This window comes from Anomalospiza imberbis, chromosome 15 (genome assembly GCF_031753505.1).
Source record: "Anomalospiza imberbis isolate Cuckoo-Finch-1a 21T00152 chromosome 15, ASM3175350v1, whole genome shotgun sequence".
NCBI classification, from domain to species: Eukaryota; Metazoa; Chordata; class Aves; order Passeriformes; family Viduidae; genus Anomalospiza; species Anomalospiza imberbis.
Window position 1 is genome coordinate 7,554,091 of NC_089695.1, and position 72,089 is coordinate 7,626,179.

Consider the following 72,089-nt stretch of genomic DNA (forward strand, 5'->3'; position numbering starts at 1 on the left):
ATTGGGAGAGGAAGTTTGAATTTACCAGAGATTCTGACAAGGAAGTATCTGTACCCAGCTCTGTTGGGATAACAGTCTGTTAGGCCCCAAGTAGTTACAGTGTGGAGCATTTGCTTCCTGTCAGCCCATTTTTCTTGGCCTTGCCTAATTTTATAAAATAACTACACTGCTGAATAACAGAGAGGTGCTTCATCAGGTCTGACCCAGTTCTGTTTCCTAATTCTGGTATTTCCATATCATCACTATGTTCTCTAAATGCACCCTGAGTGAATGGACTAAAACAATTTTTCTGAAATTTTTCTAGATCTCAAATTTTTAAAGTGCTTTTGGGTCTCTGCTTATGCTGCCTCACTGCAGTACATCTGATATTCTGCAAATACGTAGTTTCTGACATGACTGGGCTAATTTCTCTTGCTTCAGTTATGTATTTTTCTATGGGGGTGAGATGTGATGTTTCCCAAAATTACTTGATAATCCCTGTTTCCTTGCAAAAGGTCTGTCTTGAGTCACCTTGCAGTACAAACATAAACTCTTTTTGGCTCCATGGAACATTGCCCATAGGCCATTTCTCCCTTTGCTTGCTTTAGAAAGAGCCAGAATAGTTGGGCTAGTTTTAGGCACCTGCAGTATTTTGCAGTGTGAGTGCATCAGCATTTACCTCCTACCCCTGTCCTCTCCCACTCCCCTGTCAGTGCTGCCTGAGCTGGCTGCCAGTCAAGTGACTCATTTTCTCTGGAATAAGGTGACATTTCCTAAGGTTAATGTTGTAACTCTGTGACCTGACAGATGGACGAGCAAGAAAGATCAGCGATATGGATAGGATAAGTTGGTTTTTGTAGGAAAACAAGCCTTAACTGGGCATACTGTAAAATTTGGCCTTTTAGATTTTATTAATAGGGGTCTGGGGAGAAACACCCTGCCAACAAGTGAACTTTTGTATTATACTCATTTGTGGTCTTATAAAATAGTTTCTGTCATATTATCTTGTTTTATCTATCTAGTTTATTTAAATGCAAAAATGTATATCTTAATTAACCTAGCCTGGGAGAGGATGGCAGTATAGAAGGAGAGATAGGATTGAAAGGAATTTTACTAATTTTATTAAAAGGGAATTAAGCATTCCAAGAAGCATTTTACAAGTATGTAATATATTTTATTCTTAGAAGTACATTGTACAAGTACATAGTACATTTTATTGTCAGATTCTTATATAGAAATTTGTGGTAGTCTTCAAGGCCAAAGAAACCTGTGAGCAAGAAGGGGAAATCAGTTTCCTGTGCCCAGGTTAACATGTGTCCATCCTCCAGTAGCTGACATGGCCCTCTCAGATCTCCAGGTGTTCTCCATGTGGTGCACGACTGCCACCAGTGCTTTTCTGGACTGACATGATTTTCATGTCATTCTTTCAAAAATGCTTGAAAATAATTGCTCTGGAGAGAACCAGAGCAAGTTTATGCTGTGTACACATTGTACATACCTGTGCCACCAGCCCAGGTGTCACTGGACATTCCTTCAACAATGCCGTGTGATTAGATCCTGACTAAGCTTTCCCTTGATCTTTGATTGACATGCAACTGTGCCCTAGTGAATTGGCAGTCTTTTTAGCTTTTCTGTTTTTTCTTTCCATTTCACATAAATAAGTAACCATTCTCTTTGAGGCACTTTAATATTCAGATTTGGAGAACTGAAATTAGAGTCAGCACATTCTGACAAAAACATAGATGCATAAAAGGTTTTTACATATAAAGGATCTTCTGGTCAGTTTCCAGTTTATTTTCATTTTTTTCTGCTTCCTTTTGGAATTTTTCAGCATTGCTGAGTTCCCTCATGAACATCTGCAACATAATTTTCAGCCTAAGTGCTTTATAATCATACAGACTATAAATATTAGATTGTCTTTTAGAGGCCACTTCACTTTGATTTTGAATATTAAGTGGAACAAACAAAAAAAAAATTATTATTCAGACAATTGCTCTAATTTTTATGTCCTCGTTTCTGGGCTAAAATGCAACTAAATTCTGCTATTGCTGGAGTTTTGAATACATGGTCTTCTAATTAAGTAGTGTGCAGGATCACTCAGAGAGCTGGAGGCAGAGGCATACATTGGATAACAGGTATTGGTTTCCTTTCTAATAGCAAACTCAAAGGACTTCTAAATAGGCAGATGAGACCACAGGGAACATTTCCCAGTCCCAGAAAATGCTTTTCATGTGATTTATTTAGAAAAATAAGAAACAGCTGTGCAAAAAGCCCCACCCAGACATAGATATTGGGCAGGAAGCATTTATTTGCAGTTTACTGAGTAAACCTTTTCTGATTAAATGGGCTTCCAGTACAGTGGGTCTAAAGTTGCCTCACTTTGCCCTACCATAATCTTGACTTGCCTCCCCAGTCTGTGTCTCTGTGCTTCCTTTTCCCCAGGATCTGGGTGGAGATGGCTTCTTACAGTGTTGCTGGTGGCCAGGATTGTGTCTACCCCAGAGGTTTCTCTGCTCAAGCTGAGTTACTGTAGTCATGCTTAATTGATGTTTGGGAGGGCTTATTGCAGGCTACTACTCCCAGAATGCAGTGGGGCCAAAATTCTTTAATGCTTTCTAAATTCTTAAACATGGACTTTTCTCAGCCATGGAGAGATGGTAAGAACTGTAGAACCCTGAGGGTGCTGGTTGCTGCTGCTGCTGCTTTCTCTGATTATTGGTGTCTGAAGTGTTTTTGTAGATAAGGAAGGTTCCCCAGATGCAGAACACGATCAAGATATTTTCACTTCTATGTTACCTGTAAATCAAGAAGGTCTCAAATAACACAAGTCCCCTCTAAGGCTTTATTCCATTATTCCAATTTTTTTTTATTTTATTCATTTATTGAAAGCAGCAGCAACTTTTCTTCATGTTGCCCCATATGGATCATGCAGCATCCATTCAAAAGAGCAGCAGTGAGCTGCAGATTTATGTCCTGTGAGCTGAATGAATGAGAGACACTGTAGCATTCCCATCTTTTCATTTCCTTATCTTTTTTTTTTTTTTTTTCTGATAACCAGGTTATGGAAAGATTGGAGATGAAGTTTTCTAGAGCTCAGGAAGGAGTTAGGTCTGGAATATTTTTACTTTTTCTCTATGAAATACTCTTTCTTCTATAAGCAAAGAAAGAAATGTATGTTTTCCTGTAATTAAGACCTCATATGGAGGCTGTTTCCAAAGGTCAGTGGTATAGGCTGTATATATAGCTCTGTTTAGGCCAATGTATGTTCATGAGGCATAGAAAATTTTTTATTACTTAAAGTAAGCTATAAGAGATTCTGTATTATGTCTTTATGTTTCTTGGATAGGAGTAATAAAGGCCTGTTTTCAGAAGAACATCTGTATTTAGGGCAGTACCTTCATGTGCATCCTCAAAACAATATCCATGCCAAGATGTGTAGTTCTAACAATTTCTTAAAATAGTTATAACTTTACTTATTTCTTAAAATTTCTCTGTCTCACTTCTGCATTGGCCTGAGCCTGCAGTCTTCTGGCTGTAACTATGTTTACCTATTTGAAAATACATATGCACATAAAATATTTTTAGGAATCCACTGCCAAAGTCCAGCAGTAAGAAAAGCCAGAGGAAAAGTCATGAAAATCACAGCCCTGGCTGCTGTTTCCATCTGATGTCTCCAAGTAACACCATGCCATTTTGGGTTTTGTAAGGGCTCTATGCAAGGGTCATTTTCCAATGTCTCCTCAGCTGAAAATGTGAGCTGGGCAAATGTAATCCCTGCTCTGAAAGGTGGCAGAGCCTGCCTCTGCCTACACTTGTGAAAAGCAAAGTGGGCCCAAATGTAATAATAGCCCACCATAGTTCTTGGGCATGCTGGCAGCAGTGATATTCCTTGCAGCAAGCCAGATAATTTTAGTCTAACTCTATTTAAATGAGCACATAATGTGGGAGACTGGAGCAAGCTCCTTATTCTCAGAAAGAAGTTAACACAGCATCCAACATTACTGTTTGCAAGCTGGAAACTTCCTTCTTGAATAATATTTGATAATCATCCTTGTCTGCATGACCTGTATGTCAGCATACGCTGGGAGCACATCTATTTTGAAACCAGTCTTAATAACAGCTGCAGCCCTGCAGAAGGGAGAGCTGCCTGAACATGCCTCTGCTCTGCTCAGCTACAGCAAAGTTCTGCATCAAGCACTGAAATCTGGGCTCAGGAAAGAGCCTTATAATTAACCTATTATTGCAAGGTTTTTGGGGTTATTCCCCAAGGAAAGAGCATCTAAGTAAGACATGAAAAACGTGTCAGTCTAACAGTAATAGAACAGTGAAGCTCTGTGATCTGACGTATTAGATTTATGAAAAGCTCTTTTCTATTTATCTCCCACAAAAACAACCTTGGACTGAAAACCATTATATAATTGTTAATCCATAATACATTTCTCTTGTCAGTTGAATGACAACAGTCTGCACTAAGATTTTTGAATGAAGTAGTTTTTTGGAGCTCTGTTTTCATTTGAGCAACTTTCTTTAATACTGCAAGTATTACAACTCTACTATAAAAGGCTACAGGATAATTTTAAGCTGTTGTCTGTGTCCTGCTAATCAATACAACTGCATTCTTCAGTCTGCCCAATCTCCTTTCTTTTTTCCATTAGTCTTAACTACATGATACTGTCTCTGAACTGTGACTGAGGAAGAATTTCTATATAGTATCACCAAAAAGTGAAAGAGCTTTCTAGCAGATAATTGCAAAGCAGATAAAGAAGCTTGTGGCTGAAATTTCTATAATACTCAGTTCACTTGGTAATGTTTATCTCTCTGGTCAAGCCTTCCCCAGAATGGCTCTTTTGAATGGATGCTGCACCATCCATATGGGGCAAAAAGAACAGTTGCTGCTGCTTTCAATTAGAAAATAAAATTAAAATGCTGGAATAATGGAATAAAGCCTTAGAGGGGACTTGTGTTATTTGAGACCTTCTTGATTTACAGGTAATGGTGAAGTGAAAATATCAGGTCAAAACATGGAATCATTTATTTAGTTATAATTCCTGGTAATGCACACTCCTGAAAGCAAGTGCTACCACTGCACTTTCTCACTGATTTTCAAAAATAAGCTCCACCGTGTCTGAAGTTTTGTTCTGAAGTTCCAAAAACTTGCTTTTTAAAACAAGATGCAGATCTTGTCTTTCTTTGATGGCTCTGAAAATGACTGTTTTGTATCTCTACCTTCTGAATTTGTTTTTACATATGCCTGTGAGCAGGGCTGGTTTTCATTTAATGTGGATCCCTTTAATAAACAGCATGAGGCATCATTGTATAAAACTTGTTTTGCATATGCAGGAGAGGTAGGACTCCTTTCTCCAGCCTTTTAAGTCTGGGATGCAGAGATCTGCAGCTGAGCCTGTTGTTTGGAAGAAATGAGGCAACCTCAAAAGAGGGAAAATTGTTTTCTTATTGCTGACTTTCTGGTGAGCTTTCTCCTACAGTTAACAATACCTTTTTTTCTATACAAGAGTCTTCAAAAGAGAGATAGCATTTGAAAAAATACTTGTAAATTATATGTCACAATCTCTCCTTCCTTTCTAATAGCATCAGTATACCTCTCTAATGCAGTCTGTTTCTGTCACATAAGAGGGAGGTTTTCTCTAGTATTGGATGAGATTAAGCAATCACAGGGAGAATGCTAATTATATAGGCTCGCTATGAAAAATTGAGAGGGGCTCTTTCCAGTGTCGACACAAGGGTGCAAAAGGAAAACACCATCAGTGCTCTGTTGCAGCATCCATTTTCCAATAAAGGGAAGTATTTTCCAAATACTTTTTGCTGGCTTGTAGTTGCAGTACTCATAACTGGAAGATAAAGCATTTGGGGATGAAAATGCCAAATTGTGTCTACTGCATGCTAGGGTGTATAGTGATATCTTCCTTCTGGTTTCTTTCTTGCTAAGTTCTTAAAAAGAAAGTTCACAAGTTGCATAAAATGCCTAGAGATTCCCATTATCATATGGCATGTATAAAATACTTTTAAAATAAACAATGGCCTGCCTAGGCTAGATTGCACTGCTTTCTCCTAGAAAACCATGTGGGACTTACAGATGGGAAAACTGTGTCTGCCCTGTTGAAAACTGCCCACAGTGCATCCATAAGTAATAGAATAGAAAGAAAGAGGGTAAATAGTTTCTTCAAACCGAAACTTTCTAGGTTTTCAATTAGGGAATTATGATAACAGCATTAATTGATTGAAACTTTATAAAAGACCGGATAACGAGACACTAAAAGCTTATGCTGTATGACTACATAACAATAGAGGGGAAATTGTCATGGATATTCCTCTGCATGGCTTACCTGAAGTGGCTGCCTCCTACTTATTAGCTTTTGTGAGTTTAAGAACATAGATGACTTCTTTTTGTCCCCTCCTTTCCAAGCCTGAGCTGCAGCTCAGCCATGGGCTGTCCATATATTTCTCATCCCTGTTGCACAGGGACAGGGTGACAGCACAATGCAACTTTCTGCAGCCCTGCCTGCTGTTTCTGACCTTATCCCACGGAAAGTCTCAAAATCCCAGTCAGAAATCAAGCAGGAGCTTGCTGGTTCCTTTTGAAGGCAGTATTTCAGAAGTGGCTGACAAAGGGGAGCTCAGGCAAGGTTGCAATAGCTCTAAATGTGCCAGCACTGGAAAAAGCACCTGCTGTAATCACTGTGCTGGAGTGGAATAGGTGGCAAATCCCAAACAAGATGGTGTTGGAAAAGTCTGCATCACCTTGATGTTTCTCTTTCAGGATATGAATTGTGTGCTGAAGCTTCACTAAGCAGATGAAAGCAAGCCAGCTACTTTTGTAAAAGTATGTTGAAAAAATCCACACTTCACAGGTTCTTTTAATGATATCTCTGTGAAAATATAAATCAAATAAGTGTGTAAAATATTCTAGAATTGCAGAAAATAGATTTTACAATGCTCTTTCAGAAAGAGTTGGGACAGACACATTAAATATATTGCCAAAGGAGTGCAATGTTTTTTGTACATTTCCTGCCATACAGAAGATGACACAACACATCAAACTTCCAGCAAGCTGGAATATTCTTGTAGGACATTGTCTGAATTATAGAAAAATTTCATTTTACAGAAGTATGTATCTTTGAGTTCTTTCTTCTTTCCTGTTAAGTGATTTGCTAACATTGATGGCACATTTAGTATCCTTTATGGTTTTAGTGATCTGAAATAAAAAGTTTTGTTTGCTTCTGCCACTTTTTCACTCTCGGCACTGAAGTTCACAGGTCAAGAAAGCCATTATCTTGCTGCTTTGATTATGCATGCAGATGTGTAATTCCCCCCACAGAGCACTTGCTTAGTTCTGTGTGGTTTATGAGCAATCTCTGCATTTCCTGTAACACATTCAGTTGCCTGATGGCAGCAATTGGCCTCTCTTCATGGATATGACACTGTTTGACTACTGCCTTTCAAAGACAATTGGGAGGAGGGCTGATTTCCAAACATTTCATTAATTAATTTGTACAGTAAGAAATGTGTTAAGATGGAGTGCAGAAAGACCCTCTCTCGAATGTCAAACAGGCTTGCCTAATTGTGATTTGTGAAGCTTTAGAAAGAGTTTCCCAAGGGAAGTTGTGGAAGACATGTTTCTATTATGTGTAAAGCTGCCTTAATTAATCTTGTCTGCTTTTATTTTTAGCAATATGCCTGAAATTATTGCTTTTTTCGTTTATAAACTCTAAGGAATTTCAACCTACCTTGATGGATCTCAGATACAGAATGAGGTGCTCTGATAGGTAGTGTGTAACTGTCACCTGCAACTTATGTGAAGAGATATATATGTATAATGTGGTTAAAGATGTATGTAGTACAATATGTATCTGGGTCACTTTTCCATCCACTGTTCAGATCTCAATCTAAGCTGAAATCACCTGGGGAGTTAATTGCTTAGAACAAGAGGAAGGTGGCAGAATATTCCAGGTGTCCAGCCTTTAACCTAGAAAATATGAGCTGCATCATTTCACTACAATGTTTCACTGAGTGCTCACTGTGTTTTTTGGTAACCACCAACAATGGAGTTTCTGCCTTTTCATTATAAAATCCTTCAGCACCACAGTTTAAAGATTACACTGTAAGGACAGGGCTCTAAGTTAGTATATGTTGAATATAACTTTGATTTCAGTCAAATACTCATTCATTTGGACACTGGCAGAGTACTTTTCTTCCAAGACTCAAACACGCACATATTTTTGAATAAGAATAAGGGTTTGGGTTTTTTTTTTTCTAAAGAAAGTCACATACTCTGTATTTCCCCTAGTCTAAATTAGGTGGATTCAGTTCACATATTTTGTTCAGTGGAACCTTGAAGCTGCACAAGGCCAGTACCTTTTATTTTTGGTTTGCTTTTGCATATTTAGTGCCTTGTATGGCAGTTTCCAGTTCTCAAACTCACACTGAGATTTTTCTGGGCTCAGATTGAGCATAACAGCAGATAGTCTTGTGTGGCTGGAGCCCGAGCGTCTGGCACGCTGCATCACACCTGCAGCTGTGAATGTGTGAACAAACCAGGAGACAAATTTTCAATGGTAATAGGATTAGTATTGGGAGATTTAATTCCTTTATCTCTCCAGCCCATAAAACATCCATTGTTTTAGTGCTGGCTGGGATTTTCCTTTCAAATCAGGTTTCTCTGAAGACTTTGGAAAACTGTTACCTGTGTGTAAATGTGATTAAGTTGATGCTGCAGCTCTTTATTATCTGAGCTATTAAGATTCAAAACCTGAACCAGTGCTGCTATAAGTAAGAATGAACAGGAAAAGTATTGTAAGAAAATCAGACATTTTAAGAAAAATGCCTCAATAGATTTGGTGGCACTTTATAATTTGAAAAATAGGATACAGTATTTATGATGGAAAAGTCGATGTTCACCACTGTTAAATTGGCTTTATCTCTGTCAATTTGCTGTTATAAAACACAGAAAATAGATTTTTATATATTTTTTCATCCTCAGAGATAGAAATAGATTTTCTCATATTGAAGATTTTGTTGTGTCTTTTATTCTGTGCATTCTCTGCAGAAGTTCAGAGATCGAAGAACATGCACTGCAATGAGCAGGAGAATTGTCTTTGTGTCAAACCTCTGCTTGAAAAACATGAAGGGAGTCTTCTACCAGAATGGAATTGGATTTCAGCACTTGTCATGCATTTGTCTTTCAGCCTGCCCTTCCTGCTGCGAATGGCTTTGTCTGTGGACTCGGCGTTGTACCGCTGGCAGCGACGGGGAGCTCACAGTCCCTCCCAGGCTCTATCAGAATCAACACCACTGCTGTTTCCTGTCACAGCCAAACCAAAACTCAGTCTAAACACATGGAGGATTGTGTTGCCTGACAATGGGAGACAGTGGAAAGACTGGAAACAAGCTTCTACATTTTATTCTAGAAACAGGATACAGACCACAAAATACACATGGTTCACTTTTTTGCCCCAAAATCTTTTAAGACAGTTTCAGAGGTAAAAAAATTTATTCAATGTAGGCACACACTTTGTGGTAATTGGGATGGGGCTGGCCCAGCCTCATCCCCAGTGGGCACAGCTGTGTTGTTCAGGTGAATAATATTGAAGGTAACGAGCCATGGAGTGCCCAGGGGCACTGAGCAACCACCAAAGGGAGCAGAGGGCACACAGGGGCCCTGCATGGACAGGAGGGAATAAAAGGTTGGGCTGAAGGACAAGAAGGGCAGATGCTTGCAGCCTTCTGAGGTGGTTTGGTGTTACTTTATATGGGTTGAAGCTTTCTGAAATTGTATGGTGATACTCTGTGTATTGTGGCTGTCTCAACTGTGACAATTCCATGATCCTTGAGATTCCAGAACTCTCTGTGAAACTGTGATGGAGACATTAGAGTGGGATGGCGAAGGCCTGCTTTTGTAGTTGCAACCATACTAAAACTTAGGTGATGATAATTTGTAACAAAATGGCACTCAGTTGACACTGAAATGGTGGATTAAAGCAAGAACAGGGAGTGCTTAACCACTGCTGTGACCAGCTTTTTTAATTGAATGCTGCAACAGCTCTCCTTGTAAAAAAATCATGTTTTTATTTAAAAATCCTTCTGGCTTTGTGTTGTATAAACCTCTGGTTTTTAGAGCACAAAAATAATTCATTGGATGAGTTGAGACACCTATGAAATTCTGTGGATTTCAGCAGCTCAGCTTTGATATATTTTTAATGTCACAAAGTGACCGTCTAGCGATGTAGAAATAGTATATATGTATGTGCAACTGCAAGGTCAGATTTCTTTCCAAGTGCTGATTTAAAATTATGTAAACCCCCCAGCATAAAGACTCAAGTCAAAAAGATTGCCAGGGAGCCATGATCACAATGAAAAGAAATGGAAGCTGTATATCCATCTCTAGCTTTGAAATTTTCATTCTGTATACTAGATTGGCCCATTCCTAATTCAACCTGCCATTTGCAGTATCCTTCATGGATCCCTGATGGATATATTTCTATGAATTCATTGGTTAGTTTTTAAAGGTTTCTTTGGCTTTTTGTGTTTAATTTTGTGCTTATTTTCAAGAATGAAGTGGTGCGGGGCCATTAAAGACCTTGGAGATCTCAGAGACAAATAGTGTTTCAAATATGTGAGAAAACTGGAGCTAGCTATAATAGTATAAAAATGTACATCACAGGCTCTTCTGAAGAAAAAATTCGCATCTTGGTTAAGCAGCTGATTAATTTGTTCTGGAGAAAGGAATAAGAGGGTAGAGGAGTGAAATTATAAATGTTCCTTTGACACAGAATGGGGGTTGTTCATTAAGGAAAGGATACATTTTAATTTCTGACTACTTTTAATTTATTTTATACCTTTTCAGGCTGGGCAATCTTTACTTTTTCTTTCTGGTGGTTCTGAACTGGTTCCCACAAGTGGAAGTCTTCCACAGGGAGATTACAATGCTGCCTCTAGTCATGGTGCTGCTTGCCAACATGGTTAAGGATGCTGTTGAAGACTACAGAAAATACCAGTATGATAAGACAATAAACTTCACTAAAACCAGGGTATATGACAAGTAAGTAAACTAAATCAATTATTTGTTTCCTTGCTTCTGTTGTGACAGAAACTGCTTATCTGATTTTTACAGTAACTCCCTCACTGACCTTTCAGAATACTGTAAGTTAGTAAGAACCATTACAAAATAATTTTTTCTACCATTAAAAATGCCTTATTTATCTCACTTAAATAATCTCAATATCACTGAGGCTTTGTTTCATATCACAACAATGTCATATCAGCACATATCACACAATGTGTGCTGATATATACAGGTTTTCATTCCAAGTTTTCTCAGCGGCTTGTCAGCACATGCAACATCTTCTCCTGATAGCAGAAGGATCTGGAGGATAAATGGAACTTGCTCAAGCCTGGAACAGAAAACTGGAACAATTTCTTTCAGATGTTTCACACTAAAACCAGTGATACAGAAATTAATGATCAACTACATTCAAGGTGAATCGTAATCAGGAGATGAAAAAAGTTTTAGGACTTCCAGTAAGTAGAGAGATCAATACAGCCCGGCTTGGCTTTGGAGCTGGTGCAGCACCTGCAGGAAGATGTTTGCTCAGTACTGACTCAGAAGGAAGAAATAATTTCACTGCAATTCTTGTTGCAACATTTTGATTTCATCAGAGTTTCTTGTCCAAGTACTAACTTGAGACTGCTTACCTTGTCACTACATTATGAAGTAAATAGAAGTTTTCATTTAAAATAAGCTTAAATGTTTGTGTGCTTTCCTTTTTTCACCTGCTCTTAAGCCCAGGCCACAGAGAAAAAAATTGTTATGGTTTACATACATGTCATTAGCTCTTCTGGAAATCAGCCCTCATCTGTGCTGACATATTTATGTGTCAGGAAGAAGGATCAATGGTGTCTAGGTGAGAGAGGAAGGTTTGGGGTCTGCTGGGGAGAAGGATCAGGCTGAGGGGCAATCCAGGTACATTGCACTTCACTTGCTTATGTCCAAGTGTGTTTCCTCTGGCTACGAAATCATAGGTTTACTTAACTTGGGGGAATGGGGGTTGGCTGTTTGTTTAATAATAATCAATCTTATGGTCATGAAAACAAACAATAGATAGAGGAAATAAAAGAGAAATACTGTCTTTACTGAGGTTGTATCCTTTGTTGACATCTGGGACACGGAGCTCTGCCCATTACCTTTGAGCTTCCTGGCAACTCCCAGGGTTATAAAGTGATTCTGAAACTCCTGGGGTGACCTGTGAAAGTCGTGTGTGTGTTCTCAGCTTTGCCACTGCTCTGTGTTAAAGCAGAGACACTTCATACGAGCAGAGAGTTACTGCCAGGGAAATGGTCTGAACAGGGCCTCCAGGCATCTGCTGGCAGGAAGAACAAAACATTCAGGATGCTTTTGGCAGACGTGAGGTGCAGCTGCCCCAGCAGGATCTAGGACCTGGTGCAGCTGAGTCAGGATGATCCCTGGCCCTGGGTACGTCGAGGTTGGAGTGGAGGAGGCAGGCCTGGGATTCAGACATCTCAACTCTTCTCTTCACCATTTGGGAGTTCATTTGGACTGTTGAACTCTTCTGACTTCGCTGGTTTTCAACTTGAAGCTACTTTTTGAAAGAAAAACAAGATGTCAAGGAAAATTGCTCCAGGCTGCTTCTCTACAATGGCATGGAAAAAACATTTTTTTAAGGAAACCTGCTGCCACTGTGGTGCTCCAGACACAGAAACCCAAAATGAGGAGCTGGAGAAGAGAGGAAAAGTAAGGAAAAGAAAGAAGAAAAATGAAAATAAACGTGTGATTATCTCCAATTTGCCCTTTGGAAGCAAGAAGTGGAAGGAAAATCCAAACAGATACTATGACTCCAATGAAATTAAGACCACAAAATATACCATCTTTACTTTCTTCCCTAAAAATATCTATGAGCAGTTTCACCGCTTTGCCAATATTTATTTTGTGTTCATTGCATTGCTGAATTTTGTGCCAGTGGTGAATGCTTTCCAACCAGAGGTGTCTGTGATCCCAATTTGTGCTATAATGGTCATTACAGCCATTAAAGATGCTTGGGAGGACTTCCGGCGATACAAATTAGACAAAGAAATCAATCATACGGGGTGCTACATTTACAGCAGGTAAGCTTCGTATAGCTCTTATTACCAAAAACATTGGGTCAAGATCTTTGGTCAATGGTGAGGCTTTTTGTTTGAAAAAATTAATAAACAACTGCGGAAAAATCACAGTCATTAGGTGAAATAGGGAAGAGTCATGGCCACTATCACCTGGTATTTGTTCTCATGCAGGGAAAGTTTTTTGGTTTGTGGTTTTTCCTTTTTTGGGGTTTTTTTTTTTTTTTTGGTGGGTTTTTGTTTTGTTGTTTGGTTGTTTTTTTAAAGTACTGATGTACTGGGAAGTTAAGTTTGACTTTCATTGTACTGGTGTGTCTATCAGCCTCTTAGACATACAGAGCACTGAAAAAAGGTGCTTAAAGAGCTACAAGCAGCTGAATTTCTAAGATATTTTCAAGAGGGTTTAATTCTACCGATATGAGGTAGCACAGAACAAGGTCTATCATGGGACTTGTTTACATTCTTAGATGCCAAGAAATCACTTAAAAACCTGCCCCTTTGAACTACATTTTATTTTATACTCTACATTGTTAACTAGCTTTCAGTTATTTTTTCTTTTTTAGGCAGTATGTAAATTGAACCTGAGAAAACAGAGTCTAGAAATGAAAGATAGTAATACATGCCTCTGTTTAGTCACCTCTAAATGAATTAACTACAAGTGTCTGTGCTCGCTTCTTCAAAGTGCTTCATGACTTCTTACTGTTAGGACATTCAGAAGATTGAAAATTATGTTTTATTGTATCAAAACTGTTCTCTCAGCAAAGTAACAAATGACTTCTCCCTGATAAATTATCGCATCTGGGAGTCAGAAGTGCAAAACTTTCCATCTCCATTAATGTGCCTGTAGTCCCTCAAAATAATCAACAGTGCTTTATATAACGTGCTTTCATGAGCAAGATCTTGCTGAACTCTGGCTTTTATCACATGGAGCTGTCATTTCTGTTTGTTTCTCCGGCATGTGTTTTTCAGATTTTTATTTTTATGTCCTGCTGGTTATACAGGAAAGCAATAAGTTTGCTTATTTAGGGACTAAACTTAGGCCCACATATAGATAATGATTTGTCATTAAAAAAAAACCTGCATTCCTCTCCTTGCCAACTTAAAAAAAAAAAAAAAAAAGTTGGCATTTTACAAGTTTCTAAATATTGTGGATTTAAGATCTCTTCTGTAGTGAAGCATGACAATAATTGTAGCTCTTTGGGTAGGGTGGCAAACTGCCTTTTCTGTCTGTCTTTGAAATGTCAATCTGGTTGATTGTTCTAGTTTTTCCAGTGTTGCATTAGCCTATGAGGCAATGGATTATTTGCTAATACTTGTTAAAACCAGTATGGAACAGAATAAGTGGGGCAGTAGGTGCTAATGAATAAATCTGCAGAGTGATCTTATTTATTTCCTCTTTACACAAAGAAACCATGCCAGTTTAGATCTGAAAGCCTTTTATTATGGGAATGTGAAAAGTAGGGAATACAGTGGAACTTGTTTTGTATAAGGGAAAAATATCCACCATGGAATTACAACATAAATTCAGATCCAGATTCAAGATTGTTATGCAGAAACATGAGACAGGCCTGCCTTAAAATTTGTTATTCCATCCCACAAAAAAGATTTTGATGTATGAATCAGGCTTGTCTAGGATCTTGTCTTTCACCAAAGTGGCCCAAAATGGTGATGTAAGGGAAAGGAAAATGAGAAGGGCTTTAGACTACAGCATTCATCCTGTCTGGAAAAATTGTAGGTAATAACAATTGCCATCAGATCAGTCACTACAGTTTATTATATTATGAATAATTTCAATCAGGCTTCTCTGGTGCTTTGGGAAGCTGATATTTCTTGTTCTTCTTGCTAGCTGCAAAGTCATGGAAGGACATGATGTCTTCTAATTTTCTTCCATATGAATCATGAAAATAGGTAATTGTTTTAACATAGGTGAAAGTCTTTTTGGGAGACTGCAATCTTGTTAATCTTGTCGCAGCAAAAAGTTATTTCTAATAGAAAAACTGATCTTCCATCCTAGATGAAATATTACTTGGATTTTAAGAGGTAATGTTGGAGTGTATGTTGTCTTTATTTCAGATTTTAATAAGGACTCTGGCACCTGTTCCAAAAGAAATACAAAGGCAAACCAAATTTTTCTAGATACTGAGTGTTCTTCAAAACTTTCTTGAAGACCAGGGGAAATGCAGTAAATTGCCTTCTTTCAACACAGAGCAAGGGAAATTAAAATTAAATAGGCTGGCCTGTAAACATATTTATTCTAATTTTCTTTTCACAGAGATCAGCTGAAATGGGAAATCTAGTCTGCTGGTCAAATGAAAGAAAAGACAGTTCTAGTAGTGTATTTAAAGAATGTTTAATTGAAGAAATGAGAAACAATTAATAGGCATTAAAGTGTCCTGGGGAGATGCAATAACCCAGATGTTTGATTGAGGAGTTTGTACTTTTGGAATCATACTCTGTAGACAATCTGCTGTGCTGTTGGAACGAATTGCACAACACCAAAAGGAGAGAAGAAAAAATTGAATTGCAGATGGTACAGACCTATGTTTAAATGCCTGCTTTCTCATGGTGTTCTTTTAAATATACTTTGTCTGCTTTAAAATTTTCCAAGCAAGGCAGACTTCCATTACTACAAAACACCAAAGCATTTTCTATGATGCTATACTTTATTATCCCTCTTTAATTGCATTTAAATTTCTCAGGTAACCTGATTTCATGGAACCCTAACTAGTTAGACTCCATCCATAACAGTTAATTATAATCTTCAAATATATGTGATTTTTGTCATATTCATTTTGTTGCAACCAGATGTGGGTGAGGGTCCGTAGTGACGCAGAGTCCCCAGGCAGGTGCAAAGGAGAGCTGCTTTGTTGCAAAAACCAGGCCTTTTAAAGCAGTTAGCCCATTATGAGTTACATAGTTTTAAAGCACAGCAAACATAATTCAACCAACCACCATACACCACGATGTGAACACACACTGGTTATATAACTAGTTTTCATACCCCTAATTCAGCTGAGTCTCTTTTCCACAGTCCTCTTCTACTTAGCCAAAGTAACAGGCCTGAGCCATGATTTTACAGGGGTAACAAGGCCTTTATTTTATAAGGCTGTACCTGTATGTAACACTCAGAGACCTCTAAGTCAAGACTGGCACAGATTGCTCTCCTCATCTTTCTTGTCAGTCAGTCCCTCCAAACCTCCCATGGTTATTTTTCTCTAAACTCTCTTCAGTTTGTCATAACTTACTAATAAGGGCCAGCACGGAATGTGATACACAAACCTGAAAGTGAATGTCAATAGTTGCTAAAAGCTATTATATATAGTCAATTTTCTTGAAGTTCTATAATGTTCAAGGAACAAATTGACATGTAATCATTATATAGATTGTCTATGATATACCCCAAGGGTTATATCAAGCTCTGTAAATATTCCATAGCATCCAAACAGGTTTTTGCATCAATTTCACAATTGTGGAAGATTAAACCTATTTTTTCCTCAGTGTTTTAGTAGACATAAAGATACAAATGCAAGGGCTATGCACAGTTCAGTATGGCACAGCATTAGCCACAAAAAACATTAGCATTATTTAAGCTATTCATATTTCTTAATTGCAAGAATGTAAATTCAGATATCTGAGACGGTGACTCAGAGAAACCTAGTTTATATGCCTTGAATTATCCTGTGGGCCTTTTGGAGAAGTAGGTAAGCCAACAGGCATCCTCAATGAGGTTGCCTGATTACTCTTTCCATAGAAAGTTCCTCTGTAATACTTTCAGACCCTGTCATTTTCAGGTTGTCCCTACAAGCATCAATCTCCTCCTCCTCTCTAAGTCCACTGATGTCTGTGGCACAAAAAGTTTAGTCTGGCCTTGATTCTGACTCTTTGTCTGCTTAGTGCAAGGTTTTAGAACATTTAAAGATTAAACTCAGATTTAATTCTGGGTTAGCCCTAGAGCAGAGGTATAGAAAGAAGGAAAAAACAAAGTGCTCATATCTGTGTTGCATGAAATCAGAACTGCCAACAGCTGAAAAACTGGAAGTGGCTTAATCTAGACCCACTGTTTAGAAAGAGAATTAAAATTCTTCAGTCTATTGAAGTATTGTGATTCTGTGCTGCAACTTTCTCTCTGACAGCAATGGAGATTTGCTTGCCTAGAGGTGACCATACATACAGGGTACTTTATGTTTTCTGTGGAAAGTTGGGCAGCAAAGACAAAGGCTGCCCTTCTGTTTGAACCTCTTTCATCTGCTCTGTTCAGCTGGATTTCTGAACAGAGGAGAGATTGTACCTCCCGTGGGTGCTCCCCCTGTCTGGGATAGTGCCAGGAATGCAGTGACCAACAGAGGTATGGGGCATCTGGAAAAAAAAAGCAGAGAAAAGGGCAGGGGACATGCTGGATAATAAGAATTGACCTACTGTCAAAACTCAGAGTTTAAAGAGAAACAATTTTTCTCTGAAATATCATATACAACTCATTCAACCCAAGGTGAACCTAAAAGTTTGTAAAGTAGAAAGCAGGATGAGAGGAAAATCCTATCCTGACAAGGGCACAGTGAGCAAAAAAATTTCTTGCCAACACTTTAAATTAAAGTGTTGGTCAGCAGCACTGAGTTTTCACTTGTTAAAGAGCCTTTTCTTTCTGCTTTATTATTTTTGTTTTCTGACAGAGCATAACTTTAAAGACTAGGAGCCTGCTGGAGGCTTTAGTAGGTTCATTTTATACACAAAGAAGAAGGTCTAAAGCCTGTGTCCCACTCGAAACCTCACCACAGGCAAAATTGCAGTTTTGGGCATAGCAGTATCAAGGCTTCTACACCTCAGTGGTACCTCCCCTGAACAGTGCAGGAATCTCATCAGCTGGAGGCTGAAGACTCCAATAGGTGCATTCCTGTGACAGCCACAAAGCATGTACTTGCATTAGTTGCAAGCTACTACCCCCTGCCTAACATCTAACATGAGTGTTGTTCTCTGGCAATGGGCATCCCCTGCTCTGCCATCCCTGACATTTTTGTCTGCTCCTCATGTACTATGGAGATTTTGTGCCTAGTTTAGCTGTGGATACCTGAATTAGCAGTGAGTTTGACTGATGGCACAAACAGTGCTTTCTGCTTGAGACATTCTTCAACCTTGCAGTGAGCTGAGAAAATGTCCTTAACCAACAGAACACTCAGGTGTGTTATGTCACCATGACACTGCTTGGTACCAAAATCATGAAGAAATTAAAACACCCTATGTGGGATATGATGATTGCATTGTGAAGAATTATGGGACAAGCTGAACTGACTAAATGCAAACCAGCTCTCAGCTGGTCCAGGCAGCATCATTTGAAAGTGGAAGAGCAGTGAGCTGCCATTGTTGTCAGTCAGGGTCTATTGCTACAGTGAGGATCCTCAGTCTCTGTGGAAGAAAATCCATAAAATACATTACTAAAGCTACCACTGCTTCATGTATTGCTTGATCAGAGCTTTCTTCAAGATCTATTACCTGCCAAGGCAACTAAAGCTGCTTCACAGAAAAGGTGCAATGGTTTAGCAGCAGGGGCTAATGACTAAACATTAAGACCAAATAAATAAGAACCTCTGGCTTTGGCTCAGAGACCTGAAAAATCATGGCCTTATGGCATTAAGATTCAACCTACCTGTCTGAACTTTTAAAATACCATTAAAACCTGGAGAGTGGCAGGTTTCTACCATGTGACCTCAAGAGCTACATGATCATATGACTATCAAAAAAGCCGAGGTAGGCTGTGCTGTCCAGAAACTTGACAAGTTAATGAGTCCCTAGAAACTAATGCTAATGATTAGGAGACATTAATTGAGTGACCTTGAAATTACCTGCTACTTCCAGCTGGTGCCAGAAAGAATTGAAACAGTATTTTGTTCAAGGCAGCAAAAAAAAAAAATCCTAAATACAGATTTTGTAAATCTGCAATTTACAAAAAAGTCTAAACAATGTGCTGTTAACATCTATTTTATTTTATTTCTTCAAAGGTGAGTTAAAATAAATCCAAAAACATTTATATGAACAAATAATACATTTATAAAGTTCTGGTACTTACTTAAAGTTTATGTAAGCTTCAGTTGGTTACAGAAGTTGAGCATAGGCTTGTATCATTAAGAAAATAAGTAACTTGTTATGGTGCTATAGGCAGTTTAAGAACATAAGACAGGATCTGTTATTAGCATTGAGAAACTTGGAATTCCGGTATCATACAAGCGTATGTACTTTATTAGACTTTAGAAATATGCCATTTCAGTTATTTTTAAAAGATTTTGCTGTCTTAACATAGTGTTCAAATCCTGAGTTTGGTGCTGTGGGGAAGGGCTGGGGCTGGGTACAGGACTGGCCACTGCTAAATGACATCACTGGGCTGCTGGGCTGATGTGCTGGCACAAAAACCCCAATGGGATGGGACGGGACAGGATGGGATGGGACGGGATGGTGGCAGGAGCAGTGACAAACCCACACACACACCCTGGCACCTTCCCATGCCCAGGCAGTATCTGCAGCTCAGGAGCATCATCAGCCAATTGTGCTGTACTCTGACCTATGGACAGCTTCCAGAATCGGCTCCTGTCTGACCTAAAGCCTTCCTCAAGTCCTCAGTCTGCTCCTTTGTTGTCAGTTTTTTTGTTTTGTGGCAGTAGCTTCTAATGGTGAGGTCATGGACATGAAGTGATCTTTGAAAATATTTAGTGAGGGGTTTGCATATAAAAGCTGATATAATCTTTGATAGCATCAAACTGTGTAAGATTTTTATTTGCAAAAATAAACTGTGAAGGGCAAGCAGCTGTGTGATTCAACCTGTTGCCCATGTTGAACCAAGATCCCAGAATATTGGTGTTTTTTATAAAATAGGTGGTGCTTGAAGACCATTTTCAAATATAGCAATCTAGCAAATTTACATACAACAAAATATAAATATGTAGGTTTCTCTATTGACAACACTGATATATTTTTCTGTGTGCCATGACCTGGTGACAATTTGGGGGAGTAGACTGAAGAGCAAACAATATCTTTATTTTGAACTGCAAAGGATCCTGAGATGGAGCTTGCAATAATTCTAGGGAATAAGATTCACTGGACTAATTGTCTGATAAAATGTTTCTAGATGACAAAGATTTCTGAAGATCTTTCTCTAAGACAATCTAGGAAACACACATGCTGTGGAGTGCACATGAAAAATTACTTTTATTTATTTTTTTTCTGTATAGCAGAACAATAATTTTTATTTCCCTCCATTCACCATGCATTTTGAAAATTTTTGCAGTTTTTTGTTTGAAATTTATCTTTATTGAATCCAAGAAAGCGAACTCAAATTGTTGACACAAAGTCAATAATTTATTCAAGTTCCCCCATGATCTCCAACTGCAGCAGGACTTTTTTATGCTCTTTTTTTTCCCCCAGAAATTACTTCATAAAATCAATTTAGTTCAGGCCTTCTGTTCAGATTTGATTAGTTCAATAACAGTTCTGGCAGACAACATTTTGACTGTTCAAGGCCTCTTTTCATTGGCAGTATCCTCTGATGGGCATTGTCATGATATCTATTAGCAAGGGAACACTTTTTGAATGGGCTTTTGATAAATTGCCTGGTAAAAGAGAGAAGGGACTGAGGAACTTTTATCTTACATCTTGTCTTCAGTGTGCCACAGCCCTGATACCACATGCTGTAAGAATCAAGTTTCCAGATTCCCACCCATTGAAAATCCCCACATCTGGTGATTTTTATTTTATTGATTCAAGACATTTGCCCTTTTTGTGTGTTTCTCGTCAGACCATCCTGGGTCTCTTAAGCTCCTCTGTTTATTTAGCAACCAGAGCTTGTGCTGTTAACTTTCATCACTGAACAGAAAATGGGCAGAGTTCCCAGTTACAGGGATTGCTGAAAGGAAATTGCTTCATCTGAAAAATCTTGTTAGACAACTAGGACAGTGCTGCCGTGGGGTGCACCAGTTTCATCGTGAAATACTTTTCTTCCTATAATCCACTGGCAATTCCCTACAAAGTTGTAGAAAAGCTTTGTACTATTTTTAGTATTTTTAATTATTAATCTTATAATCAAAATTTTAATCTTACAGGTCGAGATGAAATCTTCTTCAGGAGCAGAAACTGTGTATTCTTTGAATACTCTTTGGGATAGAGTGACAGTTCACCTGAAAGCAGGTTTGGGATTCTAGCAATCCCTGAACTGCAGTCCCTGTGCCTAGTAAGGCTTTTCCTCTCATCTCAAAGAAGTCATTTGGCTTTTCTGACTCACTGTCTCCTCTGTAATTAGTGACTGGGTAGAACCCTGAAGCTTTATGTGTAATAAAATGTAATGTAGGTAATGTAATGTAGGTTTCATAGGTAGTTATTGAAAAAAAAAATTACAAATCTGTGATTTCTGTGGATTATTTGGGCGAATCTGGTTTCTTTCATCTGATGTGGAACACAGCCAGCTAGATAAGGCCCGTCTATAGCATTTTATGAGTGGACAAAATCAGAAATATGCTCCATAAACTTCTGAATTGCGCAAGAGTTGACGTACAGAGAGGTAGGATTACCATGGAGAAGCCACAGTAAACATTATATGCAAACTATAAATGGCACTCAAATGTCCAGGATGGCAACACAAGACATCTACTTCCTCTAAATTAATCTTGTACTCTTTCATGTTTTAAACAAACAAATTAAGAAGTCCCATTCAGAAGGTGTTTGGCATGGAAAGAATTGGTACTTACATAGTTGATTTGTTTTACTAACTTAGTATCTGCTTTGTAGAGGATTAAATACTCAGGATACACTTGGTAAAATACTTTTCAAATAGAAATTTAGCTAGATTTTTTTTTTTTTAATGCATAGCAGCATCTAATTAACTTACAACAAACCTCTGTTCTTCTGAGTGGTCTTTTATGTCTGTTGTTGCACAAAAGGAAAAGGCCATGCAGGTAAGTAGAATCAGACAAAATAAGAATGAAAAATTCAAGAAAGAAAAATTAATGTAAGATTAAAAAATATTGCTACAACCCCATCGTTTAGTAAGTGCTTCAAAAGCAGCAGTAAAAGGATTCAAATAATGGGGTTGGGGGGTTCTGGTTTTTTAACAAAAAGTCAGGACTGGGAAATGGGCAGAATTTAACTTCTTGCATAACCTGCAGAGGTAACTGTTAGTAGTTGTTTTGTGGATAAGGGCACAAGCCAAGTGTGAGGATTTGCCTGGCAGCGTTGTGGCTGGCTCTGCTCTGCAGAAAGCCAGGAAAGCAGGTGATCAGGAAGCAGCCCTTGGCCTGACAGTGAGGCAGTGCTTGGATGTGTGCTTTGAACTGGAGCAAACACTTTATCTCTTCTATCACTGCTCCCCTTCTCATGACACAAACACTTCAATGAAAGAGAGTAATCTCCATCCAATAGATGAGGATGATTAAAAACTTAACCAAAAATGATGCTATGAGTCATTACAAAAGGGCTTTTATTGTCTGTCTGGTAAAGTATCATGAGCATTTTCCCTCTCACAGAGCAAGGCATAAGATGATTCAGTTATTCATCCTGAAAAAATAATTTCCTCTCAAGGAGTTAGAGGAACCAAGCCATTGTTGCAGTGCATTTTGCCCATTCGCTATTTTAAAGCTTATTGTGTAATTTCTGGTCTGCTTAGATGGTTAAGAGCACTGAAGGATTAATTACTGAAAAGGCAATGTCAAAAAAAGTCTCCTATTTGCTGAACTTAGTTAGTTGATGAAATAGTAATTTATTTTCCATAAAATCCCATATAGGCTCTTTTACTTTTTTTTTTTTTTTTTTTTTTTTTTTTTTTGCTAATTTATAGCCTCTTTGTTTCTCACTTTAACTTTTCCTTTAAATATGGGCTCTGGTTGTATTTTTTTTGCTTAATACTAAGGGACCATTTGTCAGCTCTTCTACCTTTTGAAGTTGTTTCTGTGCACTAAGCTCAAAATTTGTAACTACCTCTTGAGAGTTAAAAACTGGAAAGATCTGAAGCAAGTGTGGCTGAGGTATCAGTTTGCTTCTTTCAAGAGCTATATGCTGATGTTGGAGAGTATCTAGGGAAGAGTTACAGTCAAAAACAATAATCTGAATTTCTTCAATAAGATATTCAAAAATACCTCTGTTAGTCTGAACTGCTTGCTATATTTTGTTGTGCAGATTATAGGACTAGTGCTAGAATGAAAGAGAACTGCTGTAAATGTTTTATTCCATGTAAAGATTTAGTTTGAATGTGACATATGGTGAAGTGCTGTTATGGAAGTGTCTGAATCATTAATTTCTAGCTTCTGTGCTGTGTACTTTAAAGAAAGGTCAGAGTGCCCCCATGCCCTATTTTCTCTTTTTGAAGCCCCACAGCCCAGCAGTCCTGCCTTCCTAATGTCACTCATCACCCACGGTATGCTTTTAATGCAACAGGGAGGAACGTGCTTACGTGGAGAAGTGCTGGAAGGATGTCAGAGTGGGGGACTTTGTGCAGCTGCAGTGTAACGAGATCGTCCCAGCAGACATCCTGCTGCTCTACTCCTCTGACCAGAACGGGATCTGCCACCTGGAAACCGCCAACCTCGACGGGGAGACCAACCTCAAACAGCGCCGCGTGGTGATGGGCTTCAGCAGCCAGGTCAGTCTGGGCCCCGAGGGATTTATTTCTGCATGGCAAATGGAAGAAAGCTTGTGGTCCTCTGCCACAGCATCCGTGGGTCTGTTCCTTACGGACTCTGTATCTCCACACTCACTTCATAGCCAGGTGGAGGTGTGAGAGCTCAGCTGGGAGCTGCCCTAAGGCACTCTGGGTTGGCAGTTTAATAGGAACTCAAGGTAAATTTTTTTTTTTAAGTTATATGTTTGACATCAGTTTTTGATTCACCAAAAAATCACCATTTCTTAAAATCACCATTTCCTCTTCATAGGCAGTATCATTTCCTTTTTCAATTGAGTGCTATATTCATGTGACTCGTGTTGGATAAACCTGAAGTAAACTAGAAAATATGACTTAGGGATAGTTGTTATGTTTTCAAGTATCTTTAAAAACACATCAGGGCACTTTTTCAAATAACCCAGAACAAGCTTAAGGAGTGTGAGGAGGAAAACTGTTCCATTAGAATCACTCCAGCAGACAGGAAATAAAACCTCATAAAGAATTCTAGGAATTACATTAATTTATTTAGCAATTAGTACCAGTGCCACTAGGAATATCTTTTGGAGTTACTGGTGTTTGGAACACAGCTGCCAGGTAGCAACCAGACATTAAATAAAAGCACAACACTTCCATGGCCAGTTGAGATCAGGTGCTGTTCTCCAGTGTTATTTGCTTGTTGTTCAAATGGAAATCACTTTGCAAAGACAATTAAGGGCTTTCTGATATTGTGGCTGTAGCACACAGCACATAGCCTTTTCCAGTGCCTTCCAGTGACAATTAAGGTGAGGTTTTGTTCCTAAGAAGCACTGGAAATTTTATTATGTAGAGATTTAGCAGAAAAAGAGTAAACTGGCTACTTAATATTTTTTTAAATGTTGCAATTTTTTTCATGAAGTTCTAATTTACATGTTAGGTTTTCTATCTATTTTTCCTTTTAGAGGAGGACAGGGTGCTCTACATTACACAAAATGGTAACTTTTGCCTCAGATGTTCGTAATGTGTGGAAGTCTTCCATTATATCAGAAAATAGCCCTGTGCTATATTATGCTCCAGACTGCCTATTTTCTGGTGATTATCTTTAGACTTTGAGTTGTTATTGAGATAAACTGTATGCCTAGGAATGTCTGTACTTAAGAACTCCTGTTACATTAACAGGGTGGAATGCAATTCTGGCCGTGGTGGCAGCCAGTGCTCAGGAAGGTCAGAGCTGATAAAACCTCCTGTATCACCCTGCTCTTGTGGTGTGTTTGTGTAAGCAGTGTGCTGGATGGAAAACCCCAGTGCAGGTAGTATCACACTGCAGGTTTTAGTGTGCCAACTTCTTCCTTGCTTTTTGAGCTTTGCTTAGTCCTGTGATTTATGAACTGCATAAAACCCCCTCAGATGTAATTCTGCCCATAAAGTGACTCTTTAAACAGGGAGGAAATAAATACATATTAGTTAGCGCTTCAGTTGGGTTAGAACCAACCGGGATTCTTCAGTTTAGGATGCAAGAAAGGTGGAGAGAAACTATTTCCAATAGCATGGAGGGACAGGACAAGGGGAATGGCTTCAAACTGACAAGTAAGTTTAGATGAGACATAAGGAAGAAACTCTTCCCTTTGAGAGGGTGAAGCCCTGGCACAGGTTGTCCAGAGGAGTTTTGGGTGCCCCATCCCTGGAAGTGTCCAAGGCCAGGTTAAACTGGGCTCTAAATCAACCTGGACTAGTGGAAGGTGTCCCTGCCCATGGCAGGGGTTGTAACAAGATGATCTTTAAGGTCCCTTCCAACCCGAACCTTTCTGTGATTCTGTGATATGCTTAGGAATATTGAATACAACTCTCTGTAAAAGACTGAGAGAAAGGATTTTTTTTCTTTTTATGATGTTTTCTACTTTGAATTTTCAAACATAAAATTCCTGTCATCAAAAGAGAAAAAAATTGAGAGAAGGAACATTCTTCTGTACCCCTTTCTATCTAGAAGCCTAATAGTTTTATTTTTTTAGCAATGAACATGCCAGGTGACTTTTGTATCTTCCTGTTCTCCTGTTGTACAAATACTTACAGGAAAACCAAATATGAACTGATTTTCCTGTTGAGTTCACAGAGTTGAACAAGATTCAGCAGAGGTAAAAGTTCTCTCTTAACAGACATTCTAAAAATACTCAGCCAGATGGGTCAGAAGATATGCAAAATACCCTTATATTCCTGAAGTTTTTATATTTCCTCCAACAATTTTTTATCATATTCTCTACTTTTTTGTACTCTTATTTGTGTATATAGTAAAAGAAAAAAAGGAATATATGTATCATTTATGAAAAAAAGAACAAGAGAGAGAAAATAATGTAAAAACTGAAGCACAGTGCTTGCTTTAGAAAAAGGGAGAGGCCCACTAGCAGATAGGATTTCCAGCCTTCCTAAAGGAGGATTTTGCATTAAGTCAGCTTCAGTTCTTTTAAAATTCTGTGGCACAGCAGTAATTATTATCTTTCACAATTCTCTCATCCCATTTTTATTATATTTTCTTAATCAAATATCAAAGTTCTGTGTATTTTTCAGTTAAGACTAAATCACCACTTATGGTAGTCAAGTGCCTCTCATTCTGTCTGCTTTCTGGACTGCTTCATGCAGTCCAAACCCCAGACTGTTCCCTGAACTCTGGGGAACTCAAGTAAAATCAAGTGTGACTCAGTTCAGCTCCAAATTCTGAGTGAGCCCTTAGCCTGAAAAGCCTTGTCTCATTTTGTCTCTCCCAGCAGTGTGGGTTTATTCTACTGCCTTCCCTCTTCTGGATTTGTTCATCCATTTTAGGGGTGGGTGGTGGGGATTTTATGCTGTTCTCTTGCTTTTAGTTTTCTTTGATTATGATACATTCATTCAAATGTGTGGTCTCTACCATCCTGGACAGTAACATAAGTCTTCTAGCATAATCAAAAATCCTGTTAAATCCTGAAATTATTTTCATTTCAGCTTGCTCTTGGTTGACCACTGTTTTTCTTTTATAAGTAATCTGAACATTTCACAGAACCATAGAATCCCAGAATGGTTTGGGCCGGAAGGATCCTTAAATTTCATTTTGTTCTAACCCATATCATGACATGGGGCACCTTTCACTATCCCAGGTTGCTCCAAGCCCCATCCAACCTGGCCTTGAACACTCTCAGAGATGGGACAGCCACAGCTCAGGGCAACCTGTGCCAGGGCCTCACCACCCTCACAGGGAAACATTTCTTCCTAATATTTAATCTAAATCTACTATCTTTGTTATATTCACTTAAAAGGAAGGCAGGTGTTTCCACTAATTGGCATCTGTGATGTCTTGTTCAATACACAGCATTTTCTTCACTTAATTTAACCAGTTGTTATTCCAAGAGGAGGAAATACTCAGCCCTTCTGAAGCTTTGCTTCAGGCTGAATGAACTAAAATGTCTTTGTTTCTCCTTCTAGGGTAAGTGCTCCAGCCCTGGTGGTCTAAATTAAGCTTTTTTTAGTGTTTAGCATTTCAAATACTCATTGGATCTGACACTCAGTGTGTTTTCTCTTGTAGGATACTGTGTTTGAACCGGAATTTTTCCAAAACACCATCATCTGTGAAATGCCAAACAATGATCTCAATAAATTCAAAGGTTATATGTAAGTACTTGTTATCCATAAATACATTTTGCATCAGTACTTTGATATTCCTCTTGGAGGAATTGGTTGGAAAGAGAGTATTTTGAGGAAATTGATGGTTGCCACTATTATCTATTCCCAGATTCAAAAGTCACTATAAAATGTAGACTTGGACTCTGTTTTGTGGCAAGGTAGAACTTTATTTGCAATTGTTTCATACAAACTATTTTCACAAAGATTCAGCTCTGTTCAAAACTTAGACATGAGCTCGTTTCCATTTGATCTGATGATTAGACTAAGCTAGATTTTAGATAAATCCTTCCAACTGTTTAAAGGTATCCAGCTGCATGGCTCTAGTTTCTTCACATTTACAGCCACAGGGAAAAGGTGTACAAGATCTAATAAACAATCCAGAGTTTCTTATTAGAAAAGTAGAAAAAGCCAACTTGCAAGGAAAATGCTGTTGAACCAATGCACTAGACTAATATAAAAAAGTAGGGTAGGTTTCTCTTTTGTCTTTCTTCGTTAAATAATTCTGGCACAGACATAACAGCAAATTCAGCAGATTTAACCCCATTTATGAATTATAAGGCAAATTTCTATGTCATGGCTCATGTCTTAAAATTCTTTTACCCTCCAACACAAAGCAGCCTTTCCCAAGGCCCTCTTCAGAGCAGTCATCAGTCCATGCTTATTCCCACACCACAGCAGAGAATTCTCCAAAGTACCGACTGCCCCAGACCAAATGCATGCCCCATTGTTATGCAAATAATTCAACTGCATGAGTGTGCCAGCATGCACATCCATGCCCCAGCTTTGCTGTGTTTACCAGTAGCTAAACTAGGAGTTAATGGCTCTGCAAGAAGCAGTGAGAGTGTTGCACCTGCAGGAGCTGCAGATGGCCAGCTCTGAGGCAGAGTAAACCAGAGATTCTCTCCTGTTTGCACTGACCATACCTAATCTGGTTTTGAGGTTGTGCCCTGTAAGAATGGTGCCTCTAATAGCAATGCCATTTCTCCTCTGCTGCAATATCTTACAAGGGAAAAAGAGGTCGAGTTTGTATTGATTGCTGGCTGTGGTTGTTGGCTTCAGGGACCACTGGGTATAATCTAAATTGAAGCAATCCCTCCAATTAGCAAAGAGCTCTGAGGTTATAGAAATGTAGGAGATATGTCACAAGGAAACACACACAAATACACACCCTTAGGACTCAGGACTGGCTTCAAAATATCCAACTCTCAACTGAAAGTCTGCAACAGAAATCTCTTTAGTGAATGCCTATTATCTCACTTGCTTGATGGAACATGGAATTAGCTGCCTTCCTCTCCCTTCTTCAGGAACAGAAGAAAGAATTTGCTGAGGAAAATTACTTGCTAAGAGTTAGTGGAGTTTCTGTCTTTGGTCTGCAGAGATTTGAGCTATTTTGTTAACACTAATTATTTGGAGCTGGCTACCTTTTTGTCCATGAACCCTCAATAAATTATTGAGGCTCTATTGCCTTGCTATAAAATTGCAGGAATACTCTCTGATAAAAATGATAGGAAATAACTTAGTGACATCCATCTGACATGTCTGATCACAGAAAATTCTGTTCAAGGGGGTGCAAGAAGGCTTCTATTAAATGAGTTACCCAAGGCTGAATTTAGATTCCAAGAAAAACAGATTTCTGGCATGATGTTTTTACAGTACCACCAGCTGTAGGTTGTTGACACCTACGCCTTTTCCCTTATCTAGTTTAAGTTGTGTAATCATGTGCAGCTGCACTTAGACATTGGCCTGTACTTAGCTCTAATATAACACCTAGCCTTGCCCTTCATTTAAGAGATGAGACTACTTACTGGTAAATGAAACACAAAATACCAAATAGAAAAAATAGAAAGTAGAGAGAGATTATTATTCTAGGAAAAAAAAAAAAAAAGGATTTTTTTTTCCCTCTCTGACCTTTACATAACAAAGCAAGACAAAGCATCTGAAATAGAAGCTCTCAGCTTTGGTAAAGATCTCAGGAGGAATCTACCAGTGTAAAATAAAAGCTGTGGGTAGGGGTAGGTGTGTGCCATTAATTTTCAGATGCAAGCAACAAATTGCCTGCCTGATGGAGCACCAACATTATGGTTTTCACCAGTTTGTTCTGCAAGCAGAAGGATCTGGTATGTGATGGGGCATCTTTAGCCAGCATGTAAAGTCTTCTCTCCAGGATGAGAAGGAGGAAGAGCTCCTCAGCACGAAGACTGCTTGAGTGAGCTGAGATTCACAAAGCCCTTTGGTGGCTGACGGAGTCACAGAGGCTCTTGCAGGATGTAGACATATTCATCTGAACCTCTGTTCATCTTTCTAAAATAAATTTGTCTGTTAGAAGTTGAAAAATTACTCTTGTTTTCTTTCATAAGATATTGAATCTGCCAGATAAGTTTCCAAGTGAAAGCCAAACTTACTTTGTATTGGCATCATGACACACACTGTGCAAGTGGTCTTTAAAAGAAAGACTTGGACCTCTCTGTAACCTTTTGCTTGAAAGGTTTCCTTGAAACTGAGGGAGATAAAAGCAGAAAAGGGCCTACAAAATTACTTTATTTCAACTTGAAACAGACATACACACGAAAATTTTCTTTAACACTCCATTAGAACAGAAAAATTAATTGCTCTGTTTGATTGTATTTCTTCTAGGGAGCAGCCAAACCATGAACAGGTAGGTCTCAACATTGAAAACCTCTTGCTTCGTGGATGTACAATCAGAAATACTGAGGCTGCAGCAGGAATCGTTATATATGCAGGTAAAACATACTTTTTATTTCAGTAAACTGAGAATTTCCCTGTAAATATCTTTAAAAAATAAGTATAGTCTAACATTGCAACAAATTTGACATTTTGTTTAAAAAACTGGTAGTGCACAGAAAAAGTATATAACCTTTTTTTTAAGTGAAGATATTTCCCATCCATCTCCAAAGCCAGCAAGCTTTGCACTGGGTTTTTGGCAAGTGACAGTATCCTTGTGCGTGCCAAATATCTTGTAAAAATATCCAGAGAAGTAAAAAATTGCTCAGGTGTATTTAACCCTCAGCTCTTGCTATACTACTAATTCCATCTGTCATAAAATCTACACAGCTGCCCTAAGGGAGGTCTCACAGGCTCCTCAGGGTAGAAACTGGAGCAGCTAAAGAGCTAATTAGAAAAAAAAAAGTCATCTGGGAATTTCATTCATCCATTCAATCTGTGCCAGTGCCAGCACGCAGGAGGCAGTGAGGCAGCAGCTGGAGGTGACAGAAAAGGCAGCAGCAGCACAGGTTTGTGCTGACACAGACAGAGTGTGTCTGTGCAACCATGAACTTCATGCAGGAGACATGGACAAGGAGAGACAGTGTTGGTGCCCAGATCAAACGCAGCAGTGCCGGGTTCAACAGTGGGTCAGTTCATCTGTTCCTCAGCATCTTTTACCTTTGGAGTGTTACCACTGCTTTCACTCAGTGAGCATGATTTATCACTGGCTTTGCCAGCTGCGTCGTCTTCTGCATCAGATAGAGTGTATCAGCCACCCTCTTCTTTGTAGATTAAATAAAAGTCAATTCAAACACAACAATTAATCCCATTAGCTGTTATTTTCTTTCCAGAAGAGTTATATTAACTGTTTTATGTCTAATCAGCAGCAAGGGGTTCAGGGCTGAGCCAGCTGAGAGAAAAGAGAAGTCACATTTTTACAAGAGTCATTTAGCTTAGATTAATCTCCACAGCCTGGAACAATTTACCTGACAACAGACTGTCTCTTTCACTACTACACAACTGGACTCTGAATGTCTGCAGCTCCCATATGTTTCCAAGGTGACTTTGCCTTTGTAGGTCTCTCACTGTGTGTCTCTGTGAACTCCTCATGCAAGGGTGGTGCCCACCGGGCAGAGGAGGAGAGCCAGAGCCAAACTCTGCAATCTTTTTTTTTTTTTTTTTAAGCAACTACTGTATAAAAATCTCAGTGGGGATCATTCCTGATATAATTGGAGTAATTTATCTTCCCTTCTCCTATTGCAGTTCCTCATTTTCTTCTGTTTAGCTCAGATTTCCCAGTACGTTCCCTTGACCACCAGCACAGATCCTAATGTGGATCTCTGTTTACATTGCTTAAGTTGCCAGTAGAAATGGTTAGAGTTTTAAAGTTATTCCCAAGACACAGTGGTTTTCATATGAGTAGGTCTTCAAATCAATTTCCAACTGAGCTCTTATTGTTAATGTCAGCATAAAAGTTTTGGTTTTGTTTTTGTTTTTTTGGTTTTTTTTCCTAAAATTAGACTGGCTTCAGTCAGTATCAGCTTCATTTCTAGGGTTCTTTGACATTGATTATATTCTGGCTTCTAATCATGGTCTGTGACCTTTTCTGAACAATCAAGATCAGTCACATAATAGGATGGCACACTTTCCATTTTTATGACTCTATTACTCCTCAAACTTTTTTCTAATGGAAGCCTTTGTGAGGAGTACAGCCATCACTTAGTGCAATTGCTTGGTCTGTGCAGTTCTCATCTGACCCGAGGACAGTTATACTTTTCATGGCTACCCAAATTGTTCTACATAAAGCAATAGCACTAAAACACAAAAACCTCATTACAGAGTGATAGCCAATGTAGTTTTCTCATTGTGATTGGGACAGCATTAAGAACTATATGCTTTTCATATACTAAAGTACCAGAAAGAAGTTTTAGATGAGCCCATCAGCATCTAGAAATAGAGAGAAAAGGTACCATTAGGGTGGTAGTGCTTCACAGCATAGGAAAGTGTGAGGATTAGAGGAGAACAAAGCAGTTTATTTCTCATATTTCTGATTTTCTGTTCCTTACAAGATGATAACTGTGTTACAGAAGTGTCCTCTTCCTGAAGATCACCTTAAGTAGAAAGGAATGGTAGAACTGATATTTGGAAAGAAGCTCATCACAATTTCTTCCTGAAATACATTCATCAACACTTCCTTGAGGGTTTCCTGGGAGGGATTAGAGGGTTTTGGCTTGTTTTGATTTCAATACAAAGCATTCCATTATGCCTGACATAAAAGAAAAGTGAGGAATAAGATTCACACAGCTGCTGGAGGAACAGAAATGCAAGCAGCTGTGCCCTCCCTTTCAGTGTAGCTCGGTGGTTAAGAGATTTTTCTCACCAAAGGGAAGGCTTGGGGTTTGTTCCTAGTTCTGCCTGCATGGGAGTGAACACACATCTCCTGCTGCACAGCCTGTACACTCAATACCTGCCTAAGTGGAACAAGGGGGTTTGTGCTTATGTGTGAGTTGGAAGGGCAGGAGCACTGGTAGTATAAAGTGGTCCCACTGACACAGCTCCAGGTTGTGTACATAATTACATATTCATTGGAATAGTAAGCCAGGAGCCCCAGCTCTTGAGTGAATGTCCTGAACATAAGGCTGGAGACTAATTTTCTCTCTAGCTCTCTTCTTAATTAATAACCGCTGATGTAAACCTGGAATGAATCCAGCAGGTGTGATTGAACTGCGCCTAACTTCCAGTTTTTGGGTTAAATCATTTCCCTAGAGAAAGCTAAAAGGCAGCTTGGAAAACAGTCCTTGTCACACACATCATGCAAATACAAATGAAAACTAAATACAAGTCTGCAGGGTCCGTATTTTCAAGGAAAAGGACTGCAGAAATAAACATAAAAGATACCAACAATATAACAACAGATGGTGTCCAGATATCCCAGTTGTGGAGCCACAGTTTAGATAACATTAATAGAATTGAAAAAGTAATTTCTGCTTCTTGACTCCTTGCAACACTCCTTTTTTTTTTTCATTATTATTATTATTATAGCAGCTGAATTCTATCTTACTAATTTAAGGATTTTTTTTTCTCATAGGACTGTTTTGTCAGCACTTTACATCCAAATAGTGAAAAGCTAAATTTTATTCTTTTTCACTGACTTGTTGAATTTTATTTAATATACAAAATGTATCTAGGTGCTTTTGAATTGCTGCTGAAAAATATTCAAATGTAGGTTTCAGGAATCTGTATAGCACCTAAGCAATTTGTTCATAAAATACAAAAATATAATACTATTGTTCATTTTCTTTTTCTTCTCATGGATATTTGGATTTTGATAATTTATATAAACCCTATGATCCTATTAAATTTGCTGTCATTGGGACAGAAAAATGTATATGACAGCTGAAAACCTGTGATATAATGGAGGTTTTTGGTAAACTACAAGATTTAGACTCTGATGTAGTCAGTTCAGTAGGAAGATGGACAAGAAAAATTCTGAATGTCAACATTAGTCAGCCGGCTCTCATTTGGGGAGAGTATACTTTTTTAAAAACCAAACAAAAATACAAAATATTACATGAAGATGATAATATTAATTTGTGTTTTGAAGGTCATGAAACGAAGGCCATGCTGAACAACAGCGGTCCTCGTTACAAGCGCAGCAGGATAGAGCAGCGGATGAACAGGGACATTTTCTTATGTGTGGGACTCCTGTTTGTGATGTGCCTTGTTGGAGCTATAGGTATGAAGCACTGACAAAAATCTATTTCCCAAATGGTGATTAAAATTGATGTTATAGACATGAGTGAGATCTACAGCTGAATGATCTTGGGATCTTTAGGGTCCTTGGTCTTTCCAATAAGTGAGTTAAAATGGCAAATCTGAGCAATTCAGATGAAGAAAACATGGCTATAAATGTTTCAGATAAGATTCATCCCCACCATGGTATCATACATGTAAAGAATGTATTCCTACAATGTGACTGCATTGTAGAAATAGATATTTGTCAGCTGAGATCTTCCTTCCTTCCTGAGTGCTTCCTGAGGGGGTGGTTTTTCCTTGTGCACAAGAGCAAAAGTAAAATAATTTTGCTTTACTTTCATTTCACTAATGTCTTCCTCTAATATGTTTGGGAGTGGTATTGAACAGACACACAAATTGGAGCCCATGAGCTGCTCATAACTAATTAATTCAGTTTACATCCTCCACAACTTCCTTCCTTCTCAAAAGCCCCTTACATCAGGCTGTGAAATGGAATAATTGCTTATGTTGGAATAGCCTGCATTTTTCTGGGGTCCTTGCAGGTGAGCACATGTGAATTTAGTAACTGGTGTTCGTTAACTGACTGGAGTTTACTGGATTGGTAATCTCAAAAAGATCATTTTCACTGTGTGCAAGCACCTGCTTGCCTTCCAGCTCTGATTGCAATATCTCCCAGGCAGGTCAGAATTAAGAGGATCTCATAATTTGGAGCAAAGGACCAAATTTTAAGTATACTGACTTTTGACTGGAGCAATGCCTTAAGGAGATAACAGGGGCTCCCATGAGCCCCTTTCCCTTTTAATGTATTTTGTTTCAGTGACAACTTGTTTAGTGCTACTGCTCTGATTAAGTGACAGTCAAATCAAGTTTTCCTGTGCCTGCCCTGGAGGTTTGTGGTGTGGCACACCAGTCAATCATCAGGTGTAATACCATGGGAAGTAAGGACCATCCAAAACAGAAGAACAACTGAACTGACTTGATTGCTTCTTTAGTATTACTGCTTCGTGTTGCAGTGGGACATTTGGCAGCAAAATGGGATTTCAGTTTCACAACTGAGCTCGGTGCGAGGGAGAAGTTTTATTTTCCTTGTTCCCTGGCTGCTGTCGTGTGGCTTTAGAGACTTGCCTTGTCTGATGTGTAGGGGCTCTTGAGTAATAAAGTCCTTCAATTTAAGGTTAAAAGAAGTCTCAGATGAAAAAAAATCAGCATTTACAAATAATTTATCTGCTCAGGTTAAAAAAAAAAATGTTCACAGTCTAAATGAAACACATAAAAGAGTAAAAAGTCAGCCATCCAAAATGTCCAGAGGCTCTATCATGAGTTCGTGCTTTGCAGCCTTGTCTGAATGTAGGTTTCTAGGAAAAAGTATCACTGGTGGATCAGTTACCAGGATTGTTCTTGCACACAGTGATAAATTGGAGTAAGAAGTGCCTTGAAGAACAGAGTTGTCCTTGTTCAGATGTGACTGTGGTCTGAAGCAGCCAAAGAGCATTGCTGAAATAATTTGAATGCTTTCAGCAGCATTTTAGTAGGCAGATGCTGCAAAACAACTGCTCAGTTAACTGATGCTAATGGAAGTTTTATTTGAGCTGGACTGATAGAGGTTTTTGGCATCTGGACAAATGATGCAATGAGGGAAACCAAGTTGCTTGCCTTAGCTCTGTGGGAAGCTTCTGATGCTGTAAATTTAGTAACCTCCTTGACAAAAGTTTATTTCAATAAGGACAGTATGGAAAATGGTAAAACAATAGTGATGGGATGTTGTTACGTCCTGGAACAGAGGCTTTATTTTAGCAGTGCAATGATATCTACTGGTATTTAAAACACAGAGGAAGAAGCAGTTGAAGGTATGATTTAATTGAAGGAATGTAAAGACGAGTTGCCTAGACTGAATTTAGGGGATTTGTCAACTCTTAGCAAAGACAGATTGAAACCAAGAATGGTCAGAGAGAATAAGAAATATTTTAGTTTGTCTATATACAAAGGTTCTAAGGTTTACTTCTGTGAGAGGAGAGTCTTCAGCACTGAGGATTTTTATGGATAGGAGATAGAGATGGAGTCTTCCAGCGGGGAAACACAGGATGAGAAAAGATCTGTGCAAAGCTAAGAGCCATGGGAAACACCTGATGAAGCAGAGGTGAATGAAAATATCCCTGAATACTTATTTCTCACTAGCACATCAATTATGTGCATGTGCTACAGAGCTCTGCAAGTGCTTTGCATTCTCCAGAAGATTTGCAGCATTGCTTGGGGAGCCTTGTTTTGGAAATTTCTCTCTGTTTTGTTAGCAAGCAGTCCATATCTGCACATTTCAGAAGCTTTGTCACTCACTCCACTGCCCAGACGATTTCAGTCGTGTATCTCATTCCTACAGGGCATAGCATTTGGACAGGAAACTTTTGGGAGCATCCACCTTATGATGTCCCAGATTGGAATGGCAATTTTGTGGCTCCCGTTCTTGCCGGTTTCTACATGTTCCTGACAATGATAATCCTGTTGCAGGTAAAAGACAAAAACTTCTCTGTTACCTTCAAGGAAGAAGCTACTCAAAATTGAGTATCATCACTAATGAACCATTAATATCAATTAATAGCTGTTCAGTGCCTTCTTAATCCTATTTGGAAATATTGCTAGGAGTGTTTCAAATCAGCCAAGTGTGAAATAATGTTTCTTTTTTGTTTTTTTTTTTTTTTCTTTCTAACTGCATTTTTTTTCTTGCTATTGAAACCCCACAAGGATATAGATAGGAAATACATGTATAATATCTTAAACTCAGAATATCTGGCAGATGCAGTAAAGAAGATATTTATATCCAAATGCCAGCTTTTTTTTCTGCCTATATCCAGAATTCCAAAATAAGAAGGCCACTTAACATCTCAGAAAAACAGTGAAACAAAAATTGCCAATCTGCCAGTGGGGAATAACAACTAGGTATGGTTCATGTGGTCTAGGAAAGAAGCTAAATTAGAAGTAGGATACTTGTATAGCTGAGTGCGATTAAGCCTAATTGGGAAAGAATATTTTATTGGGTGAGGAGAAAAATTAAATTTACTTTTCAGATTTCTTGATGTCACTGCTGAGATTTAAGTGGACAGAATTTCTTTAACATGAACAAAATCTGAATATAACTTTCAGAGCTGCTCAGAGATTCCTTGGAGGATTATTCTTCATTACTGAAACAGAATATTTGTGCATCTTAAGAATTCATTATTATATCAGGGCAAGGAAGCTTGTGAGTGAGAAGTGTTGTGTGCAAAGTAATGCTTTGTGAAACTTTTCTGCACTAAGAGTCTGTGCTAGTCCATCTTTTCAGAGTTTCAGAAGGGTAAGAGCAAGCTTGATCCTATATCCAGAAAATGTTCTTTGTAAGGGCATCCTCTGAAAGACCAACCTTTGAATTTAGTACTCTAGGAGTTTAGTTTTAAGTTTGCCACTTATCCCTGTTTCTCCATTGCTATTGTGTGCAAGATTTCTTTTCACCCCTGAGTTATTATTCATCAGCCCTAAAATATATCTCTAGGAGGAACTGTTTCTTTGGAAATCATTAGTATACCTGTGCCGGAACATTGCTGAGAGAAAGCAGTGAAATTTATCTCACCCCTCACTGAGAATTTAAACTCTCTTTCAGATTTTAATCCCCATATCTCTTTATGTGTCAATTGAGTTGGTCAAACTGGGCCAAGTCTTCTTAATTCACAATGACATTGACCTGTATGATGAAGAAGCAGATTTGCCCATCCAGTGCCGTGCTCTCACTATTACTGAAGACCTTGGTCAAATCCAGTATATCTTCTCAGACAAAACTGGGACACTAACAGAAAACAAAATGGTATTCCGACGCTGTACTGTTGATGGAATTGAGTTTTCCCATCAGGAAAATGGTGAGAGACACTTTTTTATACTTGCTTTTTTAGTCTGAGCAATTAAATGTCATTAATTTAAATATTAATACCTAAATATACTGAGCCTTCTGATTGAATGTAGAGTTTTGTGGAATAGTCACTTTTTTGTGAGGGACTGCTGTTACAGAGATTCACAAAAATGAAGGTGTTTTGAAGGATTCAGAAGTCAGATGGGAAAGGTTTTCCAGATCCCTCTGTGGGCACCTCCAGGATTATCCCTGCATTCAAAGAGAACACTTTCCCTTTCATTTCTAAATGAACACAGGACAACCTTTTATAAGCTCACAAACTGATAGCAGTTAATATTAAACTCAATGGGTCCAAAAGTAATTATTTCTGTGACTATGTAAACGTACACTTCTGTGTGATATGAAAAACACAGGTCCTCTCTTCCTGGAGTGGATCCTGGCTGCAGTCCGGATCTGAAGGATCCTGGCACTCGGTGCTCTGAATTCATGGTGTTGACTCAGGCGCCTTCTTCGTCATTACTTTCATGCTCTGTGTAGTGGAAAGGATCCTGTTAAGCTGGCAAGCAGCTGCCAAAAAGATGTTTGTATTCTGTGACTGAAAACATTAGCAGATTTGTGAATTACCATATTTCACTCTCCTGTTCCAATTGCAAAAAGTAGCTGAAGAGATAAAACATTAAGAGAAGCCTATAAACGTGACTGATCGTGACTTTGAAAGCACATTTTTATTTTCTTGCAATAATAACAGTGGCGATTGCCAGAAAGTGCTGGACAGTGGGCAATGAAATTTTTCTGGTGATGGCTTTTGAAATGTTTTGGCTTTGGTTTAGTTTGTTTCAGGCTTTTTAACTGATCAAGGAATTCCTCCCAAACGATGGAAAAAAAAAAAAAAAAAAAAAAAAACTGAGAATCAGAGGTAAGGTTTCCTTTTTCTTTTACAGACAGGCGACTGAAAACACAGAAAGAGTTAGATTTAGACAATGAGGATTTTGCAAAGCTTCAGCACTTCACTCTTCCTCCCATGAATCTTGAGAGACCAGCCACCTACAAGCACAGCACCGTGAGGCCCTTGAGGAGGTGCCAGAGCGACCGGGCGCGTTCTCAGGGGCACACCAGGAGCAGGTCAGTCGGTCGACGCGACAGCAGCCAGTCCCAGGTGGCGTTCAGCAGCCCCATTGTGAGTACCAGCAGCCTGAGCCAACACCTTCCAAGTTACCCCTTCTGTTGCTTTTGTGATGCAAAGCTGTGGGAATCTGACAGATAGAAATCTTCACAGACTCAAGGGGATTTGATTCGCAGCCTTAGAAGAAGTCTAGTTTGATGTGAAGGGAAGGTACACAGACAACAGAAAAATCACAAACTGATGTTTCTATAGAATATGCCTTAAGTAAGAAACTGTATTAGATGAGATGATGAAGGGTTTTATAGTGTAGTAATGTGATTGTAATAGAATAAGCTAAGAGTTTAGATGTTATAATAGTGACATGTGTGTGTACATGTAATAAGACTTTCGTGGACAAAAGTATTCACATTGCAGTTGAAAGAAGTAAAGGTGACAGTTCAGAAAAGCAAAACATACTCTGTGGAGACTGTCCCTTGGATTAGAAAGTTATATACTGTCTTGCAGCAAAGAACTTGTGACCATCTTAGACTATGGCAAACTGCTTGCTGTCTTTTAAATCTCATGGCCTTTGAGACTGATGTTATCTAAGCAATAAATCGTTCTTAGGCTGATCATGGTGCCATCCCTTCAATTAATGCAACAGCCACAGAAAGCCAGCAGGTAGAGAGGAGACATCCAAGCCTTGCTAGAGCTAAGAGAGGGAAGGGGGAGACAAAGAATGAGAATCGTCGACTGGAGCATGCAAGCTGCAGTCAGGGGGGAGCAGGGTCTGTTGCAATTTAGGTCTGAAGCTTCCCAAATTCACACACAGCCTAATTAAAGTCAGACTGTTCTGCTCTTCTTGAAAGTCTTTTAACAGACATTTCAGATAAGGCTTTTGTGAACACTAAAAGGTCATACATTTTCAAAATTAGAATTCCAATTAAAATTAAAAGCCTGGAAAACCCATCCAAATAATTTTATTAAAAAAACAATAGTCTAATAAATGCAGAATTCTCAGAACTTTATTTGCTGAGGTTGTTATAAGGTCCTACTTATCTCATTCAATTCTGCTGTCATGTAGTAAGTACCACTCAGAACTCCTACTGTTCTTGGAATATGGGAATTCTGTAAGTTGTTATCCTAGTATTTTCCAGCCCAAACCTCATGAGTTGCTGAGAACATCTCCATGGATTCTTGAGAACCCATGAGCCATGACTTCTGAGAACTTATAGGTGATGACTGTTGAAGGATGAGAAAGAAATTTCTTGCCAGTATATTTTCCAATTACATTTTTTACTGCCAGAAATTTTCTTTTTCTTCTAGAAATAAACAATTTTTTAATTCACTGTAAAGCAATATCTGAGGAACTAGTATCAAATGCCTCTTTTATAGAAGAACATTAAGCTGCTGTTTTGGAAATAACCAGCCTTAGCTGCTCATAGGTGTCACTCTATCTGGATAAGTTGTTTTAATGCCCTATGACAATTGTGAAAATAGAGACATTTAGATATTGCACAGAGCCTGCCTTGTATGACCTTTAAATGAGATGTAGTACTATCCTTTGCCATCTGAGCCAATTCCCTGTTAATAAAATGGGAATAATAAATTCCTGGTGTCTCTATAGTTCCTGCCCTTTGGAACTTCCATCACCTCATCTGATGCATTTTTACTCTGCTACAAATCTGCAGCATCCTGAGTACTCCTGGTATACAGAGTGTGTTTGTAGACCTGTGTGTATGTCAGCAGACAGAAGTTTGTAAGAAAAATCCATCTTTCAACAATGGAACATGATAGAAAATTAACATTTGCTCTCTCTACCTTTAGAAGTTCTTATGAATTAAGAGAGTGACAGTACATTTCCTTCTAGATTTTATAGTTCAAATAAGTAGTGCCTTGGTATTAGAAACATTTAACAAAGATTTTCATTGTCCCATTAGGTCATTAGGTCATTAGGTCATTAGGTTTTCATGCCATGAGGGAGAAGAAATGCTATCAAGTTAATGAGGAAACCTTAAACCTTAAAACTGAATGGCACTAGCCATTTTATATCAGCATTTTCACTGACAAAATTGTTAACATTTAAAAGGTGGCAAATTTAAATGATCATCATTAGTGCTGTGTTATTCAGTTTTCTTCTTTGCTTGATTAGGGTTTTTAATATATGTTCAGGGTTTTTAATGTATGTTCAGGCTGAAAATTCAGGTCAGTGCTGTTTTCACTTAATGTGAAAAGAAGGTGAGAAAAATTGTTCTGATAAACATTGATTTTTTTTATATTGTTTTGTTTTTAAAACCTGTCTCTGAGGCCACAATTAGCCTGTCAATTTTTGATTTTTCCAGAGGAAATTTTTGAGTTCAGAAAGCTGCTGAAGTGAAATGCCCAGTAGCGCATTGTCCTTTTTGCCAAGAACTTGCAGCAGAGGATATAGATGAAAAACAAATTGAGTGGGATGATGGCCGATAGGAGAGATGAGATACACATGTAATAATTTGGTGTTTGTGATGTTCATTATAATTGTGGCAATGCATGAAGAAATTGGATGAAAAATTGTGCAAGGTGTTGGTGAGATTCTAATCTTTCATGTCTCAAATTTCATAGAATTCCCAACATAACTGTTTGACATAACTGTTTGGACAGTTGTATCTGCACATATGTGTTCTTCCTTGGAATTGTCCTGTTAAGCTATTTGGGATTGTTCTCTGTACAAAGCATGGTATTGGCACAGTCCTGTCACCCACAAACTGCTGCAGTGCAATATTGTGAAATGGCTTCTTAAAATCAGCAGCTTTAACTTTTCAGCCTCAGAGTTTTTTTAGGAGACCTGAGAAGATAACTAAAAATCAGGCTTATCATTAGTATCTTTTTGTTTTTTTAGAGAAAAGACTGCATCAATACAGCAAACACGTCCCTGTATGTGAAGTAGAAACATATTAAAATACTGGGCCACAAGAACCAGAGCTTTCTGCAGCAGGGAAGTGCAAAGCCTTGTTCCAGCTTTGGATTTAGGTTGAGCTGCAAAATGAGCAGTAAACTCATTTGCAATTATTAGGATTATTTAAGAACTGCTTGTCACTTTAGCAAGCAGGTGATGGAGTGTAACATTCGGCTCAGCACAGCCAGAAAGGTGCTTGGGTGACTTCTGTTCCATGTTTACAGAACTTGGGAAAACTGTGCCAGATGGAATGGGGTGAGGGTAATAGCTGAGGGGAGCTAGAAAGCTTCCTTTAACTTTGGCAGTTCCTTAAAGAAGGCATGCAAAACTGTTGGTTCATGGGAAGACATTTTTTAAATTTGGAATTCATTCTTAAATATGGGCCTGAATTTAATCCAAACCAGATTCTGCTAACATGAAATTTCTATTAAAAGTAATACTCCCATAGCCCTACATCAAATTAAATTGTAGGGAACTGACATTGTTAAATAGTTTGGCTTGCAAATTTATGTTTGATTACAGTAAAATTACAGAAACATTTCCGGAACAAGTAAATATGTAGGTATGTATTTATTTATTCATTTATTTATTGCAAAAACTGAAGAAGAAAACTTTGAGAGCACTTCTCTTTCTGGGTGAAAAATGAAACTGCACTGGAAACAAAAATTGATACTGCTGTAACTAAACCATAAGCACAAAATATTCTCTGCTGAAATAACTATCAGCTTCCTCACCAAACTGGGAGAACCCAAGTATACATTCTTCTGGAATGCCCTTTAATTCAGGAGTCAGCAGTTTCCAAGTTAAAGGATACAGTATAGATTTTTCTGATTTTTAGTAGATCTCAAATAAAATTCTGAGATTATCTTCCTTTTGAAGATGCATTTCCTTCTAATTATCTAGTTATGCAGCTTTTTGAAAGACATCTTTTTTCCATAGATGTTAAGTACAAAAGGCATTTTCTCGGTCTAAATTCAAGAAGTCTATGAAGTTGCCAGTTACTCCTTGAGGACAAGGGTAAATGAAAATAATCCTCACCAATTTCTCTTCCAGGAAAAGGACGTGACTCCTGATAGCAGGCTGCTGAGGCAAGTGCGAGAAGCTGCCCTCCAGACTGAAAGTTCTTCTCCTTTTATACATATGAAGACTTCCACATCCTTTACTGACTTTTTTCTTGCTCTTGCCATTTGCAATACAGTTCTGGTCTCCACAGCTACTGCACCAAGACAAAGGGTAATCTAACTTTAAATGCATGAGGAAAATGGATCATGCTTCCGTTTAACAACATAGTGCCCAGTGAAAACTGAAGTGGTGAAAAATGGTTTGTTTGAGAGTTGTCCTCTAGTTCCTTTACATTTTCTGTAATATCTACTGCTTCCATGCCTGTGTATTCCTTCCTAGCTTGTCTTCTTATGTTTGATGAATAGCTAAGGCTACCACAGGATCTGCACTTTTTCTTTTAGATTTTATATTATATATGCTGTAAGATGTTTGTTGAACACACTGTGTTTTCTCTGATCTGCCAGGCAATTGACAGAACTACAAGGGCTTCATTACATCTTTGTTTCAGAGGCAGAGATACAAATCATCATTAAATTTGGATGCCAACTCACATATGACTTCTCTATCGAATCCTTCCACCACAGTTAAATGGCAGGAGAGGGGAAAAGGGGAAGTTGCAGTTATTACTATTGTCATTTAGATGCAGAAAACTAGAGAAGTTTTGAGAAGGGTCTTGAAGTTCATATTTATTTCTTTTTAACCTTCACTTTTCTAATATTTCTAGGTCACAGTCCCACCACCAATAAAACCTTCAGGAATCACCCTGGAGAAGATTCATCAGATATTTCAAAGACTAAAATTAGCAAGCCTTAGTCAGTCTTTTTCATCATCTCAGTCTAGCTCACAACTCGGTGCCAGCTTCAGTGCAAAGAGCACCGAGGAGCCTCTTGCTGTGCTGGAGAGTTGTGACAATGGAAACGACAGCTCTGCCAGCAGTGGAGGCCAGGAACTCCAGGACAAGGGCAGCACAGACATTGGTACTGCTTCCTTGGATGAAGTTTTTAGGTCTGCAACCAACACTTCTCTGCCAACAGACTTTTGTTACGAGGCTGAGAGCCCAGATGAGGCAGCTCTGGTCTATGCTGCCCAGGCCTATGGCTTCATCCTTGTGTCCCGGACGCCCGAACAGGTCACTGTGCAGCTGCCACAGGGCACGCTCCTGACCTTTGATATTCTCTACACCTTGGGATTAGACTCAGTCAGGAAAAGGATGTCTGTAGTGGTGAGACACCCTCTAACGAAGGAGATTGTTGTCTACACAAAAGGTGCTGACTCTGTAATAATGGACCTGCTGGACAACTCCACCAAAGGTAATTAGCCAGAGAGATTTTTTTCTGTTGTATCTCCTAACAACGTATGCTGTAGTCTTTTCTACATGAAATATTGTATCTAGATATTAGGAATATAAAGAAAGAATAAGCTTTGTCTAGTATTATCCTTGCAGATCAGAACTGAGATATTTATTCAACTTCAGAAGTGCTTAGAATATGGAATGGGATAGGAATGGGATAATTAAAATTCACTGATAATACTAACCCAAGGGGATTGTGTACTCTGCAATAATACTGTCATAAGGGCCTGACCATTCTTTTTCAGGTTGTCAGCAATAGTGCTGTAATATTAATAAAAAAAACCACAAGTAATGTTATCTTAAAGGAAACAGGGGTTTTTAGCAATATTTCAGCTTCTGCACAGCCAATACTTTTGAGCTTTTCAAGAACTTGGTATTATAATGGAATCCACTTTTCTCCAGTGCCCACTCATTTTTAATCTTAGACCATTAGACTGAAAATTATCTGTACTTAAAATATGGAATCTTTTCCTTGTGTTTCACAGGTGACATTAGCTCAGACAAGAGATTGAAAAGAATAAAAGAAAGAACACAGAAGCATCTGGACTATTATGCCCATGATGGACTCCGAACTCTGTGCATAGCTAAGAAGGTGGGAGAGCACCAGGTTCCGTACATGTCAATAGAATTGCTAGAAAAATATAGTGGCTATAATTCTGCTTCAGACAATCAGCCAGATATAGCCCATCTCTTTGTCCCTCTATTTGCCTTGTCTGGAGTCTTTTTTTTCCTCTTTTTCCTCAATTTGAACAAATGAGGGATTTTTAGTCAGTCTCAAAACATCTATTTCTGTTTCTCCTATAGTAACTCCAGCTGACCTACTCTACAGTGCTTCTAAGCAAGAAACAGAGTCTGCAGAGCAGCCAACCTTTTTCTCTTTTGCTTGGCATTCAGCTTTCAAAAATCTTGCTCTCAGCGTGAATTAGTGAATTTTAGCGTCATACTTTCATACAGAAGTTGTCAATGTGCAATGAATAGATCATATTCAAGCTCTGGAGAAATGTAGATCAGCACTCAGAAACTGTGTGCCCTCAGCTAAGCAAGAGCTGTGTGAGCAAGAGTTTCTCTACATCATATTTGTGAGTCTCAGCTGTAGGTCATTTGTTCAAACTACTTGTTCTTGCAGTTTTCTCTTGGAAAAGTCTGCGTTATTTTAAAGATGACACAGTACTTTACCAGTTTGGATAGGAGTTAAGTCTCTGTGATCCAGAATGTTGGCATTCCTCTCTTATTTAAATTTCAAATAAACAGTTTAAATTGTGTTATGCAGGTCTTGAATGAAGATGACTTTCAAAAATGGGCCAATTTTCGTCGGGAGGCAGAAGCTGCAATTGACAACAGAGAGGAGCTGTTAATAGAGACAGCACAGCATCTGGAGACCAAACTCACCCTGCTGGGTAGCTAAAAATAAGAATTGTCATTGCGTGAAGTATCACTTGCTCTCCTGTGATAGTCTTAGCAGTATGGCAGACAACGGCTTATACTAATTTATATCTAAAATACTATCTAAAATACTTCTCTGTGGTTTGGAAATCTCCAGGTTAGGGAGATAAAATCCAATGACAGTGTCTATACAAGTTGTCATGCATTTTGGGCAGCAGTAACTTTGAAAAAGTTACTTGAAGCTATTGTGTGCCCTGAGCAAAGATCATGCACATCAGCTGTTACAGTGGCTCAGCTGACACAGTAGATAATGAGGTTCCCACAATTCAATCGCGCATCCATATCCTTAGATAAACCTATAAAATACTATAAATTAACTTCAGGTTTGAGCCCAAATTCTGGGGGAATTTTGGTAATTGAACCGTATTATAAAATCCAATAACTTAAACATGTAGGTGTTTCACTACTGAGTTCCTGCTGTTGTTGCATTGTTGTGCTTGCTTTGTGCACTTTGTAAAAAGATGTTTAGCATTAAAACTTACATTGATTGACATTTCTGCATCATTCATCACCATCATATCTAACAACATCATTCTGTTAAATTAGGGAGCACTTCAGTGCTTTCTGTTCTATTTTGTTTGCAAACATTCTGTTCTTTATGACTGATTTTTGGAGTTATCTCAGTCTCATTTTTCTCTGACTGCAATTTGTGCCCATACTTTGTTGAATTTCTGCGATTGCAAGCAATAGCTTACATTATGGCTTCTCATCATCTCTACAGTGATTTAAAAAATTAGAGTAATAATGGTAAATGCCATAGGCAGACCACATAAGAGGTAATGTAGATCTTGTCAGCGTCTGTTACCTTTGCCAATTACTAAGACTCTATGTGCTTTCACACTTTAATTTGCAAAAAAACGTTCCCTTAGCCTAAATCAATATCTATCTGTAATGTACCACAGTTACAGCATCTCCAAACTGACCTCTAGTGGAAGGGATAAGGAATATTGTAACATTCAGATGGTCATTTCCCAACATCATCAGGATGAATGTTGGCATCTGCTCAAAAGTTTGTGCATGTTCAAAAAGAAAACGTACTGTACTGTTTCTTCTGCCTTTGATGGCTGAAGCATCTACTTGACAACAGAGACAGTTTCCATTTAAACAGTCAAAGTTCATCTTCTCTGGTTGCTTTGATGGGACTTAATGCAGTATTTTTAAAATTCATACGCTGTGATTCCTCTGCCAGCATAGTGTCATTTTGGATTATTAGGAAGAAATGAAATGCATTGTTGTTGCAATGAGCAAAATGAAGAGACAGAACTTGATTGCTGACACATTCAGACCTTAATCCAAATGCAGATCATGTGCCTGCATATTTATCTGTTGGACAAAACCTTGGTTCAATTCTCAATAAGTTCGGAGCGTGACTGGAAAGCAAAGAGCTTTTTTTAAACAAGAAGATAGCAACTGGATTTTCAAGGAAAAGAAAATAATTTCTCTTCTTTTCCTGTTTTCCCAGGAGCAACAGGGATTGAAGATCGCCTGCAAGATGGAGTACCTGACACTATTGTGTCTCTCCGAGAAGCTGGGATAAAAATTTGGGTGTTGACAGGAGACAAACAGGAGACAGCAGTTAACATTGCATACTCCTGTAAACTTCTGAACCAAAGGGACACTGTCTTCACCATTAACACTGAAAATAAGGTGAGTAAAGAAAGACAAAATGCACAGAATTTGCTATCTTACCTTTTCTTTGTGTCTTGCAGTTTGGCATTCCATTGCTTTAGACTTCACTTAACGAAGAACAGTCAAAAAACCCCAAATAGCATTAGGAGCAAGAGGCACAGTAAGTTCAGCTCTTCCAAGGGCTGGCACAAGGCTGTGGAGGGCAGGTAGGGCTTCCCTGTGTGACCAGACAAGTTACATGTCTGGGTTGTCTCAGCTTTTCTCCCCAGAGAACCAGGGTTACCAATACAAACTTGTTTTTCTCAATAAAGCTATTGTGAGGATTAAGTAAATGCTGTTTTCCCTATGGTAGGCAGTTGCATGGAGCAGTGAGATGGCCTACTTTTTAACTGCTTTTGTCTGCAACTAGTATCTCTCCAAACAAGAAAAAATACTGTGCAAATATCTGTCTCTTTCAATGTCATGGAAATAGAGAAACACGCAAAGATGATATGGAATCTGGCACGGAAAACATTCCAAGGTGTAATTTCATTTGAAACACATATCTGCTTTAACAGGAAGCAGAATGAATACATTTAGGATGGAAATTAGACAGTGGCTTGTGCCAGAGCAGAGATGTTAAACGCAGGACCATCCTGGCTCCCAGAAATGCCAGCATGGGCACTTACCCACAGCAGCCTCTGTGCCCTGGATCAGGCTCAGAAGCAATCTGCATACACATGGGGACTTTGGGAATCCCCATGGTTCAGGGGACACTGGTGTTTCTCCACAATAAGATTTAGTTCTCTCACTTTCAAAATTAAACCAAAGACAAACTTCTGAAAGAGGCTCCCAATAGCAGCAGCGAGGGACACAAGTAACATATACAAAGCATTTAACCTGTTAATTTTGCCAAAGTTAGGTCTTGAAGTGGTGTCAGTGGGAAGGGCCTCTCCTTACCCCTGAGCCCAGGAGATCATTCAAACACTGAAAATGAAATCTCTTCCAAGAAGAGATTTCCAACAAAATTAGGTAGCTTGGTGGATTTGTTTCAAAAGGCAATTCAAGGCAAACCAGGAATTTCCACTACTGTTTTTGGTTTGTTCACAGAAATATGACGTTTCTTCAATATTTTTAGGGGTTTTAAGTGTTCATGCTAGGTACAGGTTTTTATTAGATGTCAGAGGTACATTTGATTCCAGAACCTCCCACTTAAGTGTAATTTAAATCTTGCAAACATCCTACACATGTACCTTATGCTACATAAAGTGAAAATAACATTATAGAACTGAATCATCACTCAATAAAGCTGACAGAAAAGGCAGAAAGAGGAGTGATTAGCTCCTCAGTTATTCAGGGCCATGCCACAGAAGGAGGACTTTGAGTACTAAGAGGGAGTAAAATAACTTTGATATCATTTTGGATTTTCTCTGATAGTGATGTGCCAATTTAGAAGATCTGGATGGGAGAGGTGAGAGTTTTCCCCTTAAATCTGTTTCTAACTAGTATTTAGTCAATTCCAGTTGTTGGCATCTAAAAGGGGACTTGATCCAACGTGAAGCAGATTTGCTAAGACAGAAGGGCATTGTGTTTGAGGTACAGTGCTTGAAAATATAAAGTTTTATTTCTGTTTCTAATTGTGACACATGCCTGACATGTGACTTAGAAAAGGCCTAACTCTGAAAGTTACTGGGTAATTTTGAAAATGTAGATCTCTTGTTTCTCTTACCAGAGTTAATTTTTTTGTGGAAGTCAATGCTGCAATATCTCATATCATTCATATCAGAACTACAGATTTTTCAATCTCCTTAAATGAAAATATTTTCTTTTTCATTTCTGAACTCTCAGCATAAATGCACACATGCTTTCCTGATATAAAGATTATTATATTTTCTTTTAGAATAATTCCTTACCTCAGTTAACTGGCTGATAAAATGTACAATGTTTTCACTGAGGGATTGGATGGTGTCATATTGAAATAATCTCTAATCAGATGAATAAGTGCATGTCTCAGTAAATTTCCCCTAATGTTTATCTGATAGGCTTAAACCCACTGGCATGATTATACGAACATACATTTGGCAAGGTGCTGTGCTGTAAAGGGAGATGGAGATAACTATTTCTAAAACCACGTCTGTTTTCTCACAGGAAACTTGTGAATCTCTCTTGAATTTAACCCTGGAAGAGGTGAAGAAGAATTACGAGTACAACAAACCGCAGAGGAAATTTTTTGGCATCATCCCAACATCTTTCTCAGTCTCTGAGGCCCCCAGCCCCGAGTTTGGGCTGGTGATCGATGGGCGGACGCTGAACATCATCTTCCAGGGAGGGCTGGAGGAGAAGTTCCTGGAGCTGGCGCAGCACTGCCGCTCCGTGCTCTGCTGCCGCTCCACCCCTCTGCAGAAGAGCATGGTGGTCAAGCTCGTCCGGAGGCAGCTGAAAGCCATGACCCTCTCCATAGGTACCTCCACTCTGCATCTCACAGAGACAGGGGAAGCAGGTTCTTTCTAGAAGAGAAATGTGTGGAATACATTGTATGGGGCAGATTTTTGTGCCTCAGGTAGACACAGTGAAGAAACAGCATTGATTAATCTTTCCTGATCAAAACCCATATAAAAGTCCTGCTTTAGCTTTCACTCAGCAAATCTGCCCCCCTTTAAACAAGATGAAGGCACTCCAAATTCAGAATCTCCCAGCAGTGCCTTTCATGCACATCAGTACAAACACACATACATATTACCTCCAAAATGTCCTTGTTTTAGGCCTGGAAATCACTCATGATTAGTCACTATTTTATCTTTTCATAAAGCCCTTTTCCTGTCAGATTTTCCCTGGTGAAAACAGAATTATCTCCAGAGTGGTATTAAGCACTGACTCATTTGCCTTTTACCTCCAAATATTGTGAAATGCTTTGAGTTTTCTTCCACACTTTTGGTAAGTGATGCCAATAAAATCCTTGATGAATTGATGTAGATGACTCCAAACTAAACAAATGCACCTCTGTGGACAAAACATAAAACGAAGAGTCTACTGTATTTTTGAAATATTACTTTGCCTTACAGTTCAAATCATAAGCTTTCAGCCTTCTGCTTCATTTACTTTACCAGCTAACCTAATTTACAATATCCACATTGCAAGCAATAAGCATGGCTGTTCTTTCCCTGGAAATATGGCTACATACTTAACATATTGCTGCAAGTTGAAATGAGCAAAATAATTCTTGAAACTGGCTTGTTACATTGTCATCTGCAATCAAATTTGTCATAGATTCAGAGAACTCAGTGAAATAGGGTGTTGCAAAGCACATTCCTGAGCATATGGATTTGGCCAAGCAGAAACACAACATGATGCTGATGTAAATGGTGCTGGGGTTGCTGTGTCACCACCCAGCTGGTCCCAATGCTGGATTTTGCCCTGGTGGAGCCAGGTCTCCTGGGAAGGAGGGAGACCAAGACCAGAGCCTTGATGTCATGCTTGATGCCACGCATCAGTTCCCCTGATCAAGATGCATGGTAGGACAGAATATTTGAAATAATCAGCATAGCTGAGATTATTTCCTTCTTCTGATGGAGGCACCCTTTCTTTCATTGTTATTGTTTTGTCCTGTCTTCCCACTCTAGGGGATGGTGCAAATGACGTAAGTATGATTCAAGCAGCTGATGTTGGAATTGGAATATCTGGCCAAGAAGGCATGCAGGTATTGTCCCAGTTTCTTTGTCTTTTGTCAGGTAGTCCCTTGAGGCTTAATAAATTTCATAGCAGGCCCAGATTCTCAAGTGTCGTCTTAAAAATGCACGTTGGCATCATAAATTAATATGCAGTTTGTAATTACGGGTCCAGCCGCAAAATAAAGATAATTTTGAGCCAAAAAATTATTATGTGAGGATAAATCTGTGTTTGCTCATGAGACTGGAAAATTAGCAGATGTCTGCCCAGTGTTAGGTGAGCATCTGGTTTCTAAATCTTCTCAGCTGCTGCATTTCCAAGTTTCCAGATTTTGTGTATTCTCTTCCACTGTCTTCTGCCCTGAATCCTTTCCCACACATCCACTTTCCTTAAATGGAGAGCTCTGCAGAGATAGAAAGTTCTAACTATGTTCTTGAGGATTAGTTTGTTGGTTTGTTTCTTCTACAATATTCAGTAGTAGGAAATTATTTCAATGTCTGTGTTCAAATTTCATGACATAGCGTGTGAAAAGGATGTATTGTAAATCTCCTTCTATTCCTTTTCCCAAAGGCTGTGATGGCCAGTGACTTTGCAATATCCCGATTTAAGCATCTCAAAAAGCTTCTTCTTGTCCACGGACATTGGTGCTATGCTCGCCTGGCAAAGATGGTGATTTACTTTTTCTACAAAAATGTGGTAAGATGATTAAAATTACGAAGTTTTCATCCTAGCAAAGATTAATTCCAGGTCTGAGGGTTTTCTTGGTTGTTTCTTTTTGGAGGTTATACTCTTACTTTTTATGAAGCTACAGTTCGTGTTTCTTCACTTTGCAAGTTTATAGTATGCCCCTTCCTTCTTAGCAAGGTGCTGCACAGAGCATTGAGAAAAAAACAGGCTCTAAATATATTTTTAAATAGCATTATTCCAGAGGGGAAAAGGACTCAAGGCTTAGTAATTTTATATGGTAGCACAAGAAACTTTATTAATAATACCCATGATCCTCAAAATAAAATTTGCATAAGGGAGATCAGATTATTAGCACTCTAATGTGTGAGTGTGCACTAAGAATTTCCTGCCTGTGAAACCTCTGAATTTTTATAGGAACCACTTGCAAGTAATGATGCATTCATATCTGTCATTTTTATTAAAAATTTAATGTATATGCAAATGATCTATGCACTGAAGTATAATATAAAGAGGAAAAATGAAGTAATTCAGTTTCTACAAGACTGGGAAAACAAGTCCATTTGAAATGAAATACACTCTGAGCATGAAAGGTTTTTTACCTAGAATTCAAGTTATCTGGTTTTTTGTAAAGTTTTAAATAATTTTCAATAAGGATTACTTCTTAATACTGTTAAAATTTGTAGTGGAAATGAACACTTTGCTTTTTTTGACTGGACATCCTTTTAGGGTTCAAAGGCTATTTATTTGCAATGTGAAATAGTTCTCCAGACTAGGATGGTGCTGTTCTTTAATCTCCCCCATAGCACTAGGGAGCAGCATGCCTTTGATTCCACATGGACAATGAGATTCCAAAAGGATTCTAAAATCTGGTGCTCAGGGCTGTGAACAGTTTACATAATTATTCTCTGGTATGTTCTCAAAGAACCATAATGGCTTTCAAAAAATTGTATCACAGTGGATCACCCTTAAGGTATATTGCTTTATGGAATGGAGTGCAGTGCCTTTAACCAAAATCCTGTCCCCTCAGGAGGCTCTGTTAATGACCAGTGTCTCAGTAAATGCCACCGGTGCAGCTATGTGTTTGTCTGTGCTTCTCCCCAGTGCTATGTCAACCTGCTCTTCTGGTACCAGTTCTTCTGTGGCTTCTCAGGCAGCACCATGGTAGATTACTGGCAGATGATTTTTTTCAACCTCTTCTTCACCTCAGTGCCCCCTCTGCTCTTTGGAGCTCTTGACAAAGATGTTTCTGCAGAAACGCTACTACGTCTGCCCGAGCTGTACAAGAATGGACAAAATTCAGAGGTAAGTCATGAATGCTGAAAAAACTGCTTGATAATCCTAAGGACCACAGGACCTTTTGTATAGGAATGAGGGAAGGAAGAAAAGAGTTTAGACTTACTTGGAATGTTGAAACAACTGGAGCCCAATCTTCTGTCTCTCCAGTAATGCATTCCACTCCATGGGAGCTGTGACACCATAGGTCACTAGATAAGTTTAAATATGACAAATACACAAATTGAAATGGCACCAAAAAAAGGGTTGCATTAGAAGAAAGGATTTTTGATCAATTTTATAATGCTAGAAAGAGTTTGGATGAAGAATTTGAGGAATAAGATCCCTTGTGAAGGGATGCGACTTTGGCAAAATTCAGCTTTTAATATTCTTGGTTGACTTGGTAATATTCCTAAGGTCTATCTCAACTTAAAGATGCCTGTTTAGAGATAAGCCTTTGGTTTAATCAGCTGCTCAGGAGTATTTATTCAGGGAAGGAGGCCAGTTAATAGTAATTAGTAGTCTGAATGGATGAAAGAGAGCAATTATGTTTGCAGGACAGGCTAGAGACGTATATCCCATCATAATGACTGTTATCTATAAATTCCTGCAGATATACAACTTGTCAACTTTTATTATTACAATGTTGGATGCCTTCTATCAAAGTCTCATTTGCTTCTTTGTCCCCTATTTGGTAAGTAACAAGCTTATTAATATTCTCCTTCTCCTGTCCTCCCTAGAAGTAGTAAATTCAGTTCTGAATAGTCAGGGTTCACCACAGTTTCTCTGCCTGTTTTGTAGATGTACAAAGACTCCGACATAGATGTGTTTTCCTTTGGAAACCCCATCAACACCATCTCCCTCCTGACCATTCTCTTGCACCAGGCTCTAGAAATGAAAACATGGGTACGTGTTTGACTTGTCCTGTTCACAGCACTGGTTTTTTTTGTGAACTTTGCATCTTGTGTAGGCATAGAATTCTCTTTCAGAGTCATTTACCTGAATTCTGGGTCACAAAAAGTAAGTAACAGGTACAGTAAGATTTCACAAAGTGACAGAATTTGTTATTAGCCCCAGGATAATACCTTCAGAATTTGTTTTTATCATGCCTTTGGACAGGACAGTACAAAATATTTGCATACCTCCATATATAAGGAAGTGTTACTTGGATAACTATATTCACTACTGTTTTCTAAATTAATTTCTGGCTATTTCTCCTACTGCAGATTTCAGTAAAATGCACTGTTAGATGCATTCTTTGCAGCTGTCTTTGTCTCCTCCTGTCTCACACCCAGTCAGGGTCTCACTGGCATCACTTGTGCTTGCAGACCGTGCTGCAGCTGGTGACGATGATCTGCAGTGTGGCTGTATACCTCATCTTCTCCATCATCTACAACGCTGCCTGCCTGCTCTGCAGCCCTCCCACCAACCCCTACTGGATTATGGAGAGACAGCTCAAAGACCCCATCTTCTATTTATTGTGCCTCATTACCCCTGTCATCGCGCTCTTACCAAGGTTTGAATGTTTTCCTCTGTTTTCCTTTTGTGGGTTTGCAGACATGTGAGTGAAGAAACAATTCTGATGTGTATGGATATGTGATGTGTCAGACACGGGCTGCACAGGGATAATTGATCAGTGTGGAAGTCAGATGCCCGAGTTCAAGCTTCCAGTTCATGAACCATTCATTTATTCAGTTGTATAACCCTAGATCAGTCACTATGTATCTTCTACTTTTCCCATCAGGAAAACCTTTCTTTTTGGGGTGCATCAAAATTTACCAGAACAGATCTGCTACATAATTGTTCACCGTCATAACCACAATGTTTTTGAGCAGATCAAGATTATAAGCAAATCTTTGAAATATTCCTATATGTTTGAGAGTTACTAAATATAGTCTTGGTTTTAAGTACATTATGATGCATTACTAAGCTGAATTTAAGAGCATTTCTATATGAAAATAGTAATTGCATCCAGAATTTTAGTTTAACTTTGTACTTCAAAAATAAGATATGTTAAAGATAACTTTAATTGAGACTGGATAATATTTGGAGAGGGATACTTATTGTGATGTGTTGCTGAAAAAATGGCTTAAAAACCAGAATTATTCTGTTCCCAAATACATATGGGAACTTTTGGTGTTCAACACATTATTAATTCTTAAAGCAGGTGTGTTTTGAGTTGCACCATTTGTTTCAAATATTTATTTGTTATTTTCTTGGACACTGAAAGAAATGGGTTGGTTTGACTATCTTGCTAGTTTCCTTCTCGTCCTAATTCCCACAAAGTAATGCAGCACACTGGTATTAAAAAATTCAGGACAATATTTTTAGTATCTGATTTTTTAAGTGCTTTAAGGCATTAGAATCTGAGCCTTAACTTTGACTGAAAAGGAACTTTTCAAGAATAGATGGTGTTTTTCTTCAAACTATTATTATTTTCCCATTTGATTTGACATGCTCTTGTGATTTTATGTTATATAATACAACTTCAGACCAGAATAAACAACACAATTCAGTAAGGTCTCATGTCTTCTAGGCAGAGCAACCTTTTCCAGTCTGTTTTGCTCCTGTGTGACTTTCGTTTTCCTATCAGCCCTCATTCACAGTGTCATTTTCGACCCTGAGCTTTCTGCTGAGAACTGCATCAAACACGTGGTTAGAGAGCTCGTGTCTCCATCTTGGGAATTTAGCACACTTAAGATCCTTGCTGCCTCAGCAGGTTACTGAGCTTAAGGGTTATATATTCATATCTTCAAATCTGAACGACTGCTCTTCCTTTTTATTGGTACCCCAGATTATTTTCTGTACAGTCCTTCATCTGCAGAATATCCAGGACCTGTTTCTACTACAGCTGAGCTGTGCCAGCAGATCACAGCAGTGGTGAAACCACCCTTTGCTAAAATGCACTAAATTTTAACTTCCATTCCATGGTCCATCGCTGTGCTGCCTGCTCCCTATCTTCTCACTTGGTGTCTTGAGGTTCTGGCTTCCCTCTAACAGGTTTTTTTTAAATAATTGCTCTCCTGGGATCTTCCCCTCAATACTGCTTTTTGTTTCAGCTGCAGCATTCAGGGGGAGCTTGGCCTGTGCCCTGCCTGGCCTCACACCCTCCAGGGCTATGGGAAGGGCAGGAGCAAGTGAGAGTAGTTTACAGGACAGAAGACACAGTTTCCCATTCCTTCTCTGTCATCCTGTCTGCTTTACCTGGAACTTGCACAAAAGATACAGAAAACAAGCTGAGGGGAAAGACATAGGGCGTTGTGATCCACAGCAGATCTACACAGAAAGTCTTGGGCTCTCCCATGCTCTTAACTTCCTGACCAGACCTGAGATTCTCTTGGGATTGACCAGCTTGAGCACAGGCACGGCAAATAAACTTTAACCACTCCTGCTTGTGCAAGCCCAAGAAATCCATTGCCTTAAAAGCCCTTTCTGTATTGTTAGCCTTTTTAATCTTGTAAATCTTGTTTATACACATACATTGAGCAGCAGGATGTGAGGATGGCACCTTTCTAAATGCAGTTTCACAGAGTACTCGTGTTTGTTTTAAAATACATGTTGAAGCCACCTATGTAAAGTCAAATCCTAATAAAAAGATGCTTTGAAAGAGACTTTGATTTTCACACAAAGCTGACATGACATGTAGAAAGGAAGTACGCAGTCTCACAGCACACAATATTTAGTTACATAAGTTCTCTGTCCTGCAAAGGGCAGGTGGGACACTTTCATTGCTGCTTTCTGAAAAATCCAAAAGCTGAGGTTTTTAACTTCTGGTTTTCTCTTATCTAACAAATTAAGATCTCTTCTTTACCTTGTTTTAGCAGTATAAATGCAACTTCCATATTTTCAGATATTGCATCTCTTGAGATTTTTTCTATTTTTCTTCACTGTTCAGAAAACAAGTAGCTATAAATACTAAAAAAATGATAATATATACATATAGTTGACTCTATACAGGTCAAGCTAAGTATATATTAACATGTTGTCTTAAGATCCAGGAGTCAACTTTCTTCTGCCAGATATAAGGTGTGTACCAAATGTCTGTAGAGCAATGGAAAATTAGTACCTGTATTTGGGATATGTGATGTAGATAATGGAATGAGCCCACTGGTAAAAAAAAATCCATTCCCTTCCTCCTTCATCAGGTTCTTCATTTTTGCTCTACGAGGAACCCTTGGAGCATCTCTTGTTCTGAAAGCACAGCAAGTGGATAAACTTCCTAAGGAGCAACAGGATCTTAAAATCCAGAAACTAAGATCAAGAAAAGAAGCTACTTCTAGTGCACCTGTGGCATCACCTGCATCTAATGATGATCTTGACCAAAGCATCAGCCACTTATGTGTGTCACCATTTCTACACTCAGCAGCAGCCCTGTCTCCCAGGGACAGAGAAAACCAGGGAGTTTCTGCCTCTAACCCCCTTGGGAGAAGGACACATGAGGAAGGCTATTACTTCTTTAACAGATGGGCAGAGGAAGAATCTGCTGCTACTGATTCTTCAGCAGGGCCTTCCTCTGGCCATCAACCCCTTGTAGCCAGCAGGGACACAGCTCCTGGGCAGGATGGTGGCAAACTGACTAAAGATTACCTCAAAAACTTTAATTACGGAAGCCACCGGCGGTCATTGAGTTCAGTGACACTCTGAAGAAACATTCAGAAATGGAGCCCACAGCCCATGTGTAGAAGGACTCAACAGGGAAAATAAAAATGTTATGCTTAGCCATTATGCTCACTAGAAATGGAGAGAGAGGCAACTGGAGGAGTGCAATAGCAACTCCAATATACAACTTTAGCTGAATGCATCATTGTCTGGGTTTATCAGTACATGACTTTTGGATCTTCCTGGTTTGGTCATGTCACAGGAACATTTCATGAGCATCATGCAGTTGCTGAGAATTGCACAATTACTTTCTTTCAACAGATATTTTTGTATCATATTAATAGGGAGTACTCGTGAAGTTTCAATGTTGTTGTTATTATTATGCTATTGAGTTAACATAAAGAGAATCCATGCTTTATTAAACCAAGTCAAAGCAATGCATCCCACTCTAGATTTTTACTATCAAAGTCTTAAAAAGAGCTTAGTAACTTAAAAATTATAATTCTGCATGAAAAATTACTACCTGCAGATACTAAAAATACTTGCAGAACAATAGCAATGAAGAGGCATTAGAGAACATTCCAGGTTATAATATATGTACTTTACACATACAACAATATCAGCTCTACAGCCTGTGTTCCCTGAAGAGTAAGCTTAGGATTTTTATGCAGATAGCAGTTTGACCTGATATTGTTAAGAAAAGGACAAATGAGCTTATAAAGATGAAGAATCCAAACACTGAACTTCGTGAACTGCCAAGACAACTCGGTGGTAAGAAGAGTCTATCTCTTCACACCTACAAAAGTCGACAGATATAACAAGTCACATTCAAAGATTTATGTCCTAGAATTCTTAAGTTGTCCCTGATTTTTCTTCTAGAAATTCAGTTTCTTATTTCAGTTCCCTATATTGTTCTGTGGTGCTGCTGCATTCCATCAAGTATCAATCATGCTCCTCCGCACAGTGGGTCACATTCATTAGTTGATGGATCTCAAAAATGGAGATTTTGACAAGCCATATATGACGGTCCCTAATCACATTGTAGTAAGTACATGGTGTAAAATGACCAAAATATGCATAATATGTTAGCCCTTTTTTGGTATCTCAGGGCAAAAAGATGCAGAAGAAAACCATAAGACGTCACCATCATAACCTTATTGCAATGCAATGAAAGGTGACTGATATTTCTTATAGAAATGTTGACTAGTAAGACCATTTCCCAAGTTTTTCTTCACAATGTGGGATGAAATCTTACCTAGTTTAAAACTCAAACCATCTGTACTTTTGTGAATCTACCACTGGTTCTGATTTATGAAGTTTTTAGCCTTATTTTATACATGCTGTGTTTAGCTATTTACTACCTATGACAACATATGATCTTTCTAATAATCTATTTAGCAAAAGCTAATTTAACTTCTGTATGTTATAATAATTACTGTAGCTAGATTCTTCAAGTTCTTACTTTAAAACAACTCAGGCAAAATTGAGGAGCATATCTCCCAGTGGGATTTCTGGTAGCCAGAGCAAGATCATATGTAAGAACTCCTTTTGTTAAAGTATTAATTGTCAGCAATTAAAGAATTTGGTAAGAGATTTTTTTTGCTTGATGAGCAAAATGAAGGAAAATAGGTATAGATGAGATTATTGTTAATGGAGGGTGAGATTGCTCAAATGTTTGCTCACTAGCTGGGAATGGACCTGGGGCAGCAAGACTAAAGAGTAATCCTTTACCATTCACAGCTTTTTTTTACATTAAATGGTCCATTTCCTTTTAGCTTAAAGAAGATGTCAATTCCTTATATTTTGTACTTCAAAATGTGAATTGTTTTATAGAAATAAGTATGATAAGGTCATGCCCTGTGTGTTGTTGAGAGGACAAAAAACAGAGGTGAAGGAGTGCATTTCCTACTGTCACCCATGAGCAGCAAGCTCCTGTTTCCAGAGGCTGCTCCTCTGCATAGTAGGAACCCTCGTCAGAAGAGTTAGGTGACAAATGTATCTGAATGTGCACGGGGCTAGACAGGTAATGTTTGACCAAATCTGGAAGATTTCCTCAATTGAATGCCAATTGTATGCCTTTTCTGAATTGAAAGCCAAGAATTAATCTCACGTTTTCTCATCAGTCTCTGCAAAATGGCTCTGCCATGCATTTTGCCCTGGCTTAGGGTTAGAAATAGCAAAGAAGGGAAGGAAAACAGGATTGATTAGGAACTCCAACAAAATAACCCCTAAAAGCCACTTAGTGATGCATTTCCTGCTGTGTCTGGGAATAAAAGAAGTGGAAGAGTCCTTTTCTAAGTATTTTCTAGGCTGTAATCAAAAATAGTTATGTCAGTTAAAAGAAAGAAATAAATAATCCAATTTTGCATGGATGCAATTTTGTGTGCCTTAAATAATTCTGTACTAAACATACAAACTGATAAACATACAAACTGATAAACATACAAACTGATAATTCTATTGTGTGGTAGATTACCACAAATGGTCCAATGGATGAATTTACTTGGAGATTTTGCAACATAGAGGAAAACCACCCCTTCATTTTCCTTGATCCTTGAGGAGAGACAAAGCTGAAATAAACAGAAAAGAAAGGCAGCACCATGCAAGGCTTGACCTCTGCATTCCAGCTGGCTCCAGAGCTTTCTATATCTCCCCTCCTGGGTGACAGTGCTGCCAGCCATCCTCTGCAGCAGATGCTGCCTCAGTTTGGACCCATATTAACTGCTAAACAGTGTGATCTTCCTTCTGCTCCTGGCTATGCACTTACCATGAACTATCTTATGTTAAAAAAAATGTTGAGCAGGCCCTTACTTCCCTTTGATCATGAGGTAAATTAGCTGAGACTATCCATCCTTAGGGGATGTAACATCTAGAGAAAAAACTTTATTTTCCAGTGAAAACAAGCCTACAGCAAGACAGATAGTCTCCTAAGGAATTTCTTTGGAAGAAGGGAAGTGTATTTACTAAATGGGTTATTTAGACCTAACTGGATTTCCAAGGCAGCTTTCTTTATTTATTTCAAGACATATTTAATAATACTGTCAAGGTCCATGTTCCATTAATTCTAATGTGAATGCTTCATAACAGAACAGGTGTCTCATTTTTAATGTATCCTCTGGTGATATTCAATATTTCATATGCTTGGACAATAAAACAAATTAATGGAGGGGTGTGTGAGATTACTGCATTCGTTTTTATTCTTGTCTATGATGTTATTTCAATGATAGTGCATATGGAGCAGTGCTTTGACCTATACATAGCTATACCTATGTGAAAAAGAGGAGGTGACATGTCACACAGAGGTGAGCAAGAACTGAGCTGCCAGGTCTGTTGGCTCATAGATGCAGTCCCCTGCTGCTTGCAGTGGTCAATGAAGAGCCATCCTTCATGTTCTCAAAACTGGCAAATTCTGGGCTCTTTTAACACGAGATGCAGGAAGTGCAAACACATATACACTTTGTTCATGTCTGTCTCAACACAGCCAGCTGGAGATGACTCTGGCAGTTATTGCTGTTTATCTGCTGCAAGTCAGCAATAACTGTGCAGTGTAAAACCCAGAGCTATTCAGGTGTGAGAGAGGAAGGATTCTAGTTTGTTCTCTTTCCTTATGTATCTCTTTTAATACTCTGTGGAGATGGGCTCTCTGCTGAAGCACAGTGAGCAGCTACTTTTCCCAAAGATGAATTGCATTTGCTTTCCCACTTTGTTGGCTGATGCTGCCAAGTTTAATTCATTTGTTTGGTTGTAGTTTGAGGTATGAGTACAGAGCTATTAGCTTTAGGGTTAAGGTGACTGCAGGCAGGATGTGGCATGATTAGATACTTGTAAGCAGCACTGATGAGTAAAACTATAAACGTGGAGACAAGAGGCTCTTGAAGATAATGATCACAGAGGGCGGGATTTAAAGAGACGACCAAATAATACTGAAGAGCTATAAAGTACTTTTGACATTGCCAGTGACTGGAACTTGCTGTAATTATCAGTACATGAGACAATTGCAAACAGAACTTGCTGTCTGGCTCTTTAATATAACACCAGCTTATGCTCATTTACATGAAAAAGGTTGAGACCAAATAGAGCCTGAATCATTATTTTTCATAAAAGATCTGAGGATCTGTTGTCTGAATGCATAGAAGGCAACAGTTATTCCCCCACATTCCCAGTGCAGTTACTGAAGTATGCTTCCACATCCAGCCAAACTTTCCATGTTATTGCCCAGAGAACTGATGTGCTTATTGTATTCTTCAGCAGGAGAGCAGAGCTCTATAAATTATCAACATAAATGACAAAAGGGTCAAGTTTTGGCTCACAGAGACTAAATTTTGACCTTCACAGAACCCACGTCATGCTGCTGCTTTCTTGTACCCGTTACTGTAGAACCATAAAGCTGAGACAAAAATTTAATGGAACTGGGAGGGGAAGCAGTAAAAATATTTGCAATAAGTATACAATACAATGGAAGAAGAGTCTAAACAGAGATGGTTCCTGCCTTTTGTATTCCTCTCTATTTTACTTACATTTTTCTATTTAACATCAAACAGATCATTTAGGGAACTTCCAGACATTTATTCGTTTTATTCAAAAAAGGGCAAATAGAAATCAATAGATTGCAGACAGGTCAGTCGAGCACATTTGAAATTAGCTGGCTTCCACTGGAGTTTTATTAGTGCCTATCTCATTTTGTTAATACTTTCATTCTAAGGACTTTTGCCAGGAAGGACAAATATGTCAAAGCTCAGTCTGAATAGATCCTCTTTCACAATGTTTAGGCAGCTTGTGGCCAGTGATTTCATGGTCTGAGTCAAGATCTGAAGAGCAGAAGAGACTTTCATTCTGTTCCCGTGTACATGGCATGGAATGGGAGTGAACTATCAGACCAGGAGTGCACCATAATGATAAAGGAAGAACATGAGCAAGTCCAAGACCTTCTGGAGCTTTCCAAACAAATTCTTGAACTGCTTTCCATCATTGTTCAGACACCACTAAGAGCTTTAAGTGTCCATCTAACATGCTTTATGAGTAGAACAAGTGAAGTGTGCAGTCATGCATGTTCTTGGTTAACTGCAGAGGACTGTGAAGTATGGCTGCACTCTTGCAGTAGCTAAGGTGAACATGGTTTTAATCATGTTTTGAGAGGAGGTAATGCTGTAAAGACTCAAATTGGATTTCTCAAAAATTTTAAATGTATAAATACTGGGAATCTGTTCTTAGGATCCTTTGCTCAATTTCATAATCACAGTAGGGAGAGAATATAGTACACAGACATCAAAGAGACAGAATTGTGCTTGCAGCTATTAGCTCTTAGATTAAAAAAACCCAAAGCTAAAATTTAGAGCCAAGAGGAATCTAACTCTCCAACACTCTTCAATAATGCAGTTCAAGCACCACACCAAAAAACATTTTAAGTCCTAATACTGATTTTGAAGGCAGGTTATTTAAAAGAAATGTTCTGGCGCCACATGTGCATTTGACTCACATTCTTTAAAATTTAAAATGATTTGCAGTTTCTTGAGATTACTTAACTTGTTATTTTTGATATATTTTCACGGAATCAAACAAATATATTTGTGATATATTTTCATAGACACAGTCCAGTGTCTCAGGAGACAAAGAAAATCCATGTCACCTATTTGTCTATGCAAGTCTTTATTAACAAAAAACCAAAACTCAAACCCTATGAGAAAGGGGATTAACCCTACAGTGGAGCATGCTTGAGGGGAACCTGCTACTGGAGTTTTGAATATTTATCCACTATCTGTCATCAAAATATTTTTTACTTCCAGTTTGTAGAAATATATCACAATAATGGTAGGGATCTGGAACAAGCTCATATGCTGTGAAGACTTTCATGGTGTACAAAGCATTATTGGAATCTATTTCATACCTCATCTGTTATTGTAAGCATAAAATGTGCAAATGTCCCCACTGCTCTAAATGTCAGCATGCTGGGGGCAAATGCTTTGATTTTCTATCAGCAAATAATGTTAAATTATATAGTGTTTAATCATGCTTGGTGAGAGTGATGAACTTTAAGGAACGAGTTTCCTTCCAATCACTCCATCTTCAGTTCTGAAAATCATTTATAAAATCCTCAAAATAACTTCCTCAGCCTGGAGGCTTGCTCATGGTAGAGCACTAAAATACAAACCATTTAGACATAAACATAAATTTGATTGAGTAAATCATGTATTTAATTTGCAAATAAACTTTGAAAATCAGACCTCTCAGATTTTCTGGCACCTCTGAGCAGTGAAATTTTCTGCATTTATGGAAGAGTATACATTATCTGGTGGGACACGGCCTAAAAACTGTTGATTTCTAAATAAAGCAATTGTATTTACCAGGCCAGAATGTAGGTGGTTAGAAGGTAGGAGTGCTCTACTGGAGTAACTGAAGGTCTGGGGTTTTATTTGTGAGGAGAATCTCACCTACACTCCCCACCTGCTGATTCCAAAAGGAAAGGTGCAGGTAAAGGCATGGAGGAGACTTGTACAGGGGTTAAAAAAATATAAGATTTCAAATACCAAAGACATAGTGGGAGATAATACTGGTAGTATCTTAGCAACCAGTGAAACTTGAGGAAAAGCTGTAAGGGAAATCAGCTATAGCCCATTTTAAGGCCTCTCTCTGGTTTACATTTGTTATGTGTTTCTGAAACTGGCTTTTTAGTCACAGCATTTGAAAATATTTTTTATTGGAAGATTTAATCATCTTCGGTTTCTGCTGAGGGAAGATACGTTTTTATATTTGGATCAGTAATTACTGGTTTATGAGAGCAATTTCATTAGTGTGTGCCTGCCCTGAGGGCAGATTAGAAGAGGCAGTGGTGAAAGGAGGGGTTGGTGCTGTGCTGGACAGAAAACCCAGAGCCCTGTGGGGTCAGCGGCAAAGCCTGTGGTCTTGCAACGGCAGAGACAGGGCCTGCATGCCCTGAGAATCAGCACAGTTTTTTATGTGATATCTTCACCTTTTTTTCTGATTACAGTGGTTTCATCACTCTAACTACAGTCTAGATTTTCAGGATTTCTGTGTCATCACAATAGATAGAAAATTACAGGGCTTTTTTTTTAAATCATCTGAAATAAAGTTTTTTTTTCATAACAGTCAAGGGGCTTATGGAAAAAGTTGTATCACAATGCAGAATTAATATGACATCAGTCTGTTCTCAAAACATCAGATTTCCATTCAGTGCTTTTGGTATAAAAATGCAGAAATCTTGAAGGAAAATGGAATTTGCAGAGTTAGTCAAATATTAGAATAATTGATGCACATAAATGCCAATATATTAAAGATTCATATTCCCTTTGTTGCTCTTTGCTTGTAGGAGTTTCAGCACCTATTGCATGCTGTTATTTCTATCATTACTAACCTTTATGATAACGACCACAAATATCAAAATTTGAAAACTATTTCATTGAAAGTATGTCCTTAAATACGTTTTATTTGTTACATGTAATAATGTTTGATTCTCATACTGGGAAGTTACAGTTACCTAAGGAAAAGCAGAAAATAGCATAAAGTGAAAACTAGTTTTGTTTTATAAAAAGCAGATATCCAAAGTCATTTTGTGGGCCAATCTTTGTTTTGCAATTTATTCAGATCTGCTTGCTGTTCAGTGATAAATGAAAATCTTTCTAAAGATTGACAAGAAGTAGGAAATTATCCAGAATCCCCTAAATGCTCACCTTCAATAAATATATTGTCAGCTTAGTAGTCTTTATCTTGCTCTAATCAATACTGTCACAGTCGAACAGATTGTTTCAGCTCACAAAAGGCAAGCAGAAAATGTATTGTAAAAACATTTTTATTGGCTTGTGTATTGGTCTTTCTTTGTTAAGCCACTAATGGCTCAACTGTGCTAAACAATCAGACTTTTGGGAAGAGGAAAATAAATAATTTTACTGAATTTATTATAAAGAAGCTGTACATAAGTAGTTTTAATCATATTTGAGTAAGACTTAAGCTCCATGTATTGAAACTCTCTACCTGTCACCAACAGTATGGTCTTATAGGTCTTGTTATTTACTGTAAATTCATCCCTCTCCAAGGCCTTTTGTCTTGCTACCTGACTTGGAGCTGACTCAAGGGCAATTTTAAATAAGTATTTTGAGGTTAAGATGTTGCTTGTTTGCTCCCTGGGCTGTCCTTAGCCTGCCCCCTAAGGATGGTCTTCCCTCAGCACAGAGGTCCCAGGTGAGAAAGATGCAGGTGCCAGCAGCAAAATGGATCATTTTGCTGCTAAAACAGAAACAAAATATGCCTTGTCAAATGTCTTTTTCCTCAGCTATATGTGCAACAAATGCTTTAAAAGTTTCTCCCTCTGCAACAGCACTAAAACAAAACCAAAGTGCATAAATACCTTAAAGCCACCAAGTCAGGCTGCTCATATCCCCTAGCAGGGTCTGGCCCTGGAGAGCTCTCCCCTAGGTAAATAAATTAGCTGCTTTGGGTTTCAGCAGTCACAGGTGCCACTCAGGGAATCTGACAGAGGAAAATACCTGCCAGGAAATGGGAGCCGTCCCTCCATGGTTCCCTCCCAGACTGTAAGAGGAAATAATAATCCTTTCCTCTACGTGCAACAAGTGATGTCAGAATAAGCAGGCTTTAAACTGTAGTGGCTGGAATGCTGGCAGAAGTGGGGGATTCTGGGCAGAAAATATTTGTGCCAAATGTGGAGAGAATACAGATCAGATTTATCAGGAGAAATCCCTACTAATGTCTTTACCTTGTGAGAACTAAATTTCAGAGGGAAATCTGAATAGATTCACAAAGTGGAAATTTTAAACAGTACTAATGTCAATAGTTAACGCCTTGGAAAATAAACTGGAATTAGCCTCTTGTGAAAGTACAAACATTCATCAGCACTATTTCATGTCCTGCCACTCTAGCAGATGACACCCATGGCATTCAAATTTCTTTAAGTCTTTCCAGTCAATATTAACAAGACCCTAATGGACAGATTGCACCTGCCCATTAGACCAAATTGACTAGTTTATTGTCTTCATAGTCTTTTGAAGAGTGATAAGCAACAGCTTTGGTTACCAGAAGATTTCTGGATTATAGCCTTTACATCCATCCTGGGAGGTGGCTGACGCTGCCCTCTCTGGTTAGGAAACAACCGAATGAGACTGGCTGCTAACAGATGCTACATGAGAAAGCCTCTGTGATGGATACCAGATGATGCCTCAATCCCTTTATTTGAACATTAAGGGAAAGACTGGCTGGAGAAGTAAGCAAGGAGAGATAAGCACCGCATTAATACCTGGAGACCAATTAACAGCAGAGCGTGAGCTGCTCGTATTACTGAGCTGGTCTTAATATAGAAGATGAAAGTTTTCATTTTAGGTAATTCTGAAATTCCACTCAGGGCAGCAGGCAGGGAAGCAAGGGGTGGCATTCACACTAGCATAATGATCCAGCACACTGTCTTCCAGGGAGACTGGGAAGAGTCTTGTTTTTCAGATATTAAGTACTGTGCACTCAAGGTGAGAATCTCAGCCTGGTCATGCAAGGTACCAAAGATTTTTTTTTCTTCTGAGAATGTCTATGAAAAGTGATACTCAATAACTGAAAGTTTGAATTGCAAAATAACAAGAAATATTCCCCATTGGTTTTCATACTATACGGGTAGCATTTTTTATTTTCTTTTTTCTTCCAGCAGCAATGACTTTCTGCAGACACCTGCTGCACTTGCAAACACAAATTTTTATCTGCTCGCTTATGCTGGGAATGATTCAAGATTCCCAGAAAGACAATCCTTACCAGGCAGACAAGTGGGCAACAGTGTTACAAATAGGTCCCTCTTGGCCAGAAGCTGAATGCTTTATTTATGTAGATAATGTATACGTATTTATATATGAAGAATGAATCGAAAGATAATGGCTGGACATGGCAGCTTGCTACCCCCAAATAAATGTGAGATAAGGCCTGCTGAGCTCACAGTGTGATTCCTCTGGGCTCACACTCAGCCACAACCCTCCCAGGGGGCTGAGAGTGCCTGACCGAGGGCCGGGGAGGCAAGATGAGGTAGAGACTTCAGAGGTGAACACACAATGGCCATGAACAAGTAAAGAGGCTACCAAGTTTTGCACCTTGCTCCAGGTATTGGCAGGTTTCTTTACTATGTCACTGTTCCTTGCATGCAGCCCAGATTTATGTAAAGTTTTATGAAATGAGTTTCCATTTGCAATCCCCATCCACTTCTTTTCCTTTGCCTTCTTGCTTCTTCTTCCTGGATCTTTTCCTTCTGCTCCTTATTTCTCAAGGAGATATATAAACATGAAAAGCAAGAATGGAACACAGCTGAGCTAATTAACAGTTGCTTTAAGCTATTATTTACCCTGCACAGGAACACATCTTAAATCAATGCCAGTTTGGATCATAAAAATGATGCTGGAAGAGACAGGCCAGCCAAAGCCTTGAAAGCCCATCAACACTCTCTTTTCAAACTCACCATTTTGCTTCAGAGGAGTCCACTAAGAGACATTTCCTGGCTCCATAGGTCCCTGCCTGGAGGAAAATTTTTAGAAGCACATTTCTCACCAATTCCAGGTAAGTGAAATCACCTTGTGAACAGTCTGAGTCAGTGCAGCACGATTACTATTTCAAAACAGGGAAGATAGAAATCAGGAAAGGAAAAGGAAAAAAGGAAAACAAAGAGAAAAAAATTAAAGGACTTTTGCTCTTTTCCTCCTTTTCACTGTCATAAAATTCTAGTATTACCTGTTATGGTACCAGTTACTGGGAAGGAGCCAGAAAAAAACTGTGCTTGTTCTGGTTAAGGATACATATTTTCAGCACTGACTCATCTGTCCTGGGTGCCCAAGCACATAATGCACATGCATATGTTTGTGTTACACAGACTGGGTTCGTGTGGGTTTGCAAGTGTTCTGACTGAATGTGGGGGAGGCTGCAAAGATGCACTTCAGCTCAGCTGTTCTGCATTTCAGTGCAGGCAGCAAAACAAGAATAAATGCAGTTTAGGTTCAAAGCTGTGAAATTTGTTACATTTTCTGGATCGCTCTATGTTGTTGCTCATGCAAATATATGAATTTGCTCTGATTTCCATGAAAGCAACATGGAAAGACTTGCATCAGCTTTATGAACTAAATCACAACTGGCAAAAAATGTAATCTGAACTTGTTTGCAGTTCATAAAATTATACAATGATTTGCAGAAAGGAAAAAGCCTCTGTCAAAATGAAAGCAGGTTGTTTGGTTGAACACACTGCATCAACATTACGAGCTCTCATTTGTTCAACAGACTGAGGTATGACAGTGTCACCTAGCAACTTTTGAAGGGCATTCAGACTTGGCCATGCTGAACTCCACAGAAAAGCCTGTAGACATTAATTTACAAATCAATACCTTTTATAAATTTGTCAAAAGCATCACATTTGATATTAAAAAATGAACACTGTACAGGAGGAAAGGAATAAAAAAATAATTGTCATGCTGGCAGTAATGCAGTGGGAGGAGTGGAACTACTAAACATGAAATGCTGTAACCCTGGGAAATAAAGGTGTGCATTTCCAAAGTCTCTCCTCTGAAAGGTGTACATTCACACCCAGAAGATTTATAGACATGTATGTATGCATGCATCTATGTACATTACTTCAGATAGGTTCCATGTTTTTCCAGGCACTTATATTAACAAACAGGAAAGGTTAAATTTGTTTTGTCCAAAGTATTTAATACTTCCTTGTATGTACAATTCCTTATTCTTCAGTAAGTCTACACTGAGCTGCTCTCAGCTCACATGAAGATCAAGGCATGGAGCACCACGGTGGGCTGTATTGTTAAAATCCAGTCACTTCCCATGGCATTGGCACTGCCAAGACTAATGGAGGAGATAAATGTCTCTGTGTGGAAGAGTACAGCCAAAATGAACAGGCCCAAAATTTGGGCTGATTTTGGCTGATGGATCAGCTATGGTGAACATCAAGTCAACCACTCAGCTTAAGCTAAAAAAAAAAAAAAAAAAAAAAAAAAAACCTACAACACAACCAAAATAGAGTTACTAGAAGTTAATTTAGGCTTATAATTGTTTTAGTAGGGTATTTTGAGTGGTTCTACATGAGGCAGGTTTAGGCATTCCTCTGCAAAGCTGATAATAAAAAGTGTCCCTTGGAGTGATTTTCTAGGTTTTATTTTAATTATTAAAACCTTTCAGAGAAGGAAAAAAAGGGAAATTTCCTAAGAATTTTCAGACTTGTAATGCACCAGGGCATTTGATAAAATAAGGGAAACAGAAATTTTAGAAAAGCCAGGAGTGGGTGCACACCGCATTGCATTGTCTGGCTATTTGTGATTTCTGTTCACCCACACAGAGTCTGCAGGTGAATTATCTGCTCCCTGCAGCTCACCCCTGCAGTCTGGTTTTCTCTGAGTTTACACTTGCAGCCATTCCTCACCCTCCAGGTCACGCAGAGGGACTGCTCCAAGGTGGGGGAAGGAGCAGGTGCTAATGGGATCTGCCTGCAGGCTTGTCTAAACAGGCTATTCCAGAATACATCATCGGAGTCTACAGTGATTTAAATCAATTCTGAACCTGAAAAAGAGAAGAAGTTTGAGTGTGGGAAAACAAAAACTTAAATGGAAGCAAGAGTGGAAAAATCTTTTACAATAATTCTTAAATGGCTCTACTCCAAGACTTTTTCTTTGTTGCTTTCCTCCCGTCTCCTGTGATTTTTGGGCTTTACCTCCTTTCAAACGCCTCACACCCGGATGGGCTCTGTGGGGGCCACCTGGCTTTGAGGCTATTTCTATACCCAGGTGGCTGATCCCTCCCCATGCAGGAAGGGCTGGCAGGATCAGATTTGTAGGGCAGCAGATTTCACATAACAAACATAATTGAGGGCACTGATTATTCCTTGAGTCCTCTGTAATTCTCATTTCTACCTGCATCAACCTCTCTTACTGTGGCTGACTGATGGGCAGAGCTGAGGTACCCACAGACCTGCTGGATCCTCGACCTGCAGACTCTCCTGCCTGCCAGGCCTGCAAAGTGGGGTGAGGCTGGCAGTGTCTGGGGGTGTCTAGTGCAGAATAAAAGCACTGTTAGTACTACAGTGGTTACACACTAAATCACACCCTTAATAACACGGATGTTGCAAGGTCTGACATCAGCATCTACACATTTATATATGTTGACTCATCCCCATTTACTCATCCCCATGGCCTCAAAAAACAAAATTTTTATTGAGCAGTATTTCTCTTACACCACCTATATATATATAAAATAATTGTATATAATGAATGATGGTAATTAAACACTAAATCTGGCCTTGCTGTCTCCAGTCAGAATATTTTCTACTCCATGGGCTAAGATGAAATCACAACAGATCAGTGAGAAAAATTTTAATCATAACAATGCTTCTTATCTTCCTGTTCTTTCCTGAGCTCCCTTCCAAGACTGGTATTTTCCATGAGAGAACATAAGCAACTTTTCTCCTAAAGTCACTGAGCAGTGTAGATTGCCCTGCGAAGAACTGAACAGGCAAAAGCCTGGAAACCAAGTATGATAAAAAGTGAAGTGACACATCTCAACAACAGCTGTTCCCACAGGAAACAGGGTATCCTGTTATCTTTCCATGCTCTTGGTGAGCTGGAAAAGCCTGGAACCAAGCAGAGGATGCTTCAGCAAAAGACTTTCCAACACACAGTAGCAGAGGGCTCCCCTTGGGATCAGCAAGAACATAACATAGGATCCAGCAAAAGAAAGAGTAAAACCCATTTATTTGATGGAGTTTTTTCTGACAAACTAATTAATCACTGGGGCAATCTAGCAATCTTACATATCATGTGCCTTTCCAGAGTTTTTGGTTCTACCTTCCTGTGGTGGCTGAACAGCAGGCCTGTAAAGCTTCACAGACTGGACTTTGACTCAATCAGACACAGCTGTGAGAAAGCTACCAGCCTTTCCTAAGAATGAAATCCTGTAATGGTGAAAAACGGCTTGTTTTCCTGAGAAAGAATTCTAAGATTGGGACTGTTTCTTGCACCTGTATAAGCTATTCTAAACCGTCAAAGAGAAAAATGCAAATATCTAAAAACAGATGCTTGCCAGCATGTAGGCACCTCTGGTGAACTCACCAATCGTTACAGGTAACAACTTGTCACTGACCAATTAGAAATAGGCACGATATGTTTGTAAAACTCTATAAAATGGGACGTGGGAATAAACCTTTACCTTTTTTCGCTTCATGAACAAGAGTGTGTCTCATCTCTCTAAAGCAAGGTCAACAGCAATACCTTCCATCTGTAGTAAAAGCTGTCTCTGCCTTCTTATTTTTTAAAGCTTCCCTTTTTACTCCACCACTACTTTCACTACTAAATAAACTACATCTTTCTACTTCTTTCATTATTATTTTGCTCTACAGCTGCTGGAGAAAAGTGATGCTGAAGCAAAGCTGTAACCCCAGAAGAAGTTTGGACTTCATCAGAACTAAGTTCCCATTTAGGAGAAAGATGGAAAAAAGTTTCATTAGTTGTACAAAGACTTCACAACCCATGGGCTGATGAAGTCAGCTTCCGTTTAATGATTTCTCCTGTGGTCATGTTATAGCACCAGCCACTTGAACTTCTTCTCATTGATAGAAGAAAGGTGGTAAGAGTTCACAGCAAATTCAACATTGATAAAAAGATTGCTGCT

At 38.7% G+C, this 72,089-nt stretch overlaps 1 protein-coding gene across 2 annotated transcripts; it reads left to right on the forward strand.

Annotated features, from left to right (window-relative positions):
- Positions 1–9,155: 9,155 nt before the first annotated feature.
- ATP10B (ATPase phospholipid transporting 10B (putative)) lies at positions 9,156–59,304 on the forward strand. 2 transcript variants are annotated; one of them, XM_068205660.1, is made up of 22 exons: positions 9,156–9,476; positions 10,841–11,035; positions 23,515–23,719; positions 27,264–27,349; positions 29,996–30,102; positions 33,690–33,821; positions 36,216–36,343; positions 37,470–37,722; positions 38,654–38,889; positions 42,803–42,982; positions 43,536–44,121; positions 44,648–44,754; positions 45,433–45,559; positions 47,068–47,252; positions 49,362–49,674; positions 50,834–50,910; positions 51,450–51,575; positions 52,668–52,868; positions 53,452–53,532; positions 53,640–53,744; positions 54,167–54,354; positions 56,984–59,304. In XM_068205660.1, exons 1-22 carry the CDS (start codon positions 9,166–9,168, stop codon positions 57,480–57,482), a joined length of 4,428 nt encoding a protein of 1,475 aa, XP_068061761.1. In that variant the 5' UTR covers positions 9,156–9,165; the 3' UTR covers positions 57,483–59,304. The 2 variants fall into 2 exon arrangements, with proteins under 2 accessions (XP_068061761.1, XP_068061762.1); XM_068205661.1 differs by lacking the exons at positions 9,156–9,476; positions 10,841–11,035 and adding an exon at positions 11,487–13,116.
- Positions 59,305–72,089: the final 12,785 nt, after the last annotated feature.

Bases quoted from the DNA above. Each gene is read 5' to 3' on its own strand.
- ATP10B (XM_068205660.1), top strand. From the start codon at position 9,166: ATGCATTTGTCTTTCAGCCTGCCCTTCCTGCTGCGAATGGCTTTGTCT. The intron at 51,576-52,667 runs GTAAGATGATTA...GCTTCTCCCCAG, and splicing joins ACTTTTTCTACAAAAATGTG to TGCTATGTCAACCTGCTCTT. The intron at 53,533-53,639 runs GTAAGTAACAAG...CCTGTTTTGTAG, and splicing joins GCTTCTTTGTCCCCTATTTG to ATGTACAAAGACTCCGACAT.